At 34.1% G+C, this 71,896-nt stretch overlaps 6 protein-coding genes and 1 long non-coding RNA gene across 12 annotated transcripts in view; 4 read left to right on the forward strand and 3 right to left on the reverse strand.

The window, feature by feature from the left end:
• The first annotated feature begins 13,036 nt into the window (after window positions 1-13,036).
• Window positions 13,037-18,817, forward strand: LOC146941989 (uncharacterized). Of its 2 annotated transcripts, none has more exons than XM_085755940.1 (8): window positions 13,037-13,099; window positions 14,019-14,133; window positions 14,219-14,310; window positions 14,388-14,430; window positions 14,554-14,610; window positions 14,746-14,788; window positions 18,154-18,278; window positions 18,351-18,817. In XM_085755940.1, exons 2-8 carry the CDS (start codon window positions 14,035-14,037, stop codon window positions 18,480-18,482), a joined length of 591 nt encoding a protein of 196 aa, XP_085612066.1. In that variant the 5' UTR covers window positions 13,037-13,099; window positions 14,019-14,034; the 3' UTR covers window positions 18,483-18,817. The 2 variants fall into 2 exon arrangements, with proteins under 2 accessions (XP_085612066.1, XP_085612067.1); XM_085755941.1 differs by having other exon boundaries at window positions 18,361-18,817.
• A 2,838-nt stretch (window positions 18,818-21,655) lies between these two features.
• On the reverse strand, window positions 21,656-25,769 carry LOC146941990 (uncharacterized). 5 transcript variants are annotated; one of them, XM_085755946.1, is made up of 6 exons: window positions 24,986-25,362; window positions 23,731-24,900; window positions 23,218-23,489; window positions 22,984-23,126; window positions 22,766-22,879; window positions 21,656-22,253 (listed from the first exon to the last, which is right to left on the reverse strand). In XM_085755946.1, the coding sequence occupies exons 4-6, from the start codon at window positions 23,089-23,091 to the stop codon at window positions 21,897-21,899; spliced, it is 579 nt and encodes a 192-aa protein (XP_085612072.1). In that variant the 5' UTR covers window positions 23,092-23,126; window positions 23,218-23,489; window positions 23,731-24,900; window positions 24,986-25,362; the 3' UTR covers window positions 21,656-21,896. The 5 variants fall into 5 exon arrangements, with proteins under 5 accessions (XP_085612072.1, XP_085612069.1, XP_085612068.1 ...); XM_085755943.1 differs by having other exon boundaries at window positions 22,984-23,489; window positions 23,731-24,198; window positions 24,756-24,842; window positions 24,986-25,343; XM_085755942.1 differs by having other exon boundaries at window positions 22,984-23,489; window positions 23,731-24,198; window positions 24,756-24,900; window positions 24,986-25,288.
• Window positions 25,770-31,674: 5,905 nt separating this feature from the next.
• On the forward strand, window positions 31,675-33,021 carry LOC146941991 (Putative AT-hook DNA-binding family protein). Its single transcript, XM_085755947.1, has one exon. The coding sequence runs from the start codon at window positions 31,840-31,842 to the stop codon at window positions 32,746-32,748; it is 909 nt and encodes a 302-aa protein (XP_085612073.1). The 5' UTR covers window positions 31,675-31,839; the 3' UTR covers window positions 32,749-33,021.
• Window positions 33,022-44,429: 11,408 nt separating this feature from the next.
• Window positions 44,430-51,355, reverse strand: LOC146941992 (ubiquitin carboxyl-terminal hydrolase 16-like). Its single transcript, XM_085755948.1, has 11 exons — window positions 50,701-51,355; window positions 48,898-50,296; window positions 48,736-48,824; window positions 48,397-48,482; window positions 48,117-48,279; window positions 47,903-48,023; window positions 47,542-47,699; window positions 46,277-46,361; window positions 45,965-46,177; window positions 45,624-45,685; window positions 44,430-45,331 (listed from the first exon to the last, which is right to left on the reverse strand). Exons 1-11 carry the CDS (start codon window positions 50,985-50,987, stop codon window positions 44,641-44,643), a joined length of 3,354 nt encoding a protein of 1,117 aa, XP_085612074.1. The 5' UTR covers window positions 50,988-51,355; the 3' UTR covers window positions 44,430-44,640.
• A 3,889-nt stretch (window positions 51,356-55,244) lies between these two features.
• On the reverse strand, window positions 55,245-55,896 carry LOC146941993 (uncharacterized). Its single transcript, XR_015033539.1, has 2 exons — window positions 55,665-55,896; window positions 55,245-55,588 (listed from the first exon to the last, which is right to left on the reverse strand). It is a non-coding gene; the product is annotated as an uncharacterized LOC146941993 (long non-coding RNA).
• A 9,498-nt stretch (window positions 55,897-65,394) lies between these two features.
• On the forward strand, window positions 65,395-67,102 carry LOC146941994 (Eukaryotic aspartyl protease family protein). Its single transcript, XM_085755950.1, has one exon. The coding sequence runs from the start codon at window positions 65,467-65,469 to the stop codon at window positions 66,781-66,783; it is 1,317 nt and encodes a 438-aa protein (XP_085612076.1). The 5' UTR covers window positions 65,395-65,466; the 3' UTR covers window positions 66,784-67,102.
• A 718-nt stretch (window positions 67,103-67,820) lies between these two features.
• LOC146941995 (uncharacterized) overlaps window positions 67,821-71,896 on the forward strand; it is a 4,495-nt gene continuing 419 nt past the window's right edge. The window contains exons 1-3 of the mRNA XM_085755949.1: window positions 67,821-70,583; window positions 70,661-71,142; window positions 71,275-71,896. The exon at window positions 71,275-71,896 is cut by the window's right edge and continues 419 nt beyond it. Of these exons, the coding sequence (XP_085612075.1) occupies window positions 68,430-70,583; window positions 70,661-71,142; window positions 71,275-71,896 (3,258 nt within the window). The 5' untranslated portion in view covers window positions 67,821-68,429. The remainder of the gene's footprint in view (window positions 70,584-70,660; window positions 71,143-71,274) is intronic.

Here is a 71,896-nt window from a genome sequence, read left to right on the forward strand (position 1 = left end):
CATCCATTTCTTATCATTCACTGATAGTAGGCACATCACCTTCTGATCAGCCAGTTCAGAAAAATTGATTTTATAGACATTGTCAACTCTCTTTCCTTTGAACACAATGGATTTGTCTTCCTTGTTGATTACTGTACAGTTGGGTTTTTCAAAAAACACATCATAACCATTATCACAAAATTGACTAATGCTCAAAAGGTTATGTTCAAGACCATCTACCAACCATACATTATTAATTGAGGTAGAGGAGTTACCAATAGTTCCTGTACCTATGATCTTGCCTGACTGGTTGCCTCCAAATTTCACATTTCCTCCCTCTTTCATTGTTAGGCTGAGGAACATGGACTTGTCTCCTGTCATGTGTCTTGAGCAACCACTGTCTAGGTACCATGATCTTTGCTTTGGCACTGCTCTTAGACATACCTGCATCATTGACATTTCTAGATTTAGGTACCCATTGTTCTATGGGTCCTGGAAGGTTAGTACTTAAGGCTTTACTCTTCACTTCTTGTACCTTGTGCTGTGAGTTGGGTTGCTTCTGATTAACCATCACCCTAGGTTTTGGTACTTCAGAAGCAGTAACTGTCTTCTTCTGAAACTTAGACTTCAGAACCCCAGATTTTGGTTTCACCAGACTCTGAGGAATAGGTTCTGATCTTTTCAGGATCCTAACCTTTGAAGTTTTGGAATCAGATTTGATCATAGCCTTTGACTTAGAGTTCTTTGGCTTTGAAGTAATCTTAGCCTTAGAACTAGAAGCTTCAGGTTCTGATTGAACAACAGTTTCCAACTCAGCCCCTTCTGGTACAAAGAATGTTTTCAGACCTTCCTTGATGCATTCACAACAAGACTTTAGATTGGTTTTCTCCAGTTTCACTTCTGGAAAACCAATTCCTCTGCCATTGTTCTTGTAAATGCTATAAATCATAGAAGCCACTCTGCTTCTGTCAATGCCAGATATAATAAAATCTTCAAGAGCAATTTCATGGTTACTTAAAGGTTTTTCATTACACTTTTCTTGTAGCTTCTGACATAAGAACCTGAGCTGATCTTCATATGTTTTACACATGAAGTCAAAGCCCCTAAGTCCTTGTTCAGAAGCTTTCAGATCCAATAAAGTTGATTTTTGCTGTTGTACCAAATCAGCATATTTTTCTTTTAAATCCTTCAACTCATTGGTTCTTACTTCAAAATGTGTAAGAAGTTCTTTAAGTGACTCAACAAGTTCATCTCTGGGAATTTTGGAATATACCTCGTTTTCATCTTCTGAGTCTGAATCTGACCCAGCTTCTGAAGTTGCTGTTGCTACCAACCCAACAACTACCTTTGCATCTTCATCAGCTTCCTCTTTATCAGATCCAGATTCACTACCCAAATCATCCCAGGTTGCCATTAAACTCTGCTTAATCTGCTTCTTGAATTTGCTTGGTTTGAATGTAGACCTCTTTGACTTGTCCTTTGACTTGTCTCTTTGAAGATCAGGGCATTCAGCAATGAAGTGACCTGGCTTCTTACAGTTGAAGCATCCCTTCTGATCTTCTTTCCTTGAGCTTCTGGAGTTACCCCTTCTGGAGAGAAACTTTCTGTTCTTCTTGGCCAGATATTGAAGTCTGTTTGAGAGCATGGCCATTTCTGCAGCATCTGGTTCAGAGTCTGAACTTGACTGTTCTTCCTCTTCAGATTCAACCACTTTGAGAGCTTTTGATGACTTGCCTTTGGATGGAAGAGCTATTGATTTACTCTTCTTAGTAGACTCATGTTCATTAAGACTTAACTCATGAACTTTGAGAGAACTAACAAGATCTTCGACACTTAAAGTGTTTAAATCTTTAGCTTCCTCAATGGCAGTCACTTTTGGTCTCCATCTGGCAGGTAAGTTTCTGAGTATCTTGCTTACATGATCAGAAGCAACATAGCTCTTCTTTAGAATCTGTAGACCAGAAACTAAGGTTTGAAACCTTGAGTACATCTCCTCAATAGTTTCATCATCCTTCATTTTGAATAACTCATACTGATGTACAAGCAGGAGAGCCTTTGCTTCTTTGACCTTCTTGCTCCCTTCATAATTTGAACAGAGAGAAGCAAACATAGCTTTAGCAGTGGATTTGTCACTCATCTTCATGTATTCTGCTTTGGGTATGGCAGTGACAAGAGCTCCTCTGATAATATGATGCTTCTTGTAAAGTTTCCTCAGTTCTGGAGTATGTTTCTTTCTATCCACAGCAGCTCCTTCTTCATCAAGGACTAAATCACCAACACCATCTTCCAGAATATCCCATAATTCTTCATCTAGGCTCATGATGTAACTGTAAAAGTTGGTCTTCCACCAAGAGAACTCTTCAGCATCTCCATTGAACTTTGGAACTTTTCCAATACTGGTTTTCTTACTATCACTATAATCATGTGAGACATGTTTATAGCTAGTATCACCAGGACCAGTAGGAGTAGGAGTAGACATGTTTTTCTCAGATCTTTGACTGTTGCACGGTTAAGTGTTACACAACAGACCAAGGCTCTAGATACCAATTGAAGGTGAGAAAAACACAAGAAGGGGGGTTGAATTGTGTTTTAGAAAAATTCTTCGTTTCTCCTAAAAACTGAACACACTGATCAGAAGCTAAGCGAGACAGCTTCTGAAGTGATAATCAGAATCTAAATGCAGCGGAATAAAACAGAGAGAGAGAGAGAAGAAGAACGACACAAAGCAATTATACTGGTTCCTTCCACAATCTGGAAGTAGTCCAGTCCCCCTTGCACTTCCAAGGAGATTTCACTATGAGTAATATCTGATTACAAATGCTCAAGCACACAAGCAAGAGACTTCCAATGCTCAAGCACACAAGCAAGAGACTTCCTTTGCTCAAGAACACAATCAAGAGACTTCCTGCTCAAGCACAACTGCAAGAGACTTCCTAACTAAACAAAATTACACAGAAAATTGTTTAAGGTTGAACACTTGATATACAATCAGAGGTGCTCACAATACAAATCAGATACAGACTCAATGGACTTAAGAATTTCTAAGATATGACTTTGAGACACAGAAATTCTAAGTGAATGCAGAACAATTTCAGCAGAGGTTTGGTACTTGTGAAAATCTTGTGAGTCTTTCGTTCAGCGTTCTTGCATTACCAATTCTCTAGGTCTTCACTCCTTTATATAGAGGTGTGAGAGAGACGTTGTGAAATTGCCAGCACACCAAAGAGTCGTTGTTGAAGCTTGATCTTTCACCAATAATCTTTTGCCTGATTTGACTGTTGTCCTATGAAGAACAAATTTGAAATCCATTCCTTATCCAAAGGAACATCTATGCAGGCGAAACCGTATTCTGGAGCTGTTTTCTTGTCCTGTAGCGCGGACACAAAACAGAGTAGTGGAGAACGTGGTTGTACAATTCGTACAAAGTACAATGTCAACGCTTTCGTCCAAATTGCAAACACACGCCTTCAAACACCTTTGAAATGACCGTTGCAAACTCCACTAATCCTTTGTTTGTGTTTTCGAATCCAATAGACAGCTTTTGCATTGATAATTCTTCAATTCTTGATTCTTTGCAAATCCAGTTGATATTCAGCTTCTGGTGAAATGGCTTCTGATGAGGCAGCTTCTGATGATGCAGCTTCTGATGATATGACTTCTGCAGCTTCTGATGACGCAGCTTCTGATGATGTGGCTTCTGGACCTCTTGTCTTCAGAAGCACTATTCTTCAGGAGCAGCTTACTTCAGGAGCGCTATTTCTTCAGGAGCAGCTTGACTTCAGGAGCGCTTTTTCTCTTCAGTAGCAAGTTGCCTTCAGGAGCGTCCAAGCTTCAAATTTTTGTTGTTTCCATAGCTCTTTATTTGCTCATTCAGAACCAATGATGATGTAACTTTATAATTATGGTCCTGTACACTTGAACAAATATTAGCTAGTCCAATTTACAATTTTTAATACCTTGTTATCATCAAAACCCTTTAAGGTTCATTGTTAAACACATTTTGTTCCAACAGAATTGTCTTCACAAAGACCTATTCCCAATTGTTCATGCATTCATCCTTGTCGTTGTGCTGCATCTAGAGTTGCAAAGGTTCACAGAAATGAGGACCAGATTATGCAGTTCCTTACAGGATTAAATGATCAATTCTCTGTTGTGAGAACTCAAATCCTTCTTCTTGATCCTCTTCCTTCCTTGAACAAAGTTTATTCCTTGGTTGTTCAGGAAGAGAGTAATCATGCTTCTATTCCTTCCTTAAGTGTTTCTGAAGACACTTCCATTCAAATCAATGCTGCTGACAATAGAAAACCTCAAGGACGTGGCAAAGGTTTCTCTTCAAACAAACCTACTAGATTTTGCACTTTCTGCAACCGTACAAATCACATTGTGGATTTTTGTTACCTGAAACATGGTTATCCAAATGTTAACAAACCTTCTCCAAGAGTGAATGCTGCTTCTCAAGAAGACTCTGAAAATGGTGCAATGTCTTCCTCTGGTTTGGGTGCCTCTGCAAGCTCTTCTTCTGCTGGTTTCTCTCAAGAGCAATTAGCTCAACTTGTATCCATGTTACAACAATCAAATTTGGTTGTTTCAGCATCTCCTTCTCCTCAAGCTACCTTAAATCACATTGCATCTACCAGCATTTCCACTCCTGATCCTCCTGCAGGTATATCTGCTTATGTTTCTTCTTTAACAAGTAAACCTCCTTTTTGGCTCATTGATTCTGGTGCTAATGAACATATTTGCTGTGACATTGCCTTTTTTAGTTCCTTTTATAGAATCAAACCTGTTTATGTTTCTTTACCTAATGGTAACTCTGTGTTAGCTCATTTTGCTGGTAATGTCTCTTTCAATTCAAAGTTTCATTTGAGTCATGTTCTTTATTCACCCCATTTCACTCTCAATCTTATCTCTGTTGCTAAATGTTGTTAATCTTTAACATGTTTCTTTCATTTTTCCCTTGAAAAATGTCTTATACAGGACCAACAATCTTTGAAGATGATTGGTTTGGCTGAGCAAATAGATGGCTTATACAAATTCTATCCATCATGCAAAACTTCTAATTTTGAGTCCTTTAATATGTCTCAATCTTCTTGTAATGCAGTTTTAAATCCTACTAGTAATAAAGTTACTCGCCATGTTCCTAATCATGCCCTATGGCATTTTAGACTTGGTCATTTGTTTCATCAGAGACTTCATGTAATGTCAAATTTGTATCTTGCTATTACTATTAATAATAATAAAGATGCTTGTGATCTTTGTCACTTTTCCAAGCACAAACATTTGCCTTTTACTTCTAGTTCTTCATATGCTGATGCTAATTTTGAACTCCTTCATTTAGACATTTGGGGTCCTCTTTCAATTACTTCAGTTCATGGTCATAGATATTTTCTCACTATCTTAGATGACCACAACAGATTCCTATGGGTTATTCTTATGAAAACCAAAGCTGAAGTGTCCTCACATGTTAAGAATTTCATTACAATGATTCAAACTCATTTTCATACTACACCTAAAATCCTCAGAACTGATAATGGCCCTGAATTCATGTTACCTTCCTTTTATGCCTTACATGGTATTGTTCACCAAATGTCTTGTGTTGAAACTCCCCAACAAAATGGTAGAGTAGAAAGAAAGCACCAACACATCCTTAATGTTGGTAGAGCTTTGCTTTATCAGTCCAAACTTCCTCCTTCCTTTTGGTCCTATGCCATTCATCATGCTGTTTTCCTCATCAATAGAGTACCTACACCTTTACTTCAAAATCATTCTCCATATTTTCTTCTTTACAATAAACTTCCTGACATTGCCCTTTTCAAAGTTTTTGGTTGCTTGTGTTATGCTTCAACCTTGCATTCTCACAGAACCAAACTCCAACCTAGAGCCAGGAAGTCTCTTTTCTTGGGATACAAGTCTGGATATAAGGGTTTTGCTCTCTATGATCTTCAATCAAGAGAGATTTTTGTGTCTAGACATGTTAGTTTTCATGAAATTTATTTACCCTATCCTCATTCTCCATCCTCTACTTCTCCTGATTGGGAGTATTTCTCTCATTTTCCATCTTCAGATGTTCTTGAATCTCCTCCCTCCTCTACTCAACCTCCCATTATTGATGATATTGTCCCTCCTATTGTTCCTTCCATCCCTTCATCCCAACCTCCCATTATTGACAATATTGAACCACCTGTCATCCATAGACATTCCACCAGAAACACCTCTACACCTTCATATCTTAATGATTACATCTGCAATAATATTCATGCATCTACATATCCTATTTCTAATTACCTTTCACATCATAAACTCTCTACTAATCATTCTTCTTTTGTTATGTCTTTGCATTCTCATTCTGAGCCAACCACATATGCTGAAGCAAGTAAATATGATTGTTGGAAGCATGCTATGCAAGTTGAACTTCAGGCTCTTGAGAAAACTGGCACTTGGAAGCTTGTGGATTTACCACTCAATGTTAAACCAATTGGATGCAGATGGATTTATAAGATTAAATACCATGCTGATGGCACTATTGAGAGATATAAGGCAAGATTGGTTGCCAAGGGATATAATCAAGTTGAAGGCTTAGATTATTTTGATACATATTCTCCAGTTGCCAAGTTAACCACTGTCAGACTTGTGATTGCCTTGTCCTCCATTCATAGTTGGCATTTACATCAACTTGATGTTAACAATGCTTTTCTTCATGGATAGCTTCAGGAAGATGTTTACATGCAGATTCCTCCTGGTATTAAGACTGATAAGCAAAATTAAGTGTGCAAGTTACAAAAGTCTTTGTATGGTTTGAAGCAGGCCAGTAGAAAGTGGTATGAAAGATTAACCTCTACACTTTTAGCTCAAGACTATTCCCAAGCAGCTTCTGACCACTCCTTGTTTGTCAAGAAAACATCATCATCATTCACCGTCCTTCTGGTTTATGTTGATGATATCATTCTGGCAGGAAACTCTCTTAGTGAATTTGATCACATCAAGTCAATTTTGGATTCTTTATTCAAAATCAAAGACTTAGGGAAGCTGGAGTATTTTTTAGGGATTGAAGTTGCTCATTCAAAACTGGGTATTTCATTGTGTCAAAGGAAGTATTGTTTGGATTTGCTCAATGATTCAGGCACTGTCAGTTCCAAACCAGTCTCTACTCCTTCTGACCCCTCCATTAAACTTTATCATGATTCAAGTCCTCCTTTTGATGATATTGCTGCATATAGGAGACTTGTAGGGAGGCTTCTTTATCTTAATACCATAAGACCTGACATTACCTTCATCACCCAGCAACTGAGTCAATTTTTATCTAAACCTTCACAAACTCATCATCATGCAGCTTTAAAAGTTTTAAAATATCTTAAAGGCTGTCCAGGCAAGGGTTTGTTCTTTCCCAGAAGCTCTTCTCTCGCTCTGCAAGGTTTTTCTGATGCAGACTGGGCTGGTTGCCTTGATACAAGAAGGTCCATTTCTGGTCAGTGTTTCTTCTTGGGCAGTTCCATGATCTCATGGAGAACTAAGAAACAGATCACAGTTTCAAGATCTTCTTCTGAAGCTGAGTATAGGGCATTAGCTTCAGCCACTTGTGAACTGTAGTGGATTTTATACCTTCTCAGAGATTTACATGTTACATGCTCCAAGTTGCCTGTCCTCTATTGTGACAATCAGAGTGCTATTCACATTGCCTCCAATCCTGTGTTTCATGAACGCACAAAACACTTGGAGATTGATTGCCATCTGATAAGAGAAAAGTTGCAAGCTGGCATTCTTAAGCTGCTTCCAGTTTCCTCTCAAGATCAAGTTGCAGATTTCTTCACCAAGGCATTGCTTCCCAAGACTTTCAATATGCCCTTGTCCAAGTTGGGTCTGATCAACATATATCAGCCTCCAACTTGTTGGGGGATATTACATAGTGATATTATTGATAGTAATATCACTTAAACAGTTGTTACTTGCTGCGCAAGCAACAGTGTTCTAGGGTTTCATTCCTCTAATGCATGTGCATGATAGCTTAGTATACATACTCATACTACTATAAATACATGTTGTAAGCTTTCAATACAATCAATAAGAATCATTTTGTTCATTCTCTTTGGTTTCCTAATAACTTTGTTTTTTTATCTATGGAGATGGTTAACGTTTGTGACTATTCTTAATTCTACTATTCAGTTTGCATTCATGGAGGATATGTGGAAAATATTTGATAGAAATTGGTCACCTCGATGTAAGGCGGTGATTACATCTTGCGTTGTAAACCTTGGCATATGGTTTAGAAGAAACCATGTAAGATTTTATGATAAGATAATTTATTGGAAGTCCATCACCGATATAATTGGACTAAGGTTAACACAGATGTAGCCTCCACAAAATATCCTCCCAACGCTTCTGGTGGTGGTATATTTAGAGACAGAGAAGGTATTTGCATTGGTTGCTTTGCTCATGATTTGGGTAGTGTTAATGCATTTCATGTTGAGTTGGTAGCTGCAATGCTAGCTCTTCAAATTGCCCATAGAAGGGGTATTACTAAGTTATGGTTTGGAACAGATTCACAACTTGTTGCTTTGGCATTAAGTCTCATGCTTTAGTTCCATGGCCCTTAAGAAACATATGGTACAATTATGTCTCCTTTTGTAGGAACATTCGTTTCACAATCGCATCTACAAGGAATGAAGTTTTTGTGCAGATGGTTTAGCAAATATATGTATTACTCTACCTGTTAATACATTAGATGGGAGTTCATTAAGAATAGGATGGAAATACCTAACTTTAAGTTTGTATATTTTTCAACAAAAGGTTTTGGCCTAGTCCTCCTTTTCTATTTTATACTTCCTTTTCTTTTTCGGTTAATATATTTTGAATGATGCATAACGCGTCATTCTAATTTTTTTTTTTTAAAATTGTGTACCCCACACCTAATAAACGGAAAATTATTTAAAAATAAAAAACTACAAAAAACTTTTCTTGAAAATTGTGTTTATGTTGAAAAAAAAATAAGTGTTGCAATAAAATGGGTCAAATACCTCTCATATTCTTTCAAATTCGACGTTTATAATAAGTTTGTCCTTTAAGTTTTTTTTTTTTGTAATAAATTGGTATTTAAGATATTTTTTTTGTTGTAAATTGTTACTCATTTTTTCAGTCAACTTTGTTAAAAATGTTTATTAACCATTTCACATTGATGTGGCCGGTTCAAAAGTGCTTACGACTTCAAACATGATCACCTGTGCACATTTTATTCACCTTGTTTTTTGAATTCAAGCATAATTTTACATATAAACATTTCATCAATCGTATTATAAATCAAGTAACTGATCAATTTTATTTCAAATCAAGACTGAATAATACACATATGAACTATAGTTTTGATAACGTTGATTCGGACATACCAACTTAACATTAGACGACTTCATAAACTTTTTTTAACCAAGTTTGATGAAAACAGGATCACGATGAACATATATTTTTGACTTAAAGAACCATTTTGTAACAAACAAAGAAAAACTTAAAGGACTTACTTGTTGTACATATCTTTAGGTGTTTCCCCTTAGGTCCCTAAATATCTCTAAGGACCTCTAAATACGCATCTGATAGTTATCTACCAGATGTACCTTTTTTGAAAAACGTAAATTCAGTAGATAATTATCGAATGTTTATTTAAAAGGCCTTGGAGATATTAGGAGGTCTAAAGAGAAACTTTCTCTAACTTAAAGGATCACAAATGATATTTAGCCCAATAAAATACTATAAAGTTTATGTTTACAATACAACAATACTTTTTTAAACACTCTGCATACTTGTTTATTTACCGGATGAAATCAATGCGAGTCTTTTATTTTGGAAATAGATCCCACGTAAAGTAACGAGATCCATATGGATTTCACCGAATAAAGGAACGAGTGTTAGAGTGAATATTGAGAAGAGAGTGTATCTAGAAGTCTTCTTCAATTTAAACCTTTTTTTTTTGGGTTAAATGAATTTTTTTTATCCCTATAAATATCTCAAATTTTAATTTTAGGGTCCCTCTACAAATTTTCAACAAGTCTTGGTCCTCTAGATGTTTTTCGTTACGACTTTTGGTTCATGTTTTAAATCAACTCATATGTATCATTTACGTTTTTAAATAAATGTTTACATATATCTTCAAAATATCGTAACCATTCCTCGGATAAAATATTAGATTTTTTTTTTACAAAATATGAATTAAACATGAGTTTTTAAGCGTTTATAACAAGTAAAAAATTTGAAGGATGCAACCGACAACCAGCAACCGATTTTACTAAAAAGCATGAAGCAAAAATAGTGAAAAAAATATTTGAATGACTAAAAATTGATGAAATTTTTTAAAGAAACTAAAAATAAAATTGAAACTTTTATAGAAACAAAAAACTTATTTAATTATTTTTAATTCGTCTTTTTGTTATTGATCTAGTAACCAAAACTTACTCAAGTAAACACACACATACTAGAGATTAACAACCTGGGATGAAACTCAAGATTCCACTTAAATTATTTACCGTCAAAGCACTGGGTTGTAACAACGGCGAAATATATTTATAGTATATATGAAATACTACATTCAAAACCTTCAATAAATATGATTTAAGAAGTAGTTATCATTAAAGTTTAGTATAATTTTTTCAGGGTGTATGCTTGAGACTTTGGACTGTACTTATTTTTTAATCGGTTATGATGAGTTTTTATGATTTGAACATTTATATTTTTATGTTCTTAAAATATTAATTAAAATTAAAAATTCAAACATATTTTTGTAATTGATTGGCAATTTTTATGATTTGACCATTTTTATTTTCATGTTTGTAAAATGCTAATTAAAATGTAAAAATACGTTCAAGAACACTTTGACTTTTATGACTGGAAAGCATATACGTTTTTTTAATATACTATTTTATTATAAAATAATAATATATTGTATATTAATACATTAATTTTTTTAAAAAAAAAACAAGAACAACTGGATGAGAGATAGTAAAAATCTATATTCTAACTTAACTAGATATTTTGAGTAAAATTTAGTCGTGAGAGCAATGTCAAATTTTTTTAACGAAGAATTTTACTACCCACTACAATTTTGTCTGAGTCAATAAATTAAAATATTTAATTACGTTGAATATCATTTATATGACATTATGATTATCCTCGTGAGTTTAGCTTAATTAGTAGGACAATACATAATAGAGCAAATGCTAATTACAGTCTCTATTCCAATCGCTTTTAAACACTTGCTACATTATTGGCCCATGTCATTGCTTTTACATAAAATTAAACCGGCAATCGGCTCCATTGTTTCAATACGTTTTAAAATAAAATAATAAAAAGATATGACAAATATTGACTTCATCTTCCACACATAGCATTTTCTCATGTACCCAAAATTACTTTTCTTCACGACCTTCTTCTTCGTCAAGCTCATATACATGTCACTTGTTTTTAAACCTCTTAAACTGGTAACCGATTGGACAATTCTAATAAATTTATCAGTTTTTTTTATTTTAATTATTATTATTCTCAAAATCATGTTGTACGTCAATCAAAAATCAACCTCAATCCGATCTCTCCGATCTTCATTGTTGTTGCATAACAACATGAGAAGGATTTCATCTTAAGTGATTTCATTTTTTTCAAATAACAAATTCCTCAACAAAACAAAAATTCATCGACACATGCTTGCTCTCACATAATCATTTACTTTGAAATCTGGGTTTGAGGAATGATGTATAATTATAAATTGTTTTTATAGAGTGGGAACGGTGGTTTGAAAAGGGCTTGCAAAAAATGCGACGGGGACGGCCACCATCGTCCGACCAAAGGTGAGTAAATTGCACAATAGAACATTGGAAATCAAAAGCTTGTAGAGAAGGACTCAGATCTGGTCTCCAATCCTGTAAATAGTCCTTGTGGTAGTCTGAATTCTAGACAGAAGTGAAATTTTTTTTGAGAGAGAGAAGTGATTCTCTGGAAACTATGGTTGATGAAAGAATGAGGTAATGAAAAACAATTCTTTAGCATGAAAGTATGAACGTAAATGCCAAAATGAGAAGGAAGGAAGGTTGAAAGTATGAGGTAATCAAAAAAGAAAGATGGAGGTGGGTCGGTGCAGACATGAAGAATTTGAAAAATAAAAATAAAATAAAATAAATGTTTTAACAAGTAGAAGTGTAGAACCGATCAGCGGGTAAGTTATAAAAAAATATACGTAGCGTGGCATCCTACAAGTGGGTGTGTTCAATCGCAAGTGTTAAAACGCCTGCAGCTAGCATTGCCCATACACATAAGTATATATATGTTAAGCTCACAAGGACGGTGATTATGACCACTTAATAATAATGTTAAAAACATTTCTTTTCTAAAAATAATGTCAAAAAATTTACATTGGCAATGTATAAAAATTAAATTATTTATATTTTTTATCACTAAATTATTTAAAATAAAATTCCCTCAAAAACACATTTGACTTTTTAATTTTCTAACATATACTCCCTCTATATATGCAAGCCCCCTTTGCATTTTTCACATTTCTTAAAAAAAGTTGTCGGTGTAATTAATGTGTCTTTTGTGTGTGTTAATATTATCAAATTGTCTTTTGTTTGTATATGTATTAAATTTGACTTTTCATATTTCAAGAAAAGTTAGTAGTATAAATTAGGGGTGTGTTTATGAAAAAATAATAAATGCATCTAGTAATTTGAAAAGAGGTTTACATTTATGGACAAAAATAAAGTCAAATGAGTACTTAGATATATGAACGGAGGGAGTAATACCTTTATATTTTCAAAAAAGAATTTAAAAATTAATGTTTTTTTGGAAAATGTTCACGATTTTAATTGGTCTCTATAAAAAAGAATTTTAAATGGTAAATTTTTAAAATATATAAACTTTTAACAAGATGTGCTCTTCTCACTTTTTTAAAAATTATTTTGACCTTATATTTAACGAGTTTAAATCTTTTACCATTTGAGCGGTCTTATTTTTTTCCCTTCCGAGTACAGTCAGATTTTGTGTTTGGAATATTTAATAATAATAAAGTCTGATTGGGATTTCTCTCTCTATTGTTTTTTGGCTCCAACTCAATTCTCCATCTCTCTCCTCCTCCTCCTCCTTCGTACGTTCTGTAAGTTTTTGCTACATTTCTCTTTACACTTCGCTCCTTTGTTATTGTTATCATGCTTTACATACTCATTCTTCAATTTTTTTTCTGCGTTTCTGTGTTAAATGAAACCTTTCTTGTATTTGCTTTAATGACCAAAAGTTATTCAACATTTTCGTTTCCTGATCATCATTTTGGTTTCTTACAGGAGAACTTTTAGGGTTTCATAGAGGTAGTAGTTAGAGAGAAAATGGCATAGAACAGAACATATTAATGTGATTCATGTTATGGTTTCTTCATTTCATGCTATTAGTTAGCTAGGGACTATGAAGCAGATATACTTCTCGGATTAGGCGTGTCCCGATGTTAGATACATATCATGTCTGACACTGACACGACATCGATTAAATTTAATTATGTCATTTTTTCAAATTATTATCAGTGTCAGACGTGTCTGTGTCATCTACAGTGTCTGTGTCTGAGTTTGTGTTTCATAAGTTAGGGATGAAATGAAACTAACAATTTGGGATCTTTGGGTTTTTCTTTCTTGACAAAAAATTATTCAATATTTTCTTGTTTTCTGGTCATCATTTTGGTTTCTTAAGGAGGATTTTTAGGGTTTCATAGAGATAGTAGTTAAAGAAAATGGTATATAATAGAACATATTAATGTGATTCATTCTATGTTTTCTTCATTTCATGCTATTAGTTAGTTAGGGACTATGAAGCATAAATACTCTTTGGATTAGCGTGTCCTGGTGTCAGATACATATCGTGTCCGACACTTACACGGCACCGATTACATTTAATTATGTGATTTTCTCAAATTATTATCAGCGTCGACGTGTCCGTGTCATCTACGGTGTCCATGTCTGAGTTTGTGCTTCATAAATTAGGGATGAAATGAAACTAACAATTTGGGATCTTTGGGTTTTCTTGAATAGTGAAAGAGAAGAATTAATGGAGAGTGGCAAGAATCAGATCATTGAAGCTGGTTCACTTGGACATGGGGATATGATACATGTCAAGCTTCCCAGTGGCTCTTGGTGGCCTGCACAGGTTTGTGAATTACACGATTCACCTTAAATGATGAAACACTTGATACACTCTTTGATATTGATTTGTTGACGCTTTAATGTCGTAGGTTGTTAATGATGAGGCAATCCTTCAGAGCTTTCAACCTAGAAAGTGTCGCACCGGGGAAGTCCTTGTCCGGATCTATGGAAGCCAAGAATTGTCGGTATTTTATTCCATTTATGTTTCTTTACAATTTGCACATTAATTTGTACTAACGTGCCCTTTTTGTTTCGCAGCTTGAATGTGAATCCCGTTAGATCATGTTCTGAGTTTGAGATGGTAAGTTGATATTTGGATTTTGGTGACCATTTCAAGTAAACCTATTTTGTGTTGTTTTGTAAATCTAATGGATTTTGCAAGATTTTCTCTGTGCTTATATATATTTATATTATGATCTTTCAGATTCTCAAGAATAATAATGCGGATCTCAGAAAAATACTCGAGGAAGGTCTTCTAAAGGTAACAGTGGCTACTTTAATTTAGTTGTTAAATGAGGCTATAAGTGTTATCCATAGATTTGTTCTTTTAGGCAGTGAGACGTCTTCAAAATATTGAATTAATTCTGTCTGCTGTTGTATTTTTTAATGGGTGAAGGACCTTCCTAGCTCTAAGAAGAAATCAGCATCGAAGGCCAAAGGTTAGTGCATTTTTCCTGTTATTCTAATGGTTTTGCATGCTCTATGAAGTTCAAATAGCATATCTGTTTTTTTCTTTTTCCCTTTCCAAGGAATAGAAATAACAAAAGTGTAGTATGAACAATTTAAGGGCTTGCATAACTTTTCCACTTGTTGTTATTGTTAAATACAGCCTTATATGGTGTGTGATCAAATCATGATTTGTTCCTACTTCGTTATTTTCTCCGCATAGCCTTTACACTGTTGTTTTTCTTTCCCAACTGTATACGTAGGCTGTAGCTACCTAGCTTATTAATGCCACTTGATGGTTCTTTGTGCTCTTATTAGTCCATTGGAGTCCAATGGATGCTTGAGCCATTGGAAGATATAATGTCTTTGATAAGTATGTTCTGCTGTTACTGTATGTTGAGAGGCTTAGTTAGTTTGGTTGATTGGTCAGTTAGCGGGTGGATTAGTAAGATAGTTAAGCGAAATAAGGCATGTTGCCTGTAAATAGAGAGGAGTGATTAGAGAGAGATTATCTTACCATTTGGAAATAGGTGAGGACCTTTTAGGAATTGGGAGAGTCTATAGTCTCTTGAATACCCCAGGAATAGTTTGTAATCTATGTTCTTTCCCTCAATTCAGTAATAATGCCAGTTAGTTTCTATCACTAGTATCAGAGCTATTCTGATTCAGGGGGATCGATGAGCTGTGTAGGAATTGTGTTGTAAAGGTGGCTGTAGAAGAGATGAAAGGGGAAGCCTATTGGTGGCTGATCCAAGCAAAACTATATTTTTGGGGAAAGAAGAATGAGTGAAGAGATGAAACTATGGTGGGTTGTTATATACTTTTATTTGCATTGAGAGGATAAGATGTAATTGGTGGGTTTCTTGGAAGTAGAGTAATCCAAGGTTTGGAGAGTCTATGACAGGAAGAAGAAAGAAAAAGTGGGAGAATAGGAGTGCTGCCACCTAGGCAATTAGTTAGGTTATTCCAATAAGGAGTAGCGGAGGCTGGGTATTGGCTATTTGACTCGCTCATGTAATCATCACTGTGTCAGGAACCGTACGGCAGGCAGATAGAGAGAAGAGAGAAAGTTCTCTTCTCTCTGAGGATCTACAACTCTGAGCTTTGTAAGAAAGTTTTATTCTTAGTTTTCAGTATTCGAATTGAATTCACATTCTCTTTTCCATTCATTTTACTCTGCTCTGTCAATTGGTCCGACCTGCCCCTGTTCAATATGCCTAAAAGGGCCGACAGAACGACTGCTGTGGAAGTCTGTTTGGAACGATTGGAGACCAACATTGAGGCGATGAAGGAAGCGCTCCTGGCGAGATAAACCGTTTGATGAGATGAAACCGACCCTCACGGGAGTGACGACATGACCTCGTCTTTGGGGGAATTTCGTATGCCGGCAAAGGTGGAATTGTCGTGTTTGGAGAGGATGATCATGTCGCATGGATCACGCGTGCAGAGATGCATTTTGAGGTTCAACGCTTTTCAGAGGACTCGATGGAGACCCTGATTGATCATGAGATTCAGCGGTGGTCGCTTGGACAATCCCATCGAAGAGATGAAGGAACTGAAGCAGACAGCATCAACATGGAGGAGTATATCACATGATTTGAGTTGTATTTGTCACAGTGTTGCTGTTTGATAGAACAACAAGTTCAAGGATATTTTGTGGGTGGTCTATGCCATGAGAGACACTCCAGGGTGAGAACCTTCAAGCTGAAATCACGTTACCAAGCAATGCAACTTGCAAGTGACGTCGAGAACGAATTTGCTGTGTTGGAGCAACCAGGTCATCAGTTTGAGTCACACCTGGAACCTAGGCAGAGGAGTGAATGCAGTACTGATGCAATTGAAGCTTCCAATAGCTTATTTCATCGAGGCCTTTTCGGGTAATAAGTTGTGTAAGTTAGCTTATGACAAGGAGTTAATGGCTTTGGTGTTAGCCATTCAGTACGGGAGGCATTATCTTTTTGGTCGGAAAATTTGTTATCTATTCGGATCATAGAAAGTTTGAGGCACTTGGTCCAACGACAAATCACCAGGGCTAACCAACAAGAGTTGATAGGTAAGTTGTTTGGATTTGATTTTGAGGTGGTTTGCAAAATGTGGTTGGAGAGTAAAGTGGCAGTTGAGCAGTGTAGGCAACACGAAGAATATGAGGGGCTTAAAGGCAATCTACATGGTCGCTGGGACAACATAGATGGTCGTTCAGTTTGTACTTGGTATTCTTTCCATCATCACTTGCCAAGGCATACACGAAATAGGGATGAAAGGCAATCTAGACAGACCACCACCACTGCTAGAATACCCCGACTTCCCTGCCGGCAGCTTTGCAAGACTGTTTTTGGATAAATTGAGAACTACTCCCTCCGTCCCATTACAATAAATGCAAAGTGGATAATAATAACTTGGGAGTCGTGTAAGTTGTATTATCAGAGGGTACAGTTGGAAGAAAAAAAACAATTAAAAGTTATCTTGAAAACTAAAAGTGGCAATCTCCTTGAGACAATGTTTTTTGGTTGCAAATGTGACAATTTTTATCGGACAAAGGGAGTATATCACTGAGTTGCATGCAATGGGGTCCTAGATGAACTGCTTGGGTTATTCATATATCATCCTTCACCCTTAGGACAAGGCAAATATTTAGCGGAAGAGTATTTATAAGAAGGTTTTGTTGCTGTATGTTAAGTGTCTTACTAAGTTATTACGGAATTAGTTAATTGGTCAGTTAAATGGCTTGTTTTCTATAAATAGAGAGGAGTGATTAGAGAGAGGATAATCATGTCATTTGGAAATAGTTTGGGGGCCTTTTAGGCATATGGAATAGTTTGTAATCTTTGCTCTTTCCCTCAATTCGGTAATAATACCAGTTGGTTTCTATCAGTCTCACTGTCACGCGAAGGCGTCCTTCCGATCAATCTTGACTGAGACAGTTGTCAGTCCTTTGCCAGCCTTTGCCCACTCTTTCTTCACTAGTTCTATTTTACAGCTCCTAGCAGCTGTTTATCCATCATGGTTTATCTTCTATTTCAATCTGCTTCTGTTTTGACATTTGCCGCGTGTTCACTATGTTTTGGTACAGTTTCTGTATTATGTCTACGAGGTCTTGTATATACATGATTACTTTTGGCCTCAAATACCACTGAGTGACTGGTTTTATTTGTCTCTAGGGTAGTATCTTCAGCTTCAGTGCTGGTTAGGATATTAGCTTTTATGTTGTGATATACATCAGAATGCTCAGTTATTGATTATAATGCTGGATATTAGTTATTTTTAGTGCAGATCACTGATTGATTGTAAATCAATGTGTAAGTTTCAGCACTTCTAATTAGCCTAACAAACAATTCCTCTCATCATTCTTTTTCAACAGGAACGCCAAGTGAAAAAACTGATAGCAAGGCAAAATCCAACAAGAAAGTTGAGGAGCAGACTCCAGCCAAGCGCCAAAAACAAAATAAGGAGTCGAAGGATGGTGATCTTGCTAGCCCAAGCTGTGTAAGTATATGGATTTGAACCTTTTTAATTCGCGTGTTGGTTGGATCCAGTGACTGACTATATTGTACTCAGGAAACAACAGCCTCTGGAAAGCTCCAAGAGCTGAGTTCTCGGAGGATAAGAGTGATGCAAAGCCTGGGTCTCGTTGCTCCACTTGGATCACCATTCACCAAAGATAGGCGTAATTGCAACAAAATCCCATGATTATGGGGATGGAAAATTGTTTGCATGTGAAGAACTTGCGTAAATGTATTCTCTTTTAATAGAACATGCACATGCTCATTTAGTCAAATACCTTGTTAAGGAGTGTTTAATCTGCAGTTTCGAAGTTTCTTTCAAGCACGTGGAAGTAATTGTCCATTGGGACAAAAATGCTCAGCAACATTTATGAGTTTAGTTAGGTGGTCTACCATTGACTTTTGCATGCTAGTTTCTGATTACTTAAGTTGGAAGTCTATGGGATATATGTCTCGTGTGATTTTTGCGACAACTTTTTACTGCTCTTTTACACCTGCTAGTGCTTGTTTTGGGGGATATAACTTATGATTTGCTAAAACTTTTTACTGCATGGTAATCATTATTTTTTGCTTAAATGTCTTTCAGTAAATATCGGTTTTTGAATCCTGTAAGATAAATTGTTTCGGTCCTTGAAACCAAAAAAATTGTTTTGGTTTTTGTTTATAATATTTTTTCACTTTGGAGTTAGACGGTCCGTGTTTTAAGACTAAAACCAACACAAGGATCAAAACTTAAATCTTTTAAGGACCAAAACTATTTTTTTACAGCAATTAAAAAGTAAAAACTGATATATTTTCAAGGTTGAAAGATATTTGTTTTTGGATTAAGGTTGGATGGATTTGATTTGTGTATTTTGTTACTTTAATAAGCATATTACAGTTTGATCATTGTTGACGTGAAACTTTAAACTCACTGTGAGTGAATTATACAACTGATCATATGGGTGTTGAGTCCAGTGAAATTAGTTATATTTAATTTGTGATGAACATTATGTTCGCATCTTGTTGGGATGTGCTTAGTGTTTTACTGTTTCTCGAACAAGATAGTCTTAGTAGGAAGATGCACGTGGAAAGCCCAAAAAAGGCATACACTCAACACATGTTTAATGATGTCTAAATCTCTTCTATTATCACTGATAGCGGAGCGAAGAGAGTAAAACATGTAAGAGTTGGGACTTGGATCCTCTTCGATTGCTGAATTGTGTCTATCTCTTTCTTACTATCACTTGAAGAGGTTACAAACCGAAAGAGAATAGACTAGTATATTGTAAGTAGGAAGAAAAAAAAAGTCTGTTTAGAATATTAAAATTCTTAATTTTGGAATATAAATCCGTGTTTACTTTGAGTGTATGTTTGAATGTATGGTGAGTTTGGGAAAAAAAACTGGCGTCATTGTCATTTTATCAAAACTTCAAAGTGTAACTTTTGTTAGAAACATCATAGCGTCTCAATTATGTATCAAAAATCTGAACCCACTTGGATTGGCTTGGTGGTATATTGACTTGGGACCTAGGAGCGTGGTCCTCCTCGAGGTTTCATGTTTGATTCTCTCTGGTACTAATTTAGATGGACTAATTTAGCTTCTTAAAAAAAAAATGAATCTGAACGGTGTCTCAATGTCTTGAATTATTCAGCTGATCTGTTTATGTGTGTGTATGTGGAATTAAGGAAGGTAACATGAGAAGAATGGTTAGGTATTTTACGATCTTTTTAAATCACATGTTCACACTGCTTTTAAAATGAGGTGAATTGCCCTGTTTGTTTGTCTTTTGTCAAAGAATGGTTTGTTTTCAAACCGATTCTTCTTTTATCTGATGTAAAAAGAAAAAGCGGTTATTCTTTTGCCCCTTGAGGACAAAGCGCAGAATATTGTATTTCCACTCCTTTACCTTTTTCCCCTTTTTTCCTATTAGAGGAAGTTAAGCTGAGCAGCTCGAATCCAACACTCCATCCCTGTGCTTATTTGGTCTAATTGTTCCAAGTTTAAAGAACATCACTTCACTTTCTTTGCTTTTAAGGTGACTGAGTTGGAAAATGGTTAATTTATGGGCATAATAACTAACATTAAACATACATGCAAATCTACTATGTAATAAAACCTAGTGAATTATCAAGTGCACATCACATATTATGTAGAATAAGATCTTTTGAAGCTATAACTCTTACCAGCTATCTTATTATATCTATCTTTTTTCATATCATGTCCATCAAAGAAGCTATAACTCTTGTATGAAAGAATTTAGACAGTTGCATAAATCTGAGAGTAAAAAGATATCCCACTTTGAGAAACAATTAGGATGAGTAATTTTACTAATGTTATACAACACGAGGTAGTTTACCTAATAATTCTATATTGTTTTTTTTGTCAAAAAAAAAATTATATAGACTTTAATGATATTTTTTAAAAATATACAATTTTATATTTCACCAAAATTTCATGTTTTCCTTGATAGCCCTTAAAATAAAAAGACTGATGACAAACATCATTAACGCATTAAAACTCTTTACTAAAAAAAGCAACAAATGATGAACTAGTTAATAGTCGAAAAGATATCGCTAATACCGTATGAGTTACTCTAGCATATTGAATATGTGTTGTTTAGTTAAAAAAAAACATGTCAACTAGTTGATAAATACAAAATGACATGAACAAACATTTTTAATTAATACTTCATTTGTTCTTTGTTACTTATCGTTTTTGTTAAAAAAAATATATATTTCTATTTACTTGTCATCAAAGTTGAATGCTATTATTGTTTCATCAATAAGTTAAGTATTTATTTCAAATATAGTAGAAATAGATGAAATAAATAAATTAATTGCTAAGGATATTATTGAAAGAAAGAAAATAATCACTACTAGAAAAATCAATTTTAGAGAGGGTAGAAATCCGTCACTAAACTACCATAATTCCCTCACTAACGAATTTAGTGAGGGATTTAGTGACGACCGGTAATCCCTTAAGAATATTGGCCTTGCTAAATTTTTGTGAGGGATTTTGGTTTCCGTCCCTAATTGACACGGATAAAATCCCTCACTAATCATATAAATCCGTCACTATATATGCACCAGAAAACTTTGGCAAATCCGTCAGTAATCAGTGAGGGATTCTTGTTCCCTCTCTAATAGTGAGGGACTATTCCATAGTTGTTTACCAATATTTCCGTCTCTAATTAATGACGGATTGCTATTCCCTCTCAAATTGTGAAGGCATATTTCATCACTAATTGTGATGAAACTAAATTCCCTCACTAATTCAAACAGAAATTTAATGACAAATCTCAAACCAGATTTCATTAATTAATTATATTAGTATTGTAAATATATTTACTATATTAAACTTGTTGAAAATTATAAATATACAATAAAAAACAATTGATAAATTGTCTTCATACCCATCACCATAAAAGTCATGAGGAAACTTAATAAGTTTACAACCATTGTTCAACTCTCAAAATACATGAGTCATAAGGAAACTCTCAAAATAAGTTTCATAAGAAACGCATAAACATTTTTAATGGTACTAGAAGTAGCACATTAACTAAGTTTGCAACCAAGCTATCAAAATAACCATATGTTATACATACTATATATCTATATATCAAGTAGATGGAGGTAGAGGTGGGTGTAGATGACCTTGAGAAATCATTTCCATCAATTTAGTCATTTGCTCCCGCGATGCACGAATCAACTTCTCATGAGCCTTCAATTTCTCTTTAAGTGATGTGTTTTCAGCCCTCATTTGTTCAAATTCAGAATGTAAGATGCCATCAGATATGGAAGATCTAAATGGCTTATATTTCCCAGCTTCCGGGCCCAAACCATATATACGACCCTTCTTATTTACTCCTCCAACAACATCTAAGAAGATAATGTTGTCACTTTCATGTCTAGAAACATCATCCCCTAGTGCCTCCTCATGTGAATCCCTCTCAATAATCCTTTTTTCAAACTCATCCTGCAAAATAATAATATTTTACTAACAAGTAATAATTTCATACTTCATTCAGTCAACAAAAACAAACTAACATTCTGATATATCTTCTTGTCAAGACAATTCATTATTTTTCCCACAAGCAACATTATTATACTGTGTTCACTGCTTGCCTATATTACAAAAACTGAAGCATCAAGTGGAGTTAGGATTGGTATGGAATAAAAAAAAAAAGAATTGAAATGTCAGTGCTCAGTCTAAGTCATAGGTACATTTATATTATTTCTTAATATCTTTTAAGCTAATTGATTAAACATACACTTGCAGACTGCTACATATGTGCTTAACATTTAGCATCAGTGTAGAACCTCCATAAAAATAACATCAGTGTATAACTAGTTCCCAACAACTAGCATAAATGAACAATTATTTCAGTGCAGATCTATTAAAACAATTAGAAATAGCATCAGTTCTTAACAATAGACTAAATACTAAATATTCATCAAGTTCAATAAGGTCATGAAGTATTAACTTACAGCAATATCCTTTGATTTTGAGGATATTTTATCTAGAGATAGTTTATCACACACAACTTCAAGATAAGAAAGAAAGTTATCTAGCTCCTGAAATTCAAGAACTGTGGTATAGTCCTATCGAAACAAGTAAAGAATGAATTTGGAATGGTACAATAAAGACAACAAAATAAGAGGATATTCGCATGTAATGAGGAAATTAAACAAAAACAGCAACATACCCATTTCTTCTTGAACATGCCAATCTTGAGACACTTTGATTTGGGAACGCCATCTACAACCTTGTAGCCATATACTTTGGGCATATTAGGAAGGTCATCAACAAACATCTTCAGCTTGGATGCATTTATATGTTTCACTGTAGCTGATGATGATGATGTTGATAAGGTAACAAAACATAGTAAATAAGCTAAAAGAGTGAGTAGCTTCAAGAGCAATGTTTTCTCCATCGCTACCTTGTTGGAAGGTGGATTTGAGATAGACTAATATAAAGAGAGGAAAAGGAGAATGTTGTAGTGAGAACTCTCCTTACAGCAACATCCTTTTATGTGTGTTTGTTGTTGTATGAGATGTGGAAGGATTTGTTGCTTGCCCAACAATAGAGTGTGATGGAGTAGTGGCAGCCATACCTCTCCCAGATGAGTGTGGTACCCCCAACTCTCCTACCTCTACTGATACCTATACCAGTACCTCTTCCTCCACCCGTCATAGTAACATTTCATGCCATCTATATATACATATAAAAAAACATATATTTGATTAACACATCAAAATCTGGACATATCTAAAACATATAACACAGATGTCAGAAGAAAGTTCAATGGTTATTTGTAAGAAAAGCTTCTTATCATGTCGGTATGAGTACTTCTTATCCTACCAAATGCAAAAACAGAAAACTACCAAGGGAACAAACATAAAAGGCTGGGACAGCAGGCCAAACTACAATTACAAAGCAGCTGCGCAGGTACCTCAGCACAGAAGAACAGCAGAAGGTGCTGTTAAGGTCAGATAGAATCCACCAAAAGCAACAGAACAGCCAAAAACCAGCAGCTTGTTTGCACCAAAAAAAACTCCCATGCCCCATCAAAAAGTGGGCATATATCAAAAGTTGCATACACCAAAAAAAAACAGATTAGTTCATTCTCTAAAAGAGCACAGTGACCTACTTAAAGTGGCTATATCAAAAGTTGTTGATTTTTTAGGGAAATAACAGGTGTACATACAAAACATAACTCATTTCATCAAGAGGTGGAAGTTGGAAAATGTACACTAATCAATACTGATGCTGCTCTCGATATTCTTCTTTGTCAAAATATATATTATTTGGTTTTTCACTTGTGTTTGTCTAAAAATGAATAGCAAGTAATCTTTGTCAATGATATTTACAAAGAAGTTACATGGAAGGGTTATAGAAAATTCAAAGGAAGTTTCTGACTCTGCAAAGCCAAAAAAAAGCAAGAGGGTCAGTGCTAATAATAACTAATCCATAAAGATTACTAGCTAATTAGTCAACACAATAGAAAACGAGTTGTGTTATTCAAATATACAAAAACTGAAGCAGTTTTCATACATAATGTACAATACATACATTTTTATGCGCTGTATGTTCTGTTTTGAGTGTAAATAAATTCAAATAAATATCAAAATGCTATCAAAGTTAAAGCAACAAGTCGTATCTTTATAACTAAGTTTAAAGTCATAAAAGCTTAACCAAGTACAAATTTGACGATTTCTTAAAATTAAATGACCTATATCAGGGACAACACCCTGCTCTAAATTGTATCAACACCATATCACATATCAACAAAATTCGAACCCAAAATCCAAGTGTCACTTCAAGTAAGGCCATGATGAAAATCACAGTTAATATATATAAATTAAAACAACATCAGTATCACAAACATCAATTTCACTGAAGAAAAAAACTCTGAAAAAAATAAAAATAAAATAAAAATAAATAACAAATAAATTCTGAGATTGAGAGAGTGGTTACCGTGATTCTGAGATTCACTGAAGATTTGAGAAAGGATTTCGGGAGAAGGAAGAAGATTCACTTTTGGGAGTGAGATTCAGTGAAGATCTGTATTGTGAGAGCATGAGCACAGTGAGGAGAAATTCAACATCAAATTCAGAAGAATCTACAAATTAAACACATAAATTAGTAAAGATGAGAATGGGAAGAAATTTAAAATTGAAACCTTGACAAAAGAATCTGAAACTAACCGATTTTGGGACTGAGAAGAGCTTTTGCGATTTCGTGAAGATGAATGCGATTCCGTGAAGATGACAGCGATTCCGTGAAGGTGTGTGCGATTCTGAGAAGAAGAGAGCTTGCGATTAGTTTTTGAGAAGAGCTTGCTGTTTGGGATCGATAGATTTGGTTCAGATTTGGAACTTTGGAGCGATTCATTTTTGGATTGAGAAGAGCTTTGGTTTAGATTTGACGTGAATTGGGAAATTTTTTTATCTGAAGAGTGGTTGAGTGTTTGGGAAATTTTTTTGGTTAATTTAGGGTTTGTGAATATTGAGTTCTTGGGTTTGAGTATGAAATTTTGTTGGATAATTATTTTAGGGTGTTTGTGAGCCAAAAAAAAAAAAAAGAGGGGGGATATTTTAGTAGAGAGGAGGGAAAAACCAAAACGTGAAAAGAATTGAGGGGGAAATAATTCAGTTTTGATAGTAGTGAGGGTTTTAGTGAGGGATGCCTTGGATAGAGTTATGTAAGTGATATTAGTGAGGGTTTTAGTGAGGGATCCATTAGAGAGGGATAAAGTCCATGCCAAATTCCGTCACAAACATACAGTTAAAGAATTTAGTGAGGGATTTAGTCACGGAATTTTTGTGACGGAATTTTTGTGACGGGTATTTAAACATTTCCGTTACTAATGCTTGGCAACTCATGTTTTGTGGAAAATACAAAAATCCGTCCCTAAATCCGTCCCTATTAGTGAGGGATTGTCTTCCCTCCCTAAAATCCGTCTCTAAATCGCGTTTTTCTAGTAGTGAATGGTAACAAAAGTTTCAAAATTTATCGGTTGCTTTTATGTGTGTAAAAAGTCAAAAAATCATACGTAAAAAGGAACATATGGGGTAATTTATTTATTTTTCAATAAGATACCTAGGGGGAAATTATAAGGGGAGAAAAAATATAAATTGAACCACTACTTGAATAATATTTGAAAAAGATATAAGTAAAAATTCCCTAAAAAAAAGATATAAGTAAAAATAGTTACTACTACTTGAGAAAAATTTGTTGCCAAAATATATATGTTTTCGTCATGCAAACTTATAAGACATAAACTTTCCGTTGTAAACTCAAAATTGTTTGTCAAATAAAGCTTAAACCGTGGAAACTTCTTGTAGTTAGGGATTTACACATTTAATACGGTCATACGATCCAAGGTCATACGATCCAAAATACTATTTAATTATTTTTGGTAAACTTTGTGTCGACGTGTGGCTTATTCAAAGCTTTTATTCACGAAGAATGTTATCAAATGTCTTTTTTTTTGGTCAGGTTTTGAACTCCGGACCTTGCATATTTTATGTATTGTTCATACCAATTGAGCTAAGCTCACTGGGACATGTTATCAAATGTCTAAGTGCAGGTTTAAGGGGTTAAAAAAAGTGACTTTTATACAAATAAACGATGTTATTATTATTTTGTCAAAAGTCTGACTTAAATTTCTATGATAATAATTCTATTATGGATTTCTTAAATAATGTAGAGTGTGTATGAATTTGGGATGAGAGAGTTTTTTTAGTTAATGTAATTTTTTTTAGGAAATTCAAATTTTTTTAGATAAATTTTATTGTTTGTATAATTAACACTACAAAAAAATGTGTATTTTCCGGCGGCTAAAATTTGGATGTTCCGGCGGTTTTAGCCGCCGCTATGTACATTTCTGGCGGTTTCAAAACTGCCGAAATTTTGTCTGCCACAAAGTTTAAAGCGGCGGTTTAAGAAGGACCGCCATGCAAACTGTTGTAATACGCGTTTGGTTAAACCGGCGGTTTTAACCGCCACAATATACACTTTTTCAGCAAAAAAAAATTGAACATAGTGGCAGTTTCAACTGCCGTAATGCCCATTTTTTAAGAAAAAAAATCCTGCACATAATGGCAGTTTGAACCGCCGTAATAGTCACTTTTTTAACAAAAAAATATATCTGAATGACACATCTTAATAACAATTATTAATACTAATATAAATAATTTTTGTACATAAATTGTAATATTACAATGTGTAACATAGTCCAGCAACCATGAATGTTTATAAACTAAACTTAAGCTCTTCAATTATGTTGTAGAGTTTATCTCTGATATCTTCTACATATGTATGGTCCTCCTTATCTCCTTAAAGTTATGCTGTTCTTGAACTTCTCTGATACATGCACACACACGTACACGTAGATCAAATAAGGTTCACATAATGCTAAGTCACAAAACAATAGAACTTGATAAAAAAAAGCATTAAAAGAGGAAGCAAAAGAGGAACCTGAGTTTCAAAAACAATCCCCCATTGATCACTTGTCTTTCTATCAGTAACTCTCCCAAAGTACTGAAACAAAACTACATATATTGTAATACATAACTGAAAAACAAAACTATATGAAGAACAGAAAAACACCAACTACTAAACCAGAACAGGAACTGCCATCAGTACATGACATTGCTCATAAAGACTTATACGCTCCTAAAACTTTTAAGGTTAAGAAACAAGGATGACTTTTAGTAAAAGAAAAAATATACCACTTACAAGATTCAAGAGATAAGACAAGAAATCAGAGTACCTAGATAAGTCAAGCATATTTAACTACCTTATAAAAGCATATCACAAAAAAAGCATACTAATGCAAGCATTCCTATTTATCATTCCAACTAATCATTTAATGACAAATATGAAGTGAATCATTACATGAGATGAGGGAGTACTAAGCAAACAGAAAATTAAACTGAAGCAAACAACTGCCATAATAAAACCGCCGGAAATCTTCTGTTTTTTTGTAGTGTAAGGATTGGTAAAATTTACAAAGTTTAGCATTAACCAAAACCTGTGCATCACGATATCATAGAAGCAACCATTTATCTAAAGAGATGGTAGCAAAAATCACTTTTTATGAGCCTTCTCTAGTAGTTAGTTATTAGTCACACCTGCAATATATTCATTATTATAGCCTTTCTAAATGAATATTCAAATTAAAGGATAAGCCAAAAATCTTCTAAGCACACATCAATGTAGGTATAAACCAAAAACACTATGTTCGTTCAGTGCTTCAGTTTTATAGTGTTCCAGCACATAAACAAAGAAAAAGAGGATCAATCAAACAAATTTTGAACCTATGAAATTAAGCAAATTTCTTACTGCCTTGACTCTGGCAAGTATCCACTTTTTGGAATTCTGTAGCAATTGTCTAATCATGTTCACATATAATTAACATTAACTCAATACAGAATGATAGATTCAGCAAAAAAACAAAACCATTCAAGTGAAGCCAATAAAAGAACAAGTTAAAAGCATATTATTGAACAAAAATCTCAGTAAAATATCCAAAACAAATGCAGGACAGATTAAGTTAACAATGTTAACTTTCATTCAACTTTAAATAAACATCAAATGCATCCAGTTTTCAGAATGTCAATGTGAAATTTATACCTCACCAGGATGTGTATGTCTTGTACTTCTTCACAAATAGAAATTGAGGCCCTTCATTAAACTGAAAAAATGAATAAATTGGCTCATTAATCGAATTTCAAACTATGTAGACATCATGCCTCAGGATTGAAGGGGTGCCCAATGTATGACACATGTTCGTGTTGACACAAATACGACACCAACAGATGAGGTTGCAATCAATAATTCCATTTTCTCAAATTATTACTAATGTTCATGTGTTGGTGTCATATCTCATGTTAGTGTTTGTGCTTCATAGATGTTAAATATCAAACTTAAATTACTAAAAGGTACGATACAACACATTCTCATAACAACAAGTATATCGCACGTGAGATGCGCTGCAGCTGCAACCCAATCTCACAAATCATAACCACCATAGTGCTCAGGACACTATCACCATTCTAACAAAAATCAAAAATTAAAATGATGTTCCCTCTCATTCCATTAACCAAATCAACAGATACAACTTACACTAAAACCCATTTTCATCAATACACAATTAATAAAAATATTCAAGCTTTTACCTGCTTAGAAAGATAAAGAGGTTAATGGTTTTGGTAATTCAAGCTGAGGAACCCACCTATTACAAAAATCAAACATTATAAAATCAAATCAAACCTAATATTTCATAAACTAAAAACAAAAACCCTAGAAGGAGATAGAAAAACAAACCGGCAAGAGAGAGGTCCAAAGAAGATTATGATTAGCAAACAAATCTGAAGCGTTATTGTCGTTGCTATCTGACTGTAGATAAATCGATGGTGCTGCGGTTAACGGCATGGAAATTAAAATTATAAGTGCGCCAATCTCTTAAAAAATATTGTAAAAAACGGAGGTTGAAACTGCCGTAGTATACAATCTAAATAGTTAAAAATAATATTGCCTATTTCGGCGGCTAAAACTGCCGTAATATCTCGTGAATAGTGGCGTCTACTAAAACCGCCAGAATGTACCGATTATAGCGGCGGTTAAGGGGGACCGCCATAATAAAACCTCCAGAATTCTCCAGATTTTTTGTAGTGTAATTTGGAGAATTTTCACAATGAAAGAAATGAAGTATTTTGTCCAAACTAAATTTAAATTTTTTTAAATATGACACCTAAAATCTAGGAATTTAAAATTTCTTCTTTATATTGATTCTTATAATTTTTAAAACTTTGCAAGTTTTTCCAATAGTTTCCAAATTTTCAAATTGGGGCAAATAAAAAAACGCAAATTGACACCTAAAATCTGAAAACTTGCCCCTAAAGTTTTCAAAAATTGTGAGTTGGTCCTTGTTTTTTAAATTTCAAATTTGACCCAAAACTTTTACATTTATAAAAGTAGCTAAAATATGTTAAGAATGAAATTTTGTTTAGTCTGCAACAACCAAGCCTTATCTCACTAAGTGAGATCGGCTACATGGATCAAATGACGTCATAATGTTCTATCAAAAACCATATTTAGATAAAAAAATAAGATGAATTATTTGAATTGTTTAAAATTTTCAATTCCCTAATCCAAACACATTTTTAAGCACTTTTTGTTTTTGTTTATGAAAGAACACTCTTAGACACTTTTCCCTAAAAAAAAAATAATGTTAGACACTTTGTTAACATGTGATTTTATTTAGAGGAATGCTAGCAACACTCTCTTTTGAGCACTCTCTCTAGCACTCACTCTTTTATTGGGTGAAATCAATGTATGTCCCACCACTTTATGTGGGTTCCATTTCAAAAGTGTAGGTCCTATATTAATTTCACCCAATAAAAAAGTGAGTGCTAGAGAGAATGCTCAAAAGAGAGTGTTGTTAGCATTTCTCTTTTATCTATTGCTTGACAAAATCACGAAACGCAATAATATCAAAACCTATGAAGCCCGGATACGTAGTGCGATACGGGTACGATACGATACGGGTACGCGAATACGCGAAATTTTTAAAATTTAGGATACGATACGGCTAAGATACGTTAACAAAATATTTATATTAAAATTTATATGCGTGTAAAATACTTAAAAAAAACATTGATTACTCATACTATATAATCATAAAAGTTACAATTTACAAAAAAAAAAAAATACATATGATCAAAATAAAAAATGTAAAGTTTTTGTATAAATCATATTCTATTTTCATTCATATGTTAGGATATCAACAAATGTATCAATAAAAGAACTCAAAACAAAGTTTGTTTAATGTTGATTGATTAAATCTCCCCTCTCTCGTTACTTTCATCAACCAAAATCATAATATTTAATTTGTTAATTGAAAAGTAATTATAGTGATTCGTATCTTAAATTTTCACAACACAATCTCATTTTTATACACTTCATTTTTTTGGATACGTCTGTGTGAAGTATCTTATAAGTATCTGTGTGTATCCGTCGAGTATCTTTTAAGTATCCGATAAAATATATATTTTAAATTAAAATAATTAATTCCGATACTTCTGGGATACGGTATCCGGAGTATCCGCGGAGTATCGGTATCCGATACGTATCCGACACGGGTACGGCACCATTTTGGAGTATCCGGGCTTCATAGATCAAAACCAATGGTCATATAATTATATGCCAAGACTAAACAGTCTAATTTCAACTTTGATAAATCAAACCCAAACACAAAGTTGACATATTTGTAGTTCAACTTTATGATGGTAGAAAAACTAAATTTCCATTAGATAAACACAATGATAAAAACCCATGACCATTTGACATAAACGAAATGATAATGTTTTGAATTTCCAATGGCAAAACAAAAAAGAATGTCAGCTGTTGTAGGAAGCAATGAGGAAGATCAAAATGTCAAAACAAAACAAACAACCCAACCAAAATATTTGAATTCATTAGTAGAAGGGTACAAAATAGAAAAACCACGATGAAAATACTATCCATCCATCCCCCATAGTCCAAATATAGACCCATTAAAAGCATCCTTATCAATTTAACGACCAAAATTCTACCTCTCAGCACCAAGAAGAAAAAAAAAAAAAAAAAACAAAGGCGGTGATAGATTTATCCAACCAATTATACCCAATTTGCAAGAACCTTCAACTCATATATATCCATCTTTTTCTGTCTCATATGTAACCATGTGGACCCACTTTGTTACCAGCGGCGCCATTAGTCTTGTTTACTTAATTTCCAATTCACCCACCACTTTCTCTTTCCATATTTTCTTTTCTTTTTATTTTTTAATAATAAATAAAGGCAAATTCTCAGATTCTATAAACCAAATCCAAAAACACCTCTTCACACTCTTTGCCTTGCCTCACCAATACACTATTTTCTCTCTTCTCTCTATTCTTCTCAAACCCTCTATTATATTTTATTGCAACTACTACTATCACTTACAATATATTATCCTTTTAAAATCCAAACAAACCCTTGGGATCAATAAACAAAGAAAATTGATTTTGTAATGAAAGGAGAATACGTAGAGCAACATTCTTCAAATCCCAACAAAGGAGGAAATGAAACACCACCACCTTCTTTACTATTCTCAAAGCTTCATCAATCACAATCACAATCCCCATTTCACCCTTTTCAACTTTCTCAACATGAATGTCAACCAATCGGTGAAGATGACAACCACAACAACAACAGCGGCGGTGGTGCTACCGCTCAGAAACCTAACTCCTCCGGCGACGGTGCAACTATCGAGGTTTCAAGACGGCCGAGAGGACGTCCACCTGGCTCAAAAAACAAACCAAAACCACCTATTATCATCACAAGGGATCCAGAAACTGTGATGAGTCCTTTTATTCTAGAAGTTTGTGGTGGAAACGATGTTGTTGAAGCTATTTCAGAGTTTAGTCGTCGCAAGAATATTGGTTTATGTGTTTTAACTGGTTCAGGAACTGTTGCTAATGTTACTCTTCGTCAACCTTCAACTACACCAGGAACCACCGTTACTTTTCACGGCCGTTTTGATATTCTTTCTATAACTGCCACTTTTGTTCCTCAACAACACGGTGTTTCTCCGGCGATTCCGAGTAACTTCTCGATCTCGCTTGCTGGACCGCAAGGACAGATTGTTGGAGGAATTGTTGCTGGAAATTTGATAGCTGCAGGGACGGTGTTTGTGCTAGCTTCTTCGTTTAATAATCCGTCGTATCATAGGCTTCCGTTGGAGGAAGATGAAGGTGGAAACTCGGTGTCTGGCGGTGGTGGTGATGGAAACTCGCAGAATGTTTCCGGTGCGGTGGATAGTGGACAAGGTCAGGGTGGTGGTGGTGGCGAGTCGTGTGGCATGTCGATGTACAACTGCCATTTGCCGTCGTCTGATGTGATTTGGGCTCCGTCTGCTAGACCACCACCACCTTACTGATATCATCATTCACATTTTCGTTTCTTTCTTGTTTCAAAAACCATGTTGCCTAATCTTCTCTTATGCTGGTTCTTTTGTTTTAATTAGTATTGTTATCTGTTTAATTATTAATTAATATTATAATTCGCTTTGTTTAGTTTGTGAACAGAAATTAACAAGACTAGCTTAGTATGGTAGTTATTTAGCTAGCTAGCTAGCTAGGTTAGTTTATTTTCATTGATATATCATTCGTTGTGTTGTTCATCATGTATTAGTGTTAATCGATTTATTCTACTTTGCGTGAGTTTATATAATTAATTAATTAATGTGTTTTTGACGAAGTGGTAACTAAGAGCATCCACAATGGTAGTTCCTTAACAAGGACTCCTTAAATGGACCCCACGTGACACATCACTTATTTATAATTTTTTAATAAAAGTAGCTATTAAGGACTCAATGACTCCAATGGTAATACACTAATAAGGACTCCAATAAAAAATACTTAAATATGTCCCACTATCTTTATATCATTAAACAAAAATAATTTATCTATTACTCCTTTTTACAAGTGGGACCATGTAGTACACATTTTATTACTCCTTTATGCAAATGGGACCAAGTAGTACACATTTTATTACTTTTTTAAACGTGGGACCCGTTAGTTACCCAGGAGAGAGAAGGTCCTTATATAGTTGCCCGTTCCTTAACGGGAACTCATTTTTTCTTCCTCCAATGGAGGGTCCTTAACGGGGAGTGGTCCTTGTTAAGTAAGGACCCCCCATTGGAGATGCTCTAAAGCTGAAGCATGTTTTCAAAGAAAAGGAAACTAAAGAAATGGGTTAATGTTGGTTAGGCTTTCTCTATCAACATTTAGAATAGGCCTTTATTTGTGCAGAAATGAGGAGTATATGTTTTTATGAAGAAAGAATGAACATCATAATGTATATGCTGGTTTTATCTGGTGGACACATTGTGTCTGAAATTGCAGCAGCTCATTTATTTCTATTGAATGTGGTCAAATTAAATTGCTGAGATTGTGTTGACCGATGATTAGTGATGATTTTCACTAAGTTCTCTCTGCTAAACTTCTTAATTCTTATGGGATTTTATTGAGAATGTGTTTGGCATATTTTGGAGGTTTGGTTATTGTGGTGACCCTGCATTTTACAAGAGAAATGATTTTTGATATAAAAAATAAATCACTCACCTCGTAAGTATAAGTTCGTTAATTACTTCCTCTGCCTTTGATTATAAGATCCACTTTGATAATCCTTTAAATATTACTCCATCCGTCCCGCAATATTTGACCTATTTGAAGAAAAAAATTGTTCCACAATACTTGAACTTCTCAAATTTTTAAGCTTAATTTGACAAGTTTACCCCTTATAGTTTGTAGTGGAACAAAGAAAGTAATCATTACTTAAAAAAGTGAAGGTTTAAAAATAATAGTAATAAGAGCAATTCAGTAAAAATATCATTCTCTTTCTTTCATCTTTACACTTTTTTTAATCTGTGTGAAATGGTCAAGTATTGCGGGACGGAGGGAATACTATGTTCTTGTACCAAAAAAAATGAGTGGTTCGTTTCAAGTGTATCAATGACTTCTTTTGAAGATCTATGTTAAATTTTTAATTAAAGAACATAAATTTGTTTGTTTCTTCGATTATTTCATCAAGTATTAATTGTAGAGACATTTACCAAAAAGTAATACAAACATTCTACTAATAATTTGTCAGACCAAGTTTATAATAAAAAACAGAGAAAAGACATTAGGTGTCCTTAATCACAAATGATACTATGGCTGAATTGAAGCAAGTTTTGTGAAAATAAAAGATTTTATTGATATTTTGCTTCAAAAAAAATAAAACCAAAAAAATGTGTCTCAATTCAAAGTATATATACTTGTATACTTTGTTTCTCTTGTTTTTATTGAATCACAGCATGGGAGACCTTCATTTCAAGATAATATTGATTTTGAGTAATAGTAATATTTAGCCTATATTTAGTATCACAGTGAGGATATCGGAATCACGATGATTTACTATAAATTTTTTTAAAAATTGCACTTTACTCCCTCCGGTCACTATTATAAGCAAATTTCAACTTTTTAGATTCATTCAATAAATGATGTATGTGGTCTATATTGTAGACTACATACATCATTTATTGAACGAACCTAAAAAGTTGAAATTTGCTTATAATAGTGACCGGATGGAGTATATCTTCTGTAAAATTAAATTACAGTGGATCAACATGATTCTGATGACTTGTAAAAAAAACATGATTCTGACGTATCTATTGTGATGTCGAAGATACACTAATTACCTATAACAACCTAACAATTATGTCTACAAATTGAAGTGTTTGAAGAAAGATGGTAAGTATAGAATGGAATGGAAACGGTGGTGTTGCTTTGAAGACCGAGAATATGCGTAGAGTGCACAGTAGTACTAGCTAGCTATACATGTGAATGTGATATAGGCCTGCTTGCAATGCTGAGAAAGGTCATTGGATGACGATAACAAAGCTGCTATCTAGCTATGTGATATAGTCTGCGGCTATGATCTGATATTTCTATTTTCAAAGTACGTATGGTTTCTTTTCTTGAATTAGATAAAGTACTTAAGAACGTGACTAGCTAGGGTTGTGATGGTGGTGCCTGCAGTATCTTTTCAGCGATGAGGAGATCTATCATCAAGAACAAATTCCACTTCTTCAAAGCTAGTCTTTCATTACTTTACTTTACTTTATACTATCTGATCACCTGATCTCTATACTCCCTCCGTCCTAAAATATAAGCAAAAAAATCTCATTTTCTTTGTATCAAAATATAAGCAAAAAACACCAACTTTTATGTTATTATTGTGTTTTTTCAAACAAATCATCTTTTCCAATATAAAATTAAATGCATGTTGCATTCAATTTGTTTCTCTTTTTATTTTCTCCATAATTTTTAACCAATGAGAATTATTTTTACATCTTTTCATGAAACTTATTCCAAGGAGAACACAAAAAATTATACCTCAAATCACTAAGTATTGGTTTTCTTAATAAGTGTGAATTAGTGTTTTTTGCTTATAAAAAAAGACGGAGGGAGTATGTACTTTGTTTTTGTCTCTTTATCATACATCGACCGACCCCTCTCATTTGTAATTAAAGATCATAGAGAAACTCCAAAAAGGTTAATCACTTCAAATATTTTAAAACACTTTCTCTTCTACGACTATGCTAGTATGCTGCTAGCTGCATCAATAACTTTATTAACGGTACAAATTGGCACCGATACCATCATATGTAGTGTTGGTGTATAGTATGTATACATCATCACTAATGAAAACGAAAAAAATTGACATGGTTGGTAGATTTGGAATCATCCCATGATATACATCATCCCATGATATACTGGTGGTGTGTAAGTTTCAATGTTTTTTAAAGTTAGGTTGTTGTAATTTTTTGAAGTTATTTTAATAAATTGGAGACTGAATTTGGGAAACCTATAAAGGCATGATTTATATGGCTGTTGATCTCTCTAAACGGAAGGTTTGGTTAGTCGATAGAGCATACACGACAGACAACCTCATCTTTAGCTATTTAAGTGAGTCTCCCATAACAACCATAGATTTTTTATATTAAGCACATACACATTATTTGTTTATAATCTTATAATGAAATGTTTAACCGTTTTTTCAAAAACTTGGTATTAAGCTAATGACCAACTAATCTAAAGGAATCGATTTCACTATCAATTTGTGGTGTCATATTTATGATGTGTTTGGTTTAAATAAGAAGTTGTGAAAAGAAAAATTGATAATACAGAGTTTAGAAAGAGACGAGAAACATAGTAGATTTGATGGATTTTTAAATATAATAAAAAGAGAAAAGTAAAGTGTTGATTATATTCAATATTACAAAAATATTCTTGACATAAAAATCTCATAATAAAAGGGCATTGATGGAAGAAAAAAAGTGTTAGATTTCTATTTTCTTCACACTTGAGCGAAGACACCAAAGTCACGTGAGTCTCAGCTAATTTATTCTCTATTTGCTTTTTTTTTGTGTGCCAAACAACATACGCTCTCTCTTCTGTCTTCACCATCTCTTTCCCCTAAATCCATCCAGTGGCAGAGCCAAGAAAAAAAAATGCTCGGGTGGACCACTAAAATAAATTATAATATATAAACACACAAAAAATCACATATGCCACTTTTTAAACAGCGAAAAACTAAAACCGTTCATAAATTGTTTAAAGTCTCGCAAAATAGACCTATAATCGAATTATCTAAATTTTTTGGGTGGACCACTACACCACTTTATGAGAATTTGGATCCGCCAAAACATAACAAAACTGTATAAAATCTCACAAAATAGACCTATAGTCGTTAATTTTTTAATTTTTCCAGGTGGGGCGTGGCCCACCCTAACCCATGAAGGGCATCGCCTCTGCCTAAATCATTCATTCCAAACACATGTCTAAAGCCGAACACAGCTCAATATAGACTTAGTCCATCGAAATTGGTATTAGGAAAGTTGAATTTGAAATATTAATGCAGTGTTTGGATTGGCTTTTGGCAACATATTCTCCCTTCCCTATCCAAGTTTAATGTGGATTTAAAGAAACCAGGAAGTGTAGGATCTGGCTAAACGTGTGTTTGTTAAAAATCCACAGCTGTTCCAAACACAATATAAGAAGAGTACACCCAAAGAGCGCAAAACAACATCACCAGAGAAAAGCAAATTGGTTAAGATAAATGTTATGATATTATACATTTAGAACACATTAAAATACCGAGTACATGTAGTAATTTTGTCTAAAAAGTTGTACATTTTTAATTTTTTAAATACAATTTTTTTAGTTTTTAGTTCTTTAACATCAACTTTAGAATACAAGTTAACAAAACCCAATTTTAAGTAATTTTTTTTTAATGAACACTCCATCCATCCAAATCAACACGAAAAAAATAAATGTATTTTATTAAGGAAAACATTAATGAGTACACTGGGACTTTAAAGGTTTTAAATGGTAATTTTGTTTTATAAAAATTTGTTTAATCAATGTATTGAAAATCAAAATAATTGATTTTTTTTAAAGAATACTCCCTCTGTTTTAAAATGAGTGTCGTTTTAGGTGTTTACACTCATATTAAGAAATACAATGATTAAAAGAAAAGAAATGATATTTTGACAACTATTTTTTGACAATTTTTGAACAACTTTCTCTCTCATACTCACATAATGTTGTTATCCTCTCTCTTCCTTTTTCTCTCTCCATTGTTTTTGACCAATAAGAAGTGAGAAAAACAAGGTTGTCAACAAAGTTGTCATCAAATGGATGTCAAAATATCATTACTCTTAAAAGAAAGAGAATGGTTATTTTAAGAAATTATCCTTATTAACTATTGGTTAGTTTTAAAAGTAATACTTTAGAAGTAGTGTGCAGAGTATTAATTGAATGGTACAATTGAAAAGAAAAAGTTATTATTGCATTGAAAACTGAAAGTGACATTCATTTTGAAACAAATTTTTTTGGCTAAAGCGACACTCATTTTGAAAGGGATGAAATATTTTTTTAGAATACTTATCTTAAAAACACTCGTTCACAAGTCTTTTTAATAATTCTACATCATCGCATATCAACACATACCGTAAAAGTAGAAGAGGTTTCAGTAAAACTTACCTTTTGTTTTCTTGGTATTATTGGGAACCGATTTGGTACTACGGCTTGTGGAGCCAAGTCTCTCATGGTCTTACTGGTTTGGAATTTCTATTTGTGATTTCATAAGTAGATTTCACATCACATTATATACTCTACTCATTAATTAATCACTATTCTTTTTCAATTGTGGTTTTAAAATTATATATGCATTTTTCAACATGTTGGTATATCAAGTGTTAATAAAAATCTCATTAATTGGTCCTGTTGGTATATCAACATGTTAGGGATTAAAATGTTAATGGAAAATTTTAGAAAGATTAAAAATGTTGATGAATTTTTTTATTGTGAATAAAAAGTGTGATTTTTCCTGTAAAAGTGAGTTATTTTAAAGGACTATAAATAATTTTTTTGATATTTATAGGGAAAAAATGCTGAAATTTTCCTTTGAAATATGGAGGTCTTAATCATATTTCAATTGGAATAAAGTACAAAAAGTACATTTTATCATCAAATATTAAATAGGAAAATGTTAACTTGTGTCCTGAGGGTACATGTTAAGGAACCTAAAATGAGCAACTTTGCATTGAAAAACATGATAATTTAACTTTTAAGAAGTTGACTGCATGACTTTTAATACGCATATTTCTATAATTCCTTAACATGTGTCCTTGAGGGCACAAGTTAAAATTTGCCTTAAATAAAACAAGTGTATTGAAATCCTTTAATTTGTCGGGATATCTTAGAATCTCCTACACGAATCAAACAAAGGACACCCCTCGTTCAAACTCCATGCTCAAAACAATATATTAGAGCGTGTGGGATGCTCCAAGATCGTTGCAACCACGTTACCAAATCAAATATTTTCAACCCTTTTTGCGGAATAACACTGCTAAACCTGATGATGCATATGCTCCACTTTTTTTGTTGATTGTGCTGCTTCTCTGTCGGCTTGTGATTTGCGATGAATTGTTACACAAGTTTTCTCCACTTTTGTGTTTTCAGCACTATGCTTTTTTTGCATACACACACATTATATTGTGATGCTATGATTCAAAGATTGCTATAAGTCTAAAGTATAAACTACCATACTTTAATTAGCCGCAAAACAAATATAATTCAATAAAATAGGCCATATTGTCTTAATTAATTCAATTTTGAGCATTGGAGTTCATTGTTTGTTTATATCAAATCGTGAAGTGGACATGGGTTGTTTTCATGATTCTATATTTTTGAGCTAGTATAAGGTAAGTCATGATACTGCACTTTACTAGTTGCGGCACTTGTATACTTTTTACTAGACAAAGAATAGAAAAGGGACAAAAAAGATAACTGAAAGAAGGATGAAATTCTTTTCTTATGAATTGTGGATGATAGGGATATGTATCCAATATGAAATTTTGTTCTGCTAGGCGATATATATATATATATATATATATATATATATATATATATATATATATATATATATATATATATATATATATATATATATATATATATATAGGTGTGGCCAGCAATGTGTGTCCACATTGTCCCATAATTGCTGCACATTTGCATCTTTTATATATCCATCGATCGATAGCCTCCATCTTTGGCTTTGGCCAACCTTTATTTGTGTGTTGTCGTTTTATCTTTTCTTACTAATTATAACTTGCCCAAAGTTTGTCGCCCATGCATGCATATGTACCTGAAGTTGCTTTGACAAAATGTCACTGTTTTTATATAACTACCGTGATTTAAGTTTTTCACATATTTTAAAAAAAATATAATAGTAAATGAATAAGTCAGCCCATCAATTTTAAAATATTCTTATTAGCCATATTGGAGGTTTAAAGAAGTAGTTCACCATTAATGTTACTTCCTTTGCTCTAAATTAAGTGTTTTTTTAAGTAATCCAGAAAAAGTATTTTCTTAGTAAAAGAATTGTTTCAAAATAAGTGTTTTCGTTTTTTCATGTAACATTGATTGATTCTAAGTTTATTTTTAACTTGTGTCATAAGTTACAATTTAAAGAACTAAAACAAGGAATAGAAAATAAATTTGTATTCAAAATATAGATGTTTAAAGTTTTATAACATTAAATACGCAATTTATAAGAAAATACTTCTACGTTTAACTTCTTAACTTGTATCCTAAAAACACAAGTTAACATTTCTCATAAATTAATGATTCATTTTTTTGAAATAATAAATTAATGATTCATGTGTGCATCACTTTTGGTAATTGTATTTCACTATTTATTTATGACAATGGTTAATGTTTAATGATACGGTAGATTGGTAAAACCACTTACTATTTTTGTTAATTTGCAAGAAACAATCTTTCTTTATTCGTGAGAAACAATCTTAAAGGACAATTATTTTGATATATAGAGAGTATTTTATATATTTACTTTTAGGAAAATGCTAGATATCAAGAATGATTTTATCAAGAAAGATTCAAGAATGACATGGCAGAATAATCACCCTTAGATTTCAGTCTTATTTATTAACATTTCATAAAAAATAAAAAAAAATACATAGCATCCACCACCCCATGATTTTTAGCCAGACTAAAATTTTATTGGCTAACATTAATTTCAGGACAATTTTTTGATAAAATCTAAGGGTGATTATTCTGTCATGTCATTCTTGAATCTTTCTTGATAAAATCTTTTTTGATATATATCATTCCTCTTAATTTTAAAGAGATATTTGTTTTTATAATGAGGACTATATTGATAAAAATAAATACCCTAAAAAAAGTAGGTTTTTCTTTTGAGGGGAAAAATAAATAGTACAGTTAAAAATTTAAATGAAATCATATTAAAAAAGAAGAAGAGAAAAAGGTTATAGAGATTTCGCCTAAAAAAAAGTTATAGAGATTTATTTGTTTAGTTTGAATTTTTCACAAGAACAGTGCTGATAGTTAAATCTAAGCAGTTAAGTTCATTGAATCCGAATTGATTGACTTGTGGCATAAATAAAGTGGGGACATTGCGGTGTGGAGACCTTATCTCTCCATGACAGGATAATGCAAATAGACAACTAGTCAAGGATGGTGTGGATTAGTTATGGAGGATACACATATACTTTTTCTTTTAAGTAAATTCTTAGTTTTTCTTTTACAGAAAGCAAATTCTTAGTTGAGACTTTTTCTTTATATATATATATATATAAGATTATCGTTGTTTTTATATATCAAGAATTAATTACAAATGAATTTTTAGACAATCATATATGTATTTATATTTGTAGACAATCATGTTTGTTTGTTTTTAACCATCGTATTTTAGACGGAGTAAGGTCGTTTTTTTTGACAGAAACAACCTTAACTCATTTCATTAATAATAATAGTCTCAATACAAGATGACATATGATCATGAACTTGGGACTAACATAAGATAATGACGCCCTTGCTAGCGAATGGGCAACACTATTTGCTTGTCTCATAATCAAACTTATCTTAATGTTTTGGTAGATTCTAAGTGAAGCTTTGCAAATATCAAGAATAGCGCCAAACATGAAATTGGTGTTGAGTCCCCTAGTTATGCCGTCAACCACTTGCTTGCAATCAAGTTCGATAGACACCTTAGATAGACCCATACTTCCAAGTCATTTTATTGCCTCTTTTAGTCCTCTAGCCTCCGCTTCGGGTGGTTGTGGTATTCCTAAGAACCAAGTTGCTTTTGCCTTTATGAACTCGCCGAGCCTAGCTTCCTCTGATACACATTCCTATTCCATAACAACCATGGTCCTTGAAGATTGTTGCATCGATATTGCACTTGACCTCTCCCTCTTTCGGTTTGCTCCACCGGTCATGGTTATGACTTGTTGCTTCGTTGAAGTTGCTCATTCCTGCTTCCCTGCAGGTTGTGCGTTCACGGACTTGCTGCCATTCCAACAACGTTTCACGTGCCATATGCACAGACATTCGATCACTCCAGAGTTTCTCATTTCTTCTCTTCCATATACACCACAAAGTCATTGCAAACATCGAGACTTGTTGATGAGGTAGTTGTTCGAGTAGTTGAAAGAAGAGAGATACATAACCATCCACTACTTCTAGATTCTCTTTGATAACATGCCAAACGATGGGGTAAGGTCGTGATAAACCAAAATTCAAACGGAAGTTTGTATAAGTTGAACTGAAAATTATTTTAGATGTTCCCAAATAATATGATCTTAATTAAAAATCTACTAACTACTTAGTTAAACAACTTCCAAACAATGGTTTTCTTTTCTCCCCCTGGGCTACACAAGTTTCAAATTAGATAAAACCTATGTATATTTCTTTTAAGTGCTTATAACCAAGATAATTATTTTTTAAGAATTATACGAAAAACGCATAGTGAAATGCATCTAAATTTTATCTTTTTAATTCAAATAATTTTACAAGTGTAGGCTCATAGATATAAACCTTTTTTTAGTTGATGGTGATTCTTATATCTCACTGTCAATGTAGATTTAGTTTTTTGTATAGATGAATAATTTGGGTTCCACTTTGGTGCCATTAATGGCACCAATGGCACCATCCAATTCCATCTCCACCACACACACACATCACACACACATCCCCACGCGGACCCACACACATCAATGGCCAGGATCTTTGCTATGGCACCAATGGCACCATTTCTAAGTCACTGAAGTATTTCCCGAATAATTTTTAGTGATCCTTAATCTTTCCTAAAAAAGTCATTGTTTGGCAGTGCTCAGTCAAAATAAAAATGTAAAATGCATTTTAAAACAAAAAGTAATCAAAACTTTAGGAACGACTTTTCCTATCTTCCACAATTTTATTTTATTTTAACAAAACTTTCAAAAAAAATAATAAAACATTAAAACCACATCTTTTTGAAAATGTGTTTCCAAGAATAGAGAAAGACTTGCTTGGACACATGCTTTTAAACACAACATTTAGTCACCCACACACAAAAGTATATTTCATTTAATCATTTAAAAAATAAATATTATTTAATTATTTTCTCTCTTTACATTTTTCAATTATGTATGTGTGCTCAAACCTAGGGTTCAAACCTTTGTGTCCAATTAACCTAGCTCTTCATAATTCTCTTTACATTTTTCAATTATGTAAGTATTTTCCCCAAAGATATTACTAGTTTGTTTTTTCTAAAAAAAAACATGTTACTGTGTTTAAAAGTGTACTTTTAGGGTGCGTTTGATTTGCAATAAAATGGAGTACTGGACAGAACAAGCAAACTTGTTCGGTGTTTGATCTAAACCGGAGTACAAGTTTTTGTCCGCTGGAAAAGAAAGAAAAAGACAACATAGACCTTATCAATTTAACTCTATTACCATCGCATAGGGGAATTTACAACCATCCTTTTCTTTAATTGTTTGCTTTGCCAACCATAATATATCTTTTCGATTTTTGGTCTCAGTTTGTCAACGTTTGTTTATTAGATCTCAACAAAAAAATTTGGTTGCACAATACGACATATAAACCCAGGTTCAATACATAAACTAAAATTTTATGTATGCATTTCAATAAATCAAATTTTTTCTTACAAGTTAAATTAAATTATTTTTAATTCATAATATGATAATAGAATTTTAATAAATAACAAAATAATTCAAAAGTTTGAAAATTGTGAAATACTACTTTTGATACTAGTTTCAACGAAATAATACACTATAAAGGATATTATAGTCATTTTGTATATTTTTATCTTGTGTTGTGCATAGGCTTCCAAACAATGTACAGAACAATAAGTTGTGTTGTGACTCACCTACTTGTTCAGTTCAGTTCTGCTTGTCCTGTCCTTTAATGCGAATCAAACGCGCCCTTAGACAGCACCAAATTCACGTTTTTCCGAGGAATTCGCATTCTCTTATACAATGAAAGCCACATACGTGCAAGTCATTGAATGGTTGTATAATACTCTTAGTTCAAATTCAAAATAACGAAAAGAGAAAAATGAGATGATTAACTAGTGTATTTAATAAAACTTTTCGTATGAGAATTCAACCCTCTTTAAGTTTTCAATATCTTTGACATGAATCGACATAAGAAAATTGAGAAAATAAATCATTAAATCTTGTAAGCATTCACAAAAGTTGATTTTATTATCAAAGAATATAGTTACGGTGATCTACAATGTACATCTACATGGCTACATCTAGTCTAATGACGTTATTAGCAAAATGGTGTAGCTCATTTTGTTGTTAAAACAATGCCACCTCCATGGGTACAATTATTATGTTTAGCATAGCATCCCTTATTATTTACTGCACCTGAGCTCCCTATTGATAAAATTCTCATTCCGTTCTTTTCCTTGATTTTCTACACGATACAACAGAGTTCTTATCATTTGAATGGTTAGATCCTAGTTTCAGAAATGAGTCAGCGTCCTTACTACTACTATTGCTGCTAATGCTACTACTATCCAACTTTCTATGCTGTAAAATTGTGTCAGAATGCAAATGGGAAATAACATCATCCCTATCTGTCTTCACACTTGAACCGGTGGGAATTCGAAAATTAGTTGCCTCTGGAGAAACTGAATCATATTTGTCCATATCAGATAGGGGCGACTGTCTACAATTCAAGGGAGATGAGGAGGAAGACGTGTCAGAATCAGAATTCCTCCACGTGCTACTCCATCCGCGCCCTGAATCACCAAAAATATAATCGGAGAAGTCATCCATGCTAGTTGAATCACGGGTACTATCAGTACTGCAAGAACCTTCATCGGAATTACTGCTGAAAAGGGATGAACTATCACTTGATGAGTCTTCCTCTAAATTTTTTTTCAGATGGTGAAACCTTGAATAGAAAGACTCCAAGGTGGGTGAGTCATCAGGAGATACTGAACTACTGATGGGTTCAGCCGCCGCACCAGAATTTGATGAGGTAGATCTTGCTTTTGTAGACTTTCCATTGACCTTACTTTTTGAATCTTGGGATAATAACCTGTTTCTAATCAATTTTGGGGCCCTTGGAGAGCACCTACAAAATGATTCAGCTGATCAGAGAAGCCGATAAGTGACAATATAATGTAAAGGAACCGTGATTAAAGCCACCCGCCAATCTTTCAAAAACTGGTGCTTCAACCAGTTAGCCTATGAACTATTATATTTTTGGTCTGATAATTTCTTATTATGCAATCCGTTTTTTCATTTGTTATTAATCAGTTAAACCTAATTGAGCCATAACTCAGCTCTTGACGGGTGGATCTTTGGTGCTGTTTTTTCAAATATTAACAACCCTCAACATGAACACAAAAAAGCAGCTATTTTACCTAGCATAAAAAAGCATATATGCTCCTTTTGTCAAGACTCTCTCTAATTCAACTGCTGTTACCTGCAAGACATACATACAAGAAATAAACCAAGGACAACAACATTAGTATCACTAAGACAGACCAGACTAATCACTGTGAATGACCCACACCTAAAGGAATTCTTTCAAAGGTGCAACTAACAGGAAAGACCCACACCTAATAAATTTTTATTCATATTTGTAATGCAGTTACAATAAATTTTGGTTATAAGTTAATAAAACATAAACCAAGAAGTACATTTGGGAACCAAAAGAATTCTGCTCTCAAGATTGCAAACAAATAGAAACAAAGGGACTTACCACACTGTCGTCAACCTTGAACCATTTATTTTGAATATTCTTCAAGTAGCACACATAGTGACCCGAAAAAGAAGCATTCATAACATCCAAATGAACAACCACTCCGTACAATCTGTAAATGGGTGTCTTATCACTGGTCCCACTCACGAAAGGAGCCAGGTCAAGTATTTCTGGAAATTGAACAGGCTTGTTGAGCTTCCCGAATTTTCCAGACTGCGATACAAATGTAACAAATGAGGTAAACTCTGCATATACAGACTGCAAGAAATGTAGATAGCAATATCTTAACTTGTAATTTAATGTGTGAAATACCTGAAATCGCTTCAATGCAACTGTAAGAATATTGGGTGCCTCTGAAACTGTCAGCTTCTTCTTGGCCTTCTGATAGGATTTACATCTTGAAATAGAAATAGTTGATTAATAATTTGGAACGTAATTTGAGTACTAGTAATCTAAATAATATTCAACATCTTAGAGCTCCAAAATCAAAATAACAAGCAACTAGCCAGAGCCAAATAATTACACACACCAGAGAGAGTGAGAGAGAGAGAGAAGAAACGATAACATCTATTTCTTTCCCATAATTGATTTTACAGATTGTTAAGCAGCTCAATCATCAATGGCAGCAAGGCATAGTTCTACTTTTTGTAGGTGTAGATTTGTGAAACTAGCATCATTTGATGCTTCTGTGAGGTAAGAACGACCAAGATAAAATAATGCATGAACCGGTGACTTGGAAAGAGAAAAACGTTATTCAACATCATAGCCATTAAGTTTCAACAACCAGTTTAACTAAACATCACTAAAAATTGTTCCCTCATAATGAAACATGTTTTAAGAAAAACGATCCATACAGGCTCAACAAAGGGCGGGTGGGGGACTCTTCTGCATAACAGGAGATTGCTAGACCTGCAATGTAATCAAACCTCTACGGTGTACATTTAGGAACCCTAGTCATGAACATTTCCTCAGGTTCAATCCAATCTCATGCCAGCAAAATCCACTTATCCTCTACACCAACAATTCAATGTGATCAAACATAAAGATCTGTTATTAGAATTTACTAGTTCATTCTCTGGCATCCCTGATTACCTTTATTTTTACTTAGTCTACCCTAAAAAACCAATCAGTCACCCAACTCTTCCTATGGAGATACCGTTCATTCACAGCCATGAAACGAAAGCATTAACGTGTTTTTGGAAGTAGTAACCGCATATTTATAAGGATGAAATCCTATAGCAAGACACTGACAGACCTTTATTCTAGGTAAATTCTAGACGGAATGGTGGGCTGCCATTGTGTGGAAGAAGGAAAAGGGAGAGACAAGGGGAACATTACCTACAGCTCAGAAATGGATAAAAGAAGAAACAGTTGGATGAGAATGTGTGAATAGGTTGGAATACTCTGAGCGGAGGATTTTTTTTTTTCAATTTATGGTCTTGCTTGTTTATGTTTTTGACAGATCACGTAAATCTACCTTGGAACTAACTAGTCTCCATATTTAATTTAAGAAATCTGAGTTCCAATCATATGTTAAGATTGAAAACATTAAAGAGGCCTCCCAAACATCAACCAACCTGACACAGTGGTACTTGTTTTCTCCATCCAAAGTCTCGGTGCTTGTAAACCTTCGAAGGGCCTCCGCAAGTGTTGATATTTCCCCTTCTATCTCAACAGTTAGATCCATCATCCTTTCCTGACGCTCGGACTTCCCACCACATTTCATGCATTTTATCTGCCAAATGAGTTATAACATTTTATCCATCATCCTCTCCTTGTTATTTCTAATCAACATATGTTATAATGTATTAACTAAAATGAAACTTAAATTATCTATTTCAAAAACAAGCCAACATTGTATTGCACTATGACTGGGGAATAAATAAAATCATAGCAGATAGTTGTTTATCAATTTACCAGATAGAAATATAAAATTACCTTCGATCGAAGGTATCCTCCAAATGTTTGACCCATTAAAGTAGTGTCCTCTTCCAATGAACCTGATGCATTAATCCCAGCTTCCATAAGGCATGCAGATTGCATTGTGTCAATAGCATGCCTGCCAGCCACGTATGCCATGTGATTAGTTTAAAATGAGTTATGAAACAATAGTTTGATGTATTGTGCGGCTAAAAATTGTATAAAAGAATACCTTAGAAATTCGTGAGCATCTTCTTCTTTGCCATTTCCAAGCTGACTCCCAATACTCTGTAGTTGAGAAAGTATGCCCGTTGGAGATAGTGGAGATTTTGTATCCTTCGACTTCAAAATCAATCTTTCAAATTCACAGATGAAACACCAAGTTTTATTTGTACCTGAAATTTACAGAAGAGATATTTACCAAAGGGAAACAGTTATAAGTTACAACCAATAGTATTCAAGAAACATGGCATATGTGATTCCATGAGAGAAGAAACACCCATTACACATACATGATTTAGAGTGTAGTCCTTGAACCAAATAAGCAGATAAGGGTGGTGTAAAAGCTAGGCACTGAAGTACGGCATTAGCATAACAACTGCAAAAAAAAATTGACAACTTAGAAAAGCTCAAAAATAAACACGAAACAATAGAAGAGCAATTGATTCCAGAAGAAAATAAAAAACTTGACCATTTCCATTTATCATTTAATATATCAGGGTAAAAAATAACTTACACGAACTGGCAAACAAAGATTGTTTTAAACAATTCATTATAGAGTAAACCTATAAATACACAAACAAGTATGCTTCAATTATCCCCCAACATGTTTAGTATTAATTTCAAATTACCTGTTTCCAATATTTATAAGACCGAATGGGCGCAACTCCACCTTGTTGGAGTTATACAGCTTGACAAATGTTTCATATGGAAAAAAACCCTGCAGCAATTGTAAGTGTAAGGCAACAGTCCCTAATGGCAAAATATAGCACAAAGAATTGTTCTAAAAGAACCTTGTCATTGTATTTTCCAGCGATGTCACTCCCAGCTGCTGAAGGAACTTGCTTTGACAAATTTGATCCTCTAAACTGATCAACAACTTTTAAAACAGATGTTTTCAAGCCACTCTTAGAATTTCCAGAATAGCTAGCAACATGAGAAGTGACAGTCCCGTATTCATTCTTCCTATGTTTTGTACCGGGATGTGAAATCACTTCAGTTGTAGAAGCTAATTTAGAATCAGCAAGCTCGCGTGTCTGGCATCTACTATCGGTAGACTTCAAGGTGCAGCCATGGTTGCCCACAACATGATTTGATGCCACAGAGCTAGATGATTGCAAGTTATGTATGCTCATAGCATCTGCAGAACCTGGATCTTTGCCAATACTAGAGGATTGGGAGGAAAAAGAATATAGAGGCGGCTCAGACCTGTCTTTAGATTCCAATTGATCGTATCCAGAACCACCGGGAGTATTGCTCATAATATTGGCATCTTTGCCGTTGATGAATGAGAGGTTCCTTGCCTTTGAAGAATGAATTACATTCTCAGATGATGCTGGTCCTGGATGTGGCATATTCTTCCCAACAGGGTTTGGAAGAGCATCATAATTCGAAGATTCTTTAGAATCGGTGTCTTGTATATGCAAAGGAGGTGTGGTACTGAATTGAAAGCGAAATGACAATCCAGAATCAGTCTTTTCACCAGCTGATTCATCAGAATGGGATGGATAAGTGTCATCTTTAATCCCTCTCGAATCAAGAGCTTTATCCCAAAATCCAGAAGGCTCAATTTTTGCCCCCTTCCCTTTGCTCGAGCCTAAGGCACCATTTGATGCAAGCTTCCTCTCTTCATTACTAGAACCAGGAGCAACATGATTTAATTTATGAACTGTAGAAGAACCATCAACTGAATCAAGCAAACTAGCAAACTTTGGTGAAGAAGACATTGCTGCATCCACCTTGCTATCAATTGTGGTTTTATCGGTAAGGTCAAGGGTGTGAACAACAGAAACATGTCCCTCTGATCTGTCATGCTCATTTGAGATGATACTCTCACAGACAGACGAATCATCAGATGAATCACCTGAATTTGTGGAAGCCGAAAATCCAGAAAATGAGTTACTGGAAAATTCAGAATTAGAATCTGCTAAATTATCCTCTGCAAGGAACCGAGCATGAATATTATCATCCTTTCCAAATGAAACCTCAGGAGAAAAGCCGGTATCTTCATAGGGTATTTTACACTCTGCACCTCTGCTTTCAGATTTCTCCTCATGGTTACCAGAGTAATCATGCTCCAATTCCCTCTTTCCAATATCACTTGTAACCCCATCGCTCCGATGAGTTTTGCTTGGAGGACGACAATCAAATTTATGACCTTGACGCCAATGAACGGTTTGGCAATCAGTGGAGCTGAAAAAACATGAAACTGATCAAACAAGTGACATGCATATTATTTCTACAAAAGTGCTCAATCAGAAATATGTTAAGAAAAAACAATGCATTCACAACCCAACCCATTAATACAGAACATCACAATCCTCTCAATCATTCAACATAGTCTGTAAAAGGGACCACAAAACTCATCTCCAAAACTTAGACGCAAAACTATCTGAAACATTTTTCCCTCTCCTAATCATAAACATCTTCAATCAACCACAAAATCATCATAATTAACATTCCTAACAAAGAATAAGAAAATTACTGCACAAAATCATCATAATGGAACCGAAAAAAACAGAATCCATGCCACACAAAAAAAATAGGTCGAAAAGTTCAGCGCAGTTTAACAAATTCAATCGATTAGAACAACGCACCAGTATCGAACAGATTTGCACTTAGCGCAGCGCGCAGTGGCAGGAAAATAGCAGAGAGCACATTGATAATTGTTAATGGCGGAAACCACCGCACCGGAGGAATACAACGTCTCTCTCTCAACCCTGGCAGTTTCCTCAGCAGCCAAAATCAAAAGCCTCTTGATCTCTTCATTTCTAGCCACCGCAATCTGCCATTTCCGACGAATTACAAATCCGATCACCGGAACCACCACACAAACCACCACAAGGACCAGGCTCCTAAACCCTAGATCCCCGGTGACACGCATTTATCTTACACGTTTACACATCCAGCTAAATAACCTAAATCGCTACATCACCACCGCACACGGTAGCAATCGTCGTCGTCGGAGCCTGACCGGCGAACTAACTGGAAAATCATAAACGTAATAATCCTTTGCTTGATTGGACGGTTACGATTACGCGGAATCACGTTACGGTTAGATTAACAAGAAAAATCGATTCTGTTAAGCTAGAATTGTAATTTGTTGTTGTTCGAGCTTGCAAGTTAACTGAAGATGCCACATAAAATTGAAAGGAAAAAAAAAAAAAAAAAGATTATGCAGAACGCGATTCTCGTTGTGGTTAGATTCTGTGTTGAGAGAGAGAGAGAGAGAGAGAGAGAGAATAGCGCGGTAAATGTAAATAAAGGAGGGTACGATTAATTAGTGTAATTAATTACTCGGAGATTGATTATTATCGAGGGAAAGGAATTTGATGGTTTGGAAAGAGTGAAATGTTAATTCCTTCTTCCTCCTTCCTTGTAAGAAAGATTCGGTTCGGTTTGGTTCGCACGAATATCAAAACCGGTTTGGTTCGGTTGAGTGAAAAAGCTGATAGAAGGCACGTGAAAGTGGGGCCTCGTTTAGAGCGTCACCAATACGGAAATATTCGAATGGTTTCTAATTAGGGAATCAGACGGTGGAAGTGGGGCCTGCTGCTTACTGATCGTACAGTGTCTTCACTCTCTTTTGTTCTGTTTTGGTGTAAATTGTCTAATGTGTGTGGATTGAGAGATTCTATGGAATGGAATTAATGAGTTAACCATTTTACAAGTTAGTGGTAAATTGTCTGCTTAGGTGTGGGTTGGTAGATCATAAGCAAACACGGCTTTTGATTATGAGGAAAGGATACTTGACTTTATTCATAAGAAATTTTCTATTGTGAGTACCATAATAATGATAATCATGATGACTTAACTTTCTACAGTATAGCTTTTTCAAGTGAAATAGTATAATCATATGATCATATCATTGTAGAGAGTTGTAATGCAAACAAAAATATCATTGTAGAGTTGCGAGTTGCTGACATTGTTGGTATATTATGTGTGATTATAAGTTTCTTATTTTAATAATGTAGAAGTGAATGTTTAATAAAATCTAAATGAGAAATTGAGATATGATGTCAAATTATTTGAGAGTCGGTTAAGATGATCCTTAGGCTCCCTCAAGATCCAACAATAGAATTAGAATCGATGTTTTCAATCTAGACATAGAGTCATGAATTTAGTTTAGGAATGATCTAATTGAAAGTATAGTTTAGTGAAGAAAAAACTCTACAATGAGGAACCATAAACTTTAATTTTAGTTAAGGATTACGATTATTATATAAATTTTACAAAAAAAACTCTACTCTATTTTCTGGTCTTAAAGATTTTAATTAACGATAACAGCAATTAAACCTAAAAACTTAGATATGTAACAACCAATATATTGAGCAGAAAAAAGTAAATGTAAAGTATTATATAAAGTTCACAAAAAATAAATATGGAGACCAAAAAATATTATAGCATACTAGTGTGTGTGTGTGTGTATATATATTTAAAAAAAAAAAGGTTGGGGGATTGTGGCCTCTATTGGTCTCTATTAAATTCATCCTTGATTCATTCAACTCATTGTGTTTAAGCCTTCGCGGCAAAAATAGTCAGGTAGCATGTTCTCTTGATCATGAATGTCGATGATGATGTAAGTATGTGTAAATGAAAAATGTTTTCTTTTAAGGGAAGCATACTAAAATAAATGAATTGATTCACACTTAAAAGAGAGATGGTCGTCATATCATGTTTAAAGTAATAATCTTAAATTTAATGAAAAATCTAATATAAGTAATGAGACTCATTTACACAGTACCTTAAAATTTGGAGTAATATATATTATCAAATCCACTTATATGATCATTTTAAGTCTGCTATGAGGATCTTTGAACTCCCACCAAAACTCAAGTCTACTCTTTAAAATTACTAAATATTTCAGGTGAGAGGGAGAAAAGACACACAAAAATATATACAATTTCACAAAAATAGAAAAAAGGATTAGATATTCACATCTAAAACAAATGTTAACTCCATATTAAATCAGTTATACTGTTAGTGCATACTACTATTAGTGATGCATTTGAGTTTGTATTGTGATAGTCGATGAGTTGGTAAAATTAGACTGTATCAGCAATCAACAATCAGCATGTGATTTTGAAGAATACTAAACTATATTTTGAAATTTCAATAAAATAGTCGTAATTTAGTAAATTCAAACATGCATGTTATATGTTTGTTTGTTTTTTTCTCGTATTGGACTTTGATGATGGACAGTCTTTTACAGGTTTGAATATGACTTGAAATGCCAACAATCGCAAGAAAAGAAAAATATACTAGTAAAACAAATCAAAAATTTCTTGACCACAAAATCAAAGACTTGTCTACGTGAAATAAATAAAATTCTAAATGTTGGACCAAACAACAACCATGGTGACCATTTGTAAAATAAGATAAAATAACACGATGACCTACGTACACACGATAAAACCAGATAGACAAATGTGATAAGAATTTTATACTATAATTTTTTTTGCACAGTAAATTTTGATGAATTTCATTAGGAAAGAAAAAACAGCTTTGGTTTCCAAGACAAGTTTTTACACCCTCCGGTCACTATTATACGCAAAAATTAACATTTTAGATTCATTCATTAAATGATGTATGTAGTCTATAATAAAGACTACATACATCATTTAATAAATGAACCTAGAATGTTGATTTTTGCTTATAATAGTGACCGGAGGGTGTATATTTTTTATGTTGGTTTCTAAGGAGTCTGGGTATGCTCCATTTACCATCAACTCCATTTACCCCATTTAGGGTCTTGGATGGATGACACGTGGCACAAATGAATTCAATGGTTTAGATTAGAAATAAACAAAACATCAGTTTTTTTAATTAAAAAAAAATAAGAGAGAAACACGCGCTTCTCTTCTCTTCTTGTCGTACATGAACGGTTCATCTTCTTCAATCACCCTCACCGCCATGCCTCCCTCCCGCCGTCGCCTCCGCCATGCCTCTCGGCGCCATCGTCGATCAACCACATCATCTCCTCTCTTCGTGTCACCTCTCCCTCTCCCCTTTTCACCGACGAGATTCAACAATTTTCATTCTGACTTTGTGAATAGGATTCAAAACGCAAAAATTGAGTCTGAGTCATCTGTTTTTCAGACAACGGTTTCAATTTGCTAACTGCATGATTTTTAGACCATTTCAATTTGCTAATAACGTGAAAAGAGTGGTTTTTAACTGTGTTTGATGAAGAACACCGTATCCATGATAAAAGTCGTGCTTCTTGATGTCCAAGGCCTATAATCATCAAGTTAGTAATTGGTTGGAGAATGTTCAAGGCATGGATTTCATTGTTCATTGTTTTAAAATCATCATGATGATTTTTTTTTTACAATATAAAACGATCTTGAAGTTTGGTTATTGAATATTAGAATGAAAGTTTCATCTTGGCTTATAACAGTTAACTCACACAGTTAACCCAATTTTTATCGAATTGCAGAATTAAAATTAACTATGGCTGACATACAAGTTCAATTCATTTCATCCAATTCCTATTATTTTATGGTTATTTCTTATTCCATTTTAATGTCTCTCTCAAACGAAAAAAAATATGCTTGTTTATATGTGTATGTGTGTTTGATGCTTCATTGGATTTCATAACTCATTAACGTCATTTGTATATTTCACTTTCAACAGCCAAGAAGCATCCATCAAGGCAGCGCTTGACACTTCCCGTCCAACCAGGATCAAAGGAAAAGCCTGTTGTTCTTAATTATAAAAAGAGTCTCAATTGAAATGATGATTATAAAATTTGCAAACTCAACAATCTGCAATGAAACACCAGCATTGAAACATTGAAACACCAGCATTCAAACTCAACAATTTGCAATGACATTTGAAAACAATAAGTTGAAACATTTAAGATAAAATTTACACTTCTGTCAAGACAAAAAAAAAAGAATATCTCACTGTCAAGAAATGCCTAGAAAACAAAACACCCAGGCACCTAAACACTGCAAGCCCATAGCAGAAACACGCCACCAGCCACAAACAGAACTAGCAGAACAGGTTCTGCATCTGATAATTCTTGATAACATGTTCATTACAAGTCTGTCAAAACAAAAATGTTGCACTTTTCTCAAATTTGTGCAACATACAAGATAAAAGTACTTGAACATAATTTGTGATAATTCAAAACACATGCATAATCTCACTTTCATTGTCATAATTCAAAAAACCAGTAGCAAATTGTCAAACCATTATCTCACTGTCACTGTCATAACAGACAAGTCTCCTAACAAACACATCAAAGTACTTGAACATTACAAGTCTCCTAACAAACACATCAAAGGACTTGGACATTACAAGTCTCATAAAAAACACATCAAAGTACTTGGACATTACAAGTCTCCTAATACACACATGAAAACTGTGAAATTACAATGAGTTAACTTGGCTTGATTGTGTTGCTTGAATTGTATCTTGATGTTGAGTTCCATTGCTTAATTGGCTTGATTGTGTCGCTTGAATTGTGTTGCTTGATTGCTGCATAATACAAGAAAAGTTAAATAAATGATAGGTTAAACAAAATATAACAAATTGATAAAAGAAAAATACGTACCGGTAACGATTGTACTAAACCATCTTGAGATTTTTTCAATTTTTCTGAGTGCATCTTTGCCTTTTTAGCTTCTTTTTCAAGCCAAGATTTATAACGTCTTTTAGTCTTACGTGGACAATTGATATGGATACATGAACCATTCCACTTGATTCTCCATCCGGATATTTTTTGGACAACATATCTTGTTTCTGCTCTAGACTCCGCCGTCGGTTGACGTCTTTTGTCAACAACTCACGTACCCTCTTTGAAGCATGTGAATCTTCTCGAAGTCAAAACTCCATCTATTATACTTTTATTTCCATATTCTCGATGAATATCAAATCCAATTCTTTTACTGTAATCATTATAAAATTCATATGCCGCCGCCTCAGATTCAAACTTCATTCCCAAGTGAGGTCCACTATTGGCAATACCTTCTTTCTCATGATGAACATTTTGTTCATGGATATTGTTCACCCATTTATCGACACAATCTGGAATTGACGATGAATCCATGTTTTCTGAGAAAGTACGTACATAGTCTTGGTGTCAGAGATTGTGATGAGCAATAAGAAAAGAATAAACTTTAAATAAATGTTGAAAACAACAAACGGTTTACATAAATACATACAAGAAATTTCATCATATAAATTAGATAGCACATGAATAAGAATACTAGGAATAGCAGAAATAGCAATCGCAGCGATGCAAAAACCAGTAAATGATTCAAAAAAAGCAATTGTAATGCAAAAACCAGTAAATTATTCAAAAAAAAAGTGATTGTAATGCACAAACCAGTAAATGATTCAAAAATAGCGATTGTAATGCATAAACCAGTAAATGGTGCAAAAACCAGTAAATGATTCAAAAAAGCTATTCATAGCAGCAATCCACAAACCAAATAGAGCTCAGACCATATATGATTTAAAAACCAAATAATGCACAAATCAATAGCAGCAATATAAGATTCACATACCAATGTTTGAAACAACGGCGATTGTCTGATTTGAAACGACAGCGGCAACAACAGTTACCAGAAGAGGGGACGATGCATGGAGTGGAGAGCAGGATCTTGTTATTGGGAGATGAATGAACGGCGGCGATTGAGATGAACGGGGGCACAATCGGTGGTTGTTGGCGCTGATGAGAGGGGAGACGAAGAGATTCTGAGGGAAGCTGAAAAGAGAGTGAGTAAGGTTCACGTACGACAAGAAGAGAAGAGAAACGCGTGTTTCTCTCTTATTTTTTTTAATTAAAAAACTGATGTTTTGTTTATTTCTAATCTGAACCATTGAATTCATTTGTGCCATGTGTCATCCATCCACGACCCTAACTGGGGTAAATGAAGCTGATGGTAAATGGAGCATACCCGGACTCAATTTCTGCCACCCTGGCTGGACCCCGATCCCCCCCAATGTACCTCGCCGCCGGTGAAAAGCTCCAGCGCGGTTGCCCTAGGTGGTCCCTAGGTTGGCCGCCACTCTTTCTCTCGCTATCTCTCATGTTTTTTTTTCCTGTTAATTTATATTGACTAGTATAAAATAGCAGATCATTATTAGATGCAATTGTAAAATTCGTTTTATACTAGTCTTTATATAAATTAAATCTTTATTAATCAATGAGTAATTAAGTCTATATGAATAAACAGAAAAAATGCTTAGCTCAGTTGTTATGGACAATGCATAAAATATACAAGGTCTAAGGTTCAAACTCCGTCCACCACCAAAAAAGTCTATAAGAATAAACTAAACTTTCACAATATTATGAATCAAGTTCAAATTTTAGCTGAAAAAAATATTCACAGTGTAATATTACTTCATTTTATTTTTTTTGGTTTTTGGTTTCTCGACAAAACCCTGATGTAATCATTTCCTACTAAAAATAATTGTTTAGCTCGAACATAGTAATAAGTTACTTTTTTATTCTCCTTTCCAAATGAAAAAAAGAGGTTATTTTATGTTAACAATCGGTTGATAGCAATTGGATTGTAGTATTAACCGGTAGGAACATATGAGTCCAAGATGGGGAAATTTCACACCTGCCCCATGCTAAAACTCGCTCGACATAGTGCAACATGACTGTTTAAAGGACATTTGGTTCGTGGTTATATGGTCGACATGAAAACTTAGATATAATGTGATCCTTAGGGGTGGCAAAACGGGTCTGACCCGTCGGGCCGGCCAGTTTGGCCCGCTATTTTTGGCTGGCTGAGTCGAAGTTTTGAACTCGCTTTCTATAGTTGGCTCGGCTCGTCTCGTCTCGTTAAAATACGGGGCGGGGCGGGCCGGCCCGTTTAACTCGTTTGAAACGAGACGGGTACGAGGCGTGGCGGGGCGGCCTGCTTAACTCGTGTTTCAATTTGTTATTTTGAGTCTTATTTCAAGTTTTTGCATTTATTTTGGTTGTTAGATATATTTTGAGACTTATTTTATGCTTTTGGATTTATCTTGGTTGTTGAGTTTATTTATTTTGAGACTTATTTTATAATTTGGTTGTTGGATTTATTTTATGATTTGTTTTATGTTGCGCATTTGCCTTATTTTGCTATTAGTTATGATGTTGAATTCGACAATTTGATAATTATCTTGTTTTTCACAAATTTACTTGCTACCTATTCTTTTATATTTTTTTACGATAAAAGCAACATAGTGTTTTTGTAACAATTAAGTTGTAAAAAATAATTTAAAAAAAAAGTTTTTGTTTGGCGGGCCGGCCCGCCAACTCACAAGCCCGCCACTAAACGGGGCGGGGTGAGATTTTGGACTCAGTCACAAAATTTGACTCGGCTCGTCTCGTCTCGTTTTTAGCGGGCTTAGACGGGGCGGACCTAAATGGGGCGGGCCGGCCCGCTTTGCCAATCTTACACCTCAAGAATTGTGATGTTTGTCTATTTTCGGGATAAGATTAAACTATTAACCTGTGATTGGTTTAAATAGAAGGTGAAGAGTTTCAATTACGAATTTAACGAGTCATGCCTTTGTCTCTTGGTTTGTTTACGTGTAAGCGTTGCTTGAGTGTTTATTTATGGTCTAATATCTATTTTATTTTGTCGGAGTTATAATTTTCTACCGGCATTTATAGTTGACTATACTTCATCCTCCGTTGACTTTGGTAAGACGCTTGTGTTGATTTTTTTTCGGGTAACTTGTTTTCTTCACACATCTTGTGCTAGGATGTCCCTGTTGTATTTATTTTGGCTTCTTTAGAAAACAAAGTCTTCCACTAAATTTGATCTTGAGTTGAAAGTCTACATGATATTATTTTGAACTATATGCTTTCTTTTGCAATGTGTTTTTGGGATTTATAAATCAAATTTTCTTTTTTTAAAATGGAGTATAAATTTTTTTGGTTAAATATATTTTTGCTCTTTCTAAATGTATTACTTTTATTTTAGTCCTAAAAATTCCATTCGAACTTAAATCCCTTTAATTTTTTGTTCCCGATTTTAGTTCACGTTTTTTTTACAAGAGTTCATATTACATGTTTCAAGTGACTTTTTTTTATAAGATTTCATTTGATTACAAAAGTTTCTTTCTACATATGGATCTTTTTTCTTCTTTCCATTTGAGTTTTCACTATAGAATCCACCATATTTAAGATATTAAAACTATTTTTTTATAGATTAATCGCTCCATGCCATGATAAATGAATATTTTGACCAGTTCATGTATATTAAAAAAGTGTATAAATAAATGAGAGACAAAGTGATGTTTTTACTAAATTATTATTTATCATGTATTGATTTAATCATCGTTACCACTTTACCATACATGCATATTGACGATGATTAATGATGAATGAAATACAATAAAAATAAGGGTAAATTATTGAAAAATAACAATAAATATTGTATTGATACTATATAAGAGATAAATAATTTGAGACAAACAAGAAGTAAAGAGAACACATAATTTAAGACGGATGGACTACGAATTCAGAAAAAACAAATAATTAATATTACCTTGAAAAGCAAAATGGTCATTCATTTTAAGACAATTTTTTTTACAACTTGATCACTCATTGTGGGACGTTATTACAAATTTTTTTTACAACTTGATCATTCATTGTGGGACGGAGAGAGTATAAAACTATTACAATATTTTTGTTGTCTTAACCACCCGGTTTTTAGGGGAAGAGGTCATATTAATTCGAAGTTCGACTAAAAGATAAATAAAGTCTAGCCGGTAATTGTTAACCCAAGAATCAAACTCAAGTTCTTCTAATGATTTGTCTTTTGCTAAAGCTCATTAGTCACTTATATAAAAATAAGGAGTACAATATTTAATATAGAAGTGAATGTGGTTGAAAGTTTAGTCTACATACTTAACATTTCTAGCTTTCCTTTTTGCTTATATTTCATTTCGGAAGGAGTACCATATTTAATATATAAATGTTCATGTTGAAGCTGAGTATATATTGTTAAGAAAAATAATCAATTCAAGATAACTTTTTCATCTGTCAAAGCAGAGACAGAATTGCTACTTGAACTAGAAAGCATACTAATAGTAATTCATGTACACATCTCGTAGGTAAGAAAAGAGATTATTAGAAAGCCAGTGCGGAGAGATAATTTATACGTTATATGTTGAGGTTATTTAGTTTATAACATGTTATTTGACATAATATATTTAAGTATATAGTTTGAATTGGTAAAAACGAATAAGTTGATCGAATTCAAACTGCACTTAATTGAATCAATCTAAATTCAAGCTAACCATGTGTTAATTTATTTTTCTGACAATCTTTCGGTTTGTAGGAAAAGGAGTTTTACTATTTGAAATTTTGGTTGAGACTTGAGAGGTAAGTATAGTCTTGTAAGAATTGTCCTACCTAAATTAAACTCTTTTTCTCTTAAACAATTAGTGTATGTTATTTTATTCTTTCGATCCAATGATTTTCTGCCTCAAATTTGATCCAAAGTAAACTGGGAACATCCATAATTTAACAATCATCACGTATATATGAGTGGTTAACAACATGTAGTGTCACAAGGAAGATTTCAAGATGAACAACATGTAGCAGACGATTACTAAGAACATGATGGTAACAGCAATTATAAATTTGAAGGTCACCACATCCGCATCTATTAACATAGCATTTTATTTTTTAGTGTGTTGGTATACATTGTTTTGATAACCCAACTTTCAATTCAATTAAATAATACTCCATTTATTGTCTTCGTTGCCATGGATTGAGTTTATGTTATTTTGTTTATTTTTTCTTTCAAACTTGCAGTAAAGAACACGGACACAAAAATGCAAATACACGATGACGAAGCATACACGCGGAAATTCAGAAATACGCAGAAACGCGAAGACAAAGAAGCATTGTGAAGACAAAATGAGATGAAGCAAAATTGGTTAACCCAAAGAAGAAGTGATGATGAAGAAGAAGAAACGAAATAAAAGAGGAATTTGTACCTGAAGAAGAAACAACAAAGTATAAGAAATAATCAATTTGGATTTTATTTTTTATTTAGGGTTTTGTATTTATTTATTTAATTTCAATAAAGTTAGTTTAGTTTAGTTAAATTTAAATGAAAGATGGAATTAAAATATATAGTATAAAATAATGACATAGGGACCAATAGTGGAGAATCAAATATTACATGGATGAAATCTACACTTTTTATTTTATGAGGATCAAAACCAGATTCATTCAACATTACTAAAATAAGGATTAACATTTAAAATTCAAGCAAGGATTAAATAAGTTTTCTATCCTTATAAACATTTTAAATTTTGTTTTTAATCCCTCTAATTTTTTTAACAAGTTTTAGGCTTCGAAATGTTTTTCATCACTACTTATGGTCTATAGTTTTATGTAAATTTATGTGTATTCTTAAAGAATTTTGAATTATTTTTTACACTCAGATTTAGTATATTATAGAAATACCTTTTGCAAAAGTTTAAATTTTTAAATAAAAAATGAATTAAATATAAATTTTATTTCATTTTTTATCGTTTTAAAATTTATATTTAATTCAAATCTTGTTAAAAAATTCTAAATTTATATGGTGAGATTGTTATAATATTTTTAACATTTTTTTTTGGAAAAAAAGTAAAAAATGGGGGCGCTACATGATAGGGAGTACCCCAAACACATGTATTCCAAAAATTAGTGAACTAGTATCTAATCAAAAAATAGATAATAGTAGTGTAATTTATTTTCAAAAGAGTGGCACGTACGTATTTTTTAATTTTTTTTATGGTGGTATAGTGAAAAAAAGAAGCTCTATTTTAAAATGTCTTTCAGATGGAGTGTCCACAAAACATATTCATAAAAAAAAAATCTCTTTTAAGAGAGGTGTCAATTTTGATGGGTTAGTTTGACTTAACGACGACAACAACCAAGTTTTATTTCACTAAATAGGGTCGGCTACATGGATTAAATTACTTTATAATAATATTTTATTATAAACTATATTTAGATCCAACTTATTAACCTCTAAATCTTTCTTAAAGGTTTCTCTAAATCTTCTCTTTCTACATGCCCAAACGATCTAAGCCTATTTTCTAATTTTTTTTTTACTATAGGTATTACTTCAACTCTCTCTTTAATTAATGATGTCATTCTTAATCATATTTCGTCTAGCCTTACGACTTATCCAACACAACATCCCCATCTTTGCTACACTTACTTAATTCTCGTTTTAGTTTTTAACCGCACAACACTCCATACCTTCCAACATCGATGGCTCGTCTGACTTAAAAAAAGGCTCAAGAGTTTGAGGCTTACTATATACAGACGACATCGTGAAATTTGTGCTGGCTCTGAAGTTTTTATTGGGTATGGCTATGCATGACTCTCTCTGTTTTTTTTTTTGAAGGAACTCTCTCTTTTGTTCACTGGGAATTAAACAACTTTAATCACTCCCTTGGATTCCCAATTCGTACATTAGTGATTAGTCTCTGTCTTAGTTTGACCTAGTATAACTCCGTATGGCTTTTTAGTTGAACACGGGTTCATGAAAATTGCGATGAAAAGGGATCGCATCCAGCACAAACTCACAGTGTGTACGCAAAGAGACCAATAGAAGACGAAATAAAGCTAATAGTATTAAGCAACTTGGATATGAATGATTAATTATTTGAGGCAGTGGGGTTAGAAAACTATACTTTAAAAGAATAAGAATATATAATTATTTGATGATTTGAATGTTGATTTATTGCAAGACATGCAGAACTGGAAATGGGGGAGGGGGACCATTATTATCATCACTCATAGTCATGCATGAGAATTTAGCCAAAAAAGTCTTATTAGAAAGCCCGTGACCGACCGTATATCGTGCAAAACCTCATGTACAGACAAATTATCCACCGCAAATATCTCCATACAAAACCATTATTGATCACGAGCAAGAAAACTTTTCATTTCTAACTCTGACAACTAGTACAATTCTTGTCCATCCAATCACTGCAATTCCCAATCCAAAATTACTCAAAGCTAGTGAATGTCCAAAAATTTCAACAAAACAGCCACATTTTGTAAGCATCAAGCTGCAGTGAAATCCCATTTTAAGTTTGTCATTTTTCACCACACCAATGATTTCAAACTCCCTTTTTTACTAATTTATGTCCTTTATGTTTTGTCTTTTGAACATATATGGATTGCACACTCTTCCATACGTCTTCATCTGCATTTTATTACCAGCAATGTCTATTTTGTTTCTTGGCTTTCCTTCCATTCCCACGCAGAAGCCAGCTCACTTTCCATTATCATTATTTATGATCGTTTAACCTTATATAACTAACTAGATAATCCTCCATGCGATATTAATAATAAGACTATTTGTAAAAAAAAAAAAAAAAATAATCCCTATAAATAGATTATTTATAAATTTTTGATGTATTATTTACTCTTTCCCAAATATATCATCCATTAATATTATCAATGTATATTGAAATATAAAAAGTTAACATTAAATATATTTATACACAAATGACAAATTTGGTAAAACATACATACATTTGTGAACAAAATTTTTATTTTAACTTTTTTAATACCTGAATTTTTTGTAAATTGATCCTATAAAAAGGGACCCATAATATAACACCCCGGATTTTTAATCCAAGACACTACGCCTAATTTATTTTAGTTTTCATTTTTTGTAAACTGATCGTATAAAAAGGGACCCATAATATAGAGCCCCGGATTTTTAATCCAAGACACTACGCCTAATTTATTTTAGTTTTAAGGACTACATTCTTTTTTGAAAAATATAATGCTCCTATTTTTTTTTCTTTAAAAAAAAGTTGGTGAAGCAACACTAATTACTTGTTTGTTCTTTTTACTCGTCATATACTATTCTAGTTTTATTTTTACTATAGAAAAGAGCCTTAAATGAAAAGGGACCAATCTACTATTGTTAAAACATCATAAAACATAATTTTGCTTTCCAGGATTACTGCAACTTCGAATATCTAGCACATTGATAAAAAAAAAAAAAACTATGCCTTTATTGGTTCTTAAAAAACTACCGAGGGAGTAGATACTATTAATCACAACTAGATTTTTGACCCGTGCTCCGCTCGGGTTTACTGTAAAGAAATTGACATACGAATAATAAAATGCAATATATAATTGGTAACGGTGAAAAAAATAACACGTGATAATCTATAGTAGACAAAATAAAACACTTCATAAAATGTAAGAAATCTGAAAATATTATAAAAGAAAATTCGGTAATCCTATCAATAATTCGGAAAAAGAAATATGAAATTTTTAGTACATTGGCATGTAGTTTCATCACACATTGCGAAATACTTCCTCATATACGACATTAGACGTCACATTGGTATCTTCACCATCTTCATCAGTGATCAATATCTTTAGTCCTTCTCTGGATGTAACTCTTGAAACAGCAACATACAACAACTGTCCGTGAGAAAATACAGGTTAAGTTGCTGCAGACTTAACAAAATTAATAAATAAGGATTTGTTAGGTTAAATAATTGCAAACCTAAAAGTGTAGAAAATATTTGCTTCAAAAAAAAGGCAAGAGGATAGGAATGAAATTGGTGCGATGCATTTTTTTAGATGGAATTTGTTAGGTTAAATAATTGCAAACCTAATTTACAAATGAGTGGGAAAAAATTAGGTTAAGTTGCTGCAGACTTAACAAAATTAATAAATAAGGATAAATAAGGATTTTTTTTAGATGGAATTTGTAGGTTAAATAATTGCAAACCTAATAAAGTAAATGAGCGAGAAAAAAATTAGGTTAAGTTGCTGCAGACGTAACAAAATTAATAAATAAGGATGTAAAAAAAAAGCATGAAATTAAAAAAAAATCCAAAACAAAAAAGTGTAAAATTCTTGAAAAAAAAAGTATAAAATAGAAGGATCATACGTGATCATTGATATGGTAGAAAATATTTTCTTCAAAAAAAATGGCAAGAGGATAGGAATGAAATTGGTGTGCAATGCATTTTTTTAGATGGAATTTGTTAGGTTAAATAATTGCAAATCTAATAAAGCAAATGAGCGGAAAAAAAATAGGTTAAGTTGCTGCAGACGTAACAAAATTAATAAATAAGGATACACACAATTCATATTTATATCAATTCAATATAAATTTAATGGTGTAAACAGTTACAAGTTGTAATTTAACAACAGTTCCAAGTTGTAATTTAATGTTGTAAACAGTTCCAAGTTGTGATTTATATGGGGATGTTTTTGTAATTTAACTACCACCTAACCCTCTTGGTCTCGCACTACATATAAGGGTCTTAATCCCTCACATGCATGCAAGCTATCTATACTTTAAGCTTCATTCTATCTATCCCTTATCCAAAAAAAATCACCCGAAATTAGATCAACCATGAATATTAAATTGGCTACGGCCTTAATACTTTGCTCTGCAATTTTCATGAGCATGAGCAATGCCACTGATCCATGTGCATCTCAACCAGATGACTCCGATCTCAACGTAATTCCCATGTACGGAAAATGCTCACCATTCAACCCACAAAAAACAGACTCATGGGACAATAGAGTCCTAAACATGGCCTCCAAAGACCCAGCCAGAATGAGCTATCTATCCTCTTTAGTAGCCCAAAAGACCGTCTCTTCGGCCCCAATTGCTTCGGGCCAGGCCTTCAACATTGGCAACTACATAGTCCGTGTCAAAATCGGAACACCCGGTCAACTCCTCTTCATGGTCCTTGACACAAGTACCGACGAGGCTTTTGTCCCTAGCTCTGGCTGCACTGGTTGCTCTGCAACAACTTTCTTACCCAATGCCTCCACCAGTTATGTGCCATTGGAATGTTCCGTTCCACAATGTAGTCAGGTCCGTGGACTCTCATGTCCAGCCGCGGGCTCTGGCGCATGTTCCTTCAACAAATCTTATGCAGGTTCAACTTATTCTGCCACACTTGTTCAAGATTCACTTAGATTAGCTACGGATGTTATCCCTAGCTACTCTTTTGGATCCATCAATGCTATCTCTGGTTCTTCAATTCCAGCCCAAGGACTTTTGGGCTTGGGCCGTGGCCCGTTATCTTTATTATCCCAAACCGGGTCACTTTACTCGGGTGTATTCTCCTACTGCCTTCCAAGTTTCAAATCTTACTATTTTTCCGGGTCACTTAAATTGGGACCCGTGGGTCAACCCAAAAGCATTCGAACCACACCACTTCTTCGCAATCCTCGTCGTCCATCTCTTTATTTTGTCAATTTAACCGGAATTACCGTGGGAAAAGTAAATGTACCTTTCCCCAAAGAACTTTTAGCGTTCGACGTGAATACCGGATCCGGAACCATCATTGATTCGGGTACAGTTATTACCCGTTTTGTGGAACCCGTTTACAACGCAATTAGGGATGAGTTTAGAAAACAAGTAACCGGACCTTTTTCGAGCTTAGGAGCTTTCGACACATGTTTTGTGAAGAACTATGAAACATTGGCACCAACTATTACATTGCATTTCACAGATTTGGATCTAAAATTACCACTGGAGAATAGTTTGATCCATAGCAGTTCAGGATCGTTGGCTTGTCTTGCAATGGCGTCTGCACCAAGCAATGTGAACTACACTGTGTTGAACGTGATTGCTAATTATCAACAACAGAATTTGAGGGTTTTGTTTGATACCGTGAATAATAAGGTTGGTATTGCCCGTGAGCTTTGTAACTAGCTAGCTAGAAGGTAGCTAGCTACATTTTAATTTGTTATTTAGCTAAGTTATGCTTTTGTTTTAGTTTGGATGTTTTTGTTGTAGTGGCCTAGGTGAAAAGGGTACCATGTGGCTAAAGAAGAAATTCAATTAATAATGCATGTAAAATGTCGTCTTTATTAGTGTGATTGTGATCGTTAGCACAAAGGGGTAACGATCATTTTGATTATCCAATTGGATTGCTGAAATAACTTTTGCTGTATTTTTTTGCCCCCTAAGAAATTGCCTTATGTATGATGAATTACGATTGTCCCAGTGAATGGAATTTTCCTTTTGTTTATTTATGAACGGGAATAAGGCATACCCGTGAATGGAATTGGAATCCAGCGTGTTGTTTTTGTCTTTCAGACAACGTGATTGCACTGGTGATGCCAAGTAATCAATCTTTGTATTATTGCTATTATTATTATGGTGATAAACTTTTCCGACAAAAGAACTAAATTATTATTATCAAATAACCATACGAACTTAAACACAAGTATAAATTATCTGTTATAACCTACCGATTTGACATTTTCAAACGGAAACTAAATTGATTTACCGTAATGAGAAACTCTTTTCTTAACCATCTCAAAAGTTCAACTATTTGCATGCATGGAGGTTAATATTTCTTTTAAGATTTCCAATTTGTGATGATCTCACAAAAAATGTGCCATTCCAGAAGTTCATAATTTGTCACCTGTTTTATGTTTTTAGAGAAAATGAGTCTTGCAACCATTTTTTTTCTTGTAATCTTGTAATTTTGCCATTGATGCTTCACTAAAAAAATATTAAATTGGACAACTTGAAAATAGCATGATGAGTGTGAGAAAGAAATGTCTAATACTCACCATGAGAAGAAATTAAAGGAGCAGTGTCACATTATGAAAGACGTGGAAGATAAGGACCAACAAAGCCTTTGCATGTGAAGAGGAAGAATGAAGGAACAAAGAAGAATCTTGCAAAGATCTATAATATGTTTTAGGCTTAATTCAATAATTGGTCCCCTAACTTAATTGTTGTTTTCATTTTGGTCCCATAAGTTCTAAAATGAACGATTTGGTCCCTTTGCTTTTGCTCCGTCTGTCAATATGGTCCCATCCGTCAAATGCTACTCTTTCCCGTTAGTTTTGCACACGTGGACGATCCTATGTGGGTACAACGTGGCACATATATAAGGCGTTTTTGGACATAGAGAGAGAAACGAATGCTGGTTTTAGAAAGTTGAAAAGTTTTAGAGAGAGAGAGCGCGAAGAAGAAGAAGAAACGCTTGGCTGAAGAATCAAAGAGGAAGAAGAAGTTCGTTTTCGATAGCTGAAGACGAAAATGGCTGCAGAAGATCCCGATATTGTGGATCCGATTGTCCAGGTATGTATTCTGTTTCGTTTTGCTTTAGGGTTTAGGGTTTGTTCATATTTCCGGTTTAGGGTTATGGTTTCTGGTTTTTCATGCTGGTTTCTGGGTTTGGGATCTGGTTTAGGGTTAGGGTTTTCGAAAAATAATAATTTTTTAATCAACTGATTATCCTTTTAGGGTTTCGAAATTAAATGAACTGCAAGTCGTTATAATGTTGTTGTTCCTGGGTTGAGTTGTTTGTTTTGATTTTGTAACAGTTAGAAGGTAGGTTTATGCTTGTGGTTCATCATGGGGGGGTGTTTGTTCAATTTCACCATACGAAGTATATTGGAAAAGAAACTGTGTTAGAAGCTGAGCCAGATTACTGGAGTTACTTTTCTTTGCTAGCAACTATTAAGACACTAGGGGAACCCATGATTTCGAGCCTTTGGTACTATGACCCTTATCTAAAGGAAAACTTGATTAGGTTGAGGGATGACCAAGGTTGTAGAAGGATGCAACATATAGCAGAAATGAATAAGATGGTTCATGTTTATGTTATACACTCTGTAGACCCACGAAATTTTGGAAACCTGAACCCTTTAGATGAAGCCAATGACTTTCCTGTAACCAATGTTGGAGTTGTTTTGGAGGAAATTGTAGATGATGTGGAAAATGGGGGTGTTCTTATGATTGAGTACCCTGTAGTGGTGGAAGAAAACGAAGGAAATGTTGTGGATGAAGGAAATGCTGTTGACATGGTGGGAAATGAGGGAAATGCTGATAATATGCATGAAAATGAGTTGAATGAGGGTAATGTGGTAATTGAAGGTGATATGGATGGTGGGGCCAACAATGGGGCACATGGTGGAGTAACTGAGGGGAATATTATAACTGATGTGGGTCCTACTGGTGTGAATGAAACAGAAAAGGATAGGTCCACTGAGTTTGGTGAGGGATTAAATAATGACATAAGTGTTGATGGCCCTTCTGTGGTTGAGAAAATTGGTGAGGAGGGAACTGCAGCTGGTCTAGATGAAGAGTTGAGGGATGGGCTTGATCTTAACTTAGAAGATTATGATGATGAGGGTTTCTGGGTAGGTGTGGAAAAGGAAGATAGTGCTCTGCAACTGTCCTTTGCAGACTCAGAGGAAGAGGTTGGGGATGAAGATAACTTTGGTGAGGCAGAAGTTGAGGAAGCAGATAAAGCAGGTGGGGTTTTAGGTGAGAAAGAAGATGAGGTTTTAGCAGGTCCATCAACTGTTACTGTTTGTGAATCAACTGAGGGAGAAACTGGTCCATCCTCTGCAACTGTTGGTGAATCTAGTGGTAGTAAGGCCAAGAAGAAAAGGGGAAGACCAAAGAAACAAAAACAAAAAAGCAATGAGCCTGTGTTTGAGGATGAGGTCTTAGCTCATCAAGTTAGCAGAAATGAAAATGGTGAGGCAGTTCCTGGTCAATCAATAGTGAGGGATAGAGGTTTAAGTGATGATGAGGAGTACAATAGTGATGAGTTGGATAGTGGTGCTGAAACTGAAGATGAGGAAGAAAATATAGGCAGGAAGCATAAGTTTCCAACCTTCAAGCAACCTGAGAACATGAGAGACTATGAATGGGAGGCAGGGACATATTTTGTGTCTAAGAAGCAGTTTCAAGATGCTGTGAGAACTTATGCAGTCCATTCTGGTAGGGCCATGAAGTTCAGGAAGAGTGATAAAAGGAGAGTGAGGGTTACATGTAAACCTGGTTGTGCAAGGGAGCTATATTTAGCAAAGATACCAAATGAAGAAACATGGCAATTGAGGAAGATAAAGGGGGGGAAGCACACCTGCAGTAGGGATTTTAAAATAAGGTTGATGAATTCAGAATGGTTGGGTAACAAGCTACATAATAGGGTGAAGGAGAATCCAGATCTAAAGTTGGCTAAAATTGTGGATAGAGCTAATGAAAAATGGGGTATTGGGGTGAACTTCAGTAAGGCATACAGATCTAGAAGCAAAGCATTTGATCTGGTGGATGGTTCTTTCAGGGAGCAGTACACTAGGCTTCATGACTATGCACATGAGTTGTTGAGGTCTAACAGAGAATCTAGTGTTTCTATTACCACTCAACCTTACCATGGAGGTGAAGAAGACCTTGAGAATCCTAATGCTGTTTTCTCTCCCCATTTCCAAAGGATGTATGTTTGTTTCAAAGCCTGCAAGGAAAGTTTTTTCAAGTGTAGGCCAATAATAGGACTAGATGGATGTTTTTTAAAGGGGTACTATGGTGGCCAACTTCTGTCTGCTATTGGAAGGGACCCAAATGATCAAATGCTTCCAATAGCTTATGCATTGGTTGAAGGGGAGACAAAAGAATCTTGGAAATGGTTTTTGGAGCAGCTCATTGCTGACTTGGGTGGACCAGGATTGTGCTTGACTTACACTTTTATTAGTGACCAACAAAAGGTAAATAATTTTAATTTATTTATTTTCTGTTTTAACCTTATTGTCTTATTAATTTAACCATCCCTAATATTGTGTAGGGTCTTCTGCCTGCTATGGATGAGTTACTTCCTGGAGTGGATCAAAGATTTTGTGTGAGGCATCTTTACAACAACTTCAGGAAGAAATATCCTGGTAAGAAATTAAAAGAGCTAATGTGGAAGGCAGCAAAGGCAACATATGATAATGCATTTAATGATGTTATGGATGAGATTAAAGCCATAAGTGAAGGAGCATATGAGTATCTGAAGAAAATTCCAGCTAGGCATTGGAGCAAGTCAAGATTTACAAGTGGACCGCTATGTGATGCTCTGGTGAACAACATGTCAGAGGCCTTCAATTCCACCATTATCATTGCTAGAGGAAAACCAGTGGTCACTATGTTTGAAGAAATTAGAGTGTACCTGATGGAGAGATGGGAAGCAAATAGGCAGAAAATTGCTAGATATGAGGATGAAGTCTTGCCTAACATCAAAAAAAGGATTGCAAGAGAATCTTCATACACCAATAACTGGATGGTTAGGTATGTGATCTCATATAGCTACTGTCATTTATATCTTTCTGCCATTATGATTAATTTGTACCCTGAAATTGCTTGTTGCTTGTTGTCTAATTTGTACCCTGTTTATGCTTGTCAATTTGTTAAATTGTTTAGGCGTTCAAGTGAATATGATTATGAAGTCAGACGCATTGCTTCATTAACTGAGAAGTACTCTGTCAATCTACTTAGGAGGGAATGTGATTGTAGGAAATGGTTGTTGACAGGTTTACCATGTTGTCATGCCATTTCCTGCATGAAGAGCCAGGACATTAACATCAATGATTTTGTTCCAGACTGTTTCAAGAAAGAAAGGTATGCAGCATGCTACAGCAGTGTGATCTATCCAGCTAATGGGCAGTGTTTATGGGAAAAAACACCATATGCTGATCTTCAGCCACCACCAATCAAAAGGCAAGCAGGCAGGCCAAAGAAGAAAAGAACCAGGGATGCTAATGAAATGCTTGATGCTAATCAGATGAAGAGGGCTAAGTGGGGTATAAAGTGCAGTAGATGTAAACAGAGTGGACATAACAAGTCCACCTGCAAGCTGCCAGCACCTCCACCAGCATCTGAAGGCACAACAGGGCAGAATCCAACACCTGCAACTGCACCATCTTCAAGCCAGACAAGATCAGTGCATCCTCCACAACCTGCCACTGCACCATCTTCAAGCCAAAGAAGATCAGTGCAGCCTCCACAACCTGCAGCTGCACCTGCACCTGCACCTGCAACTGTA

This window comes from Medicago sativa, chromosome 3 (assembly GCF_051527215.1).
Source record: "Medicago sativa cultivar Bolivia chromosome 3, Bolivia_mono, whole genome shotgun sequence".
In the NCBI taxonomy this organism is placed as follows: Eukaryota; Viridiplantae; Streptophyta; class Magnoliopsida; order Fabales; family Fabaceae; genus Medicago; species Medicago sativa.

Bases quoted from the DNA above. Each gene is read 5' to 3' on its own strand.
- LOC146941989 (XM_085755940.1), top strand. From the start codon at position 14,035: ATGGAGAGTGGCAAGAATCAGATCATTGAAGCTGGTTCACTTGGACAT. The intron at 14,311-14,387 runs GTCGGTATTTTA...TTTGTTTCGCAG, and splicing joins ATCTATGGAAGCCAAGAATT to CTTGAATGTGAATCCCGTTA. The intron at 14,611-14,745 runs GTAACAGTGGCT...TAATGGGTGAAG, and splicing joins TCGAGGAAGGTCTTCTAAAG to GACCTTCCTAGCTCTAAGAA.
- LOC146941990 (XM_085755943.1), bottom strand. From the start codon at position 23,211: ATGGAGAAAACATTGCTCTTGAAGCTACTCACTCTTTTAGCTTATTTA. The intron at 22,880-22,983 runs GTATGTTGCTGT...TTGTTTCGATAG, and splicing joins GCATGTTCAAGAAGAAATGG to GACTATACCACAGTTCTTGA. The intron at 22,254-22,765 runs GTAAGTTAATAC...ATTATTTTGCAG, and splicing joins CAAAATCAAAGGATATTGCT to GATGAGTTTGAAAAAAGGAT.
- LOC146941991 (XM_085755947.1), top strand. From the start codon at position 31,840: ATGAAAGGAGAATACGTAGAGCAACATTCTTCAAATCCCAACAAAGGA.
- LOC146941992 (XM_085755948.1), bottom strand. From the start codon at position 50,987: ATGCGTGTCACCGGGGATCTAGGGTTTAGGAGCCTGGTCCTTGTGGTG. The intron at 50,297-50,700 runs GTGCGTTGTTCT...ATGTTTTTTCAG, and splicing joins TGCAAATCTGTTCGATACTG to CTCCACTGATTGCCAAACCG. The intron at 47,700-47,902 runs GTAATTTTATAT...CTCATTTGGCAG, and splicing joins GAGGATACCTTCGATCGAAG to ATAAAATGCATGAAATGTGG.
- LOC146941994 (XM_085755950.1), top strand. From the start codon at position 65,467: ATGAATATTAAATTGGCTACGGCCTTAATACTTTGCTCTGCAATTTTC.